This window comes from Cherax quadricarinatus, chromosome 90 (assembly GCF_038502225.1).
Source record: "Cherax quadricarinatus isolate ZL_2023a chromosome 90, ASM3850222v1, whole genome shotgun sequence".
Taxonomy (NCBI): Eukaryota; Metazoa; Arthropoda; class Malacostraca; order Decapoda; family Parastacidae; genus Cherax; species Cherax quadricarinatus.
The window spans coordinates 4,318,270-4,390,358 of NC_091381.1; the positions used below are offsets into that span (position 1 = coordinate 4,318,270).

The following is a 72,089-nucleotide window of genomic DNA, read 5'->3' on the forward strand; positions in this document are numbered from 1 at the left end:
ATTTATCTTTCTAACCTTAATTTTTATAATGTATCCAACGAATTAAGGATTAGTAAAAAAAGTGGACGGGCCAGGTTAGGTCATTATAAGTGGTGTAGAAAAGAAAGACACATGTACAACGGTTAGGTGTCTTTATTCGAAAACGTTGAACCTTCATCAGTCGAATGCAAAGGTGGGAAATGTGGAGAGAGCAGTAAAAAAAGATATGATTATTACATCAACTATGAAGTAGTACTCTGAGGTAGTCAGTTTCTCAGCCTGGAGATGTGTCCAACTTCATAGTCTTGAGCTCGGTCAAGTTCCCTGATTTTCTTGCAAACGATTTTGTGGGGCTGAGGGATTATCGACCGGTGTGACCTGACAGGTGATTACTCCATGGAGCAGGTAGGTTATGTTTATCAATATAATATTTTTCAAAATATAGATCAGGCTACCGGGCAACATGTGTTCCAAAAAGGGAAATTATATAAAAAAATTACCCTAAGCATTGAAAATGGATTGGGCAAATATTTGTGTTGAGTGAGTTTGGGTTTGAAAACGACATGTCTAGTACGGGCCAATAGACCAGCTGCAGTGTTCCTCTGTTCTTATGCTAAAATATCATATATGCCAAAAGACAAGCACTGACAGACGAATCAAAAGAGGAGACAGATACTTAAGGAATCAGTTTATTCAATTAAGAAAAGAAATAAATAAACGAGTAAGGAAAGTCATATGACATTATGAAAGATTTCATTTGAGTATATTGGAGTAAGATTAGGGAGAAGACTGGCTCAATTGAAAGTTGCTTACGTCATTCCACTGGCAATGATAAAGAAATGAGTACAATCTTCAACACACTTCTCTATTCTAGATCAGAAGATACTAGCAAAATTCTAGAATTCCAAAAATATATAAGTATAAAAATAAGTTATGGAAAGTCAAAGTCACAAGTAACACAATTCTCAGACAACTAGATTAAAACCAAACAAATCACCGGGTTTTCAAGGAATGCAAGAAGGAAAATAGTTTTTTCAACATATCACTACAAAGTGGTTTAGTGTCGGATGAGTGGAAAAGGGCAAATGTGATACCTATCTTCAAACCGGGAGATAGGTCATTAGCTTCGAACTATAGGCCAATTTTGAGAAAACTGAGATTAGGAAGACACATGGGCAACAATTTGGTATCTTTATTGTTGAAATGCTTCGTCTATGGAGCTGAACTCTTTTCCAGGTTGAGATCTTCTTCTTGGTTGAGAGATTGATCGTATCATCTCATCCTCGCCATTGCTCCTGCCGTCTCCATATTTATTCTTCTTGTATTTGACAAAAGAATGTTGAAAATAGTTTAAAACACCTCACCTCTATTACCAAAGGAATGCTTTCCTAGTATATACATTCTCAGCCATTTTTTTTCCAACTAGATCCCATTATTTCGAGTCCTGTGTTAGATATTTTCACATCCCAATTATTTATTTTTTATATCCTAATTATTTATTCATGTCTTCCATTTGCACACTACAGTCACATCCACCTAACTCTAAGCCATTTCAAAGTGTGTAGATTCAGTAGCCTCAGTCTGTCCTCGTGGGAAAGATTTTTGACACACAGGATCACCTTTTAATATGGAGACCAGAACTGTTTACATAATCTAAATGAGGCTTTGCTAAGGATACATAAAGTTGAAATAGAACCTGTAAATTTAAATTTTTTTTGTACTTCTTATTATATAAAGTCATAAAATTCTACATTACGAGCACTTATACACTGTTATCTCGGTTTTGGATTACTACTAATCAGAACTAAGTCTTTATCGCCAGTACTGACCCCTGTGGAACACCGCTTATAACACGTCTCAACTCTGATTTTTTCCCCACTTAAGCAAACTGTCTGTGGCCTATAAATAGGTGTTTCATTTGCCATTGCCATTTCCTTACTTTTCTTCATAACCTTAGAGAGAACAGTACATCAGGTCCCGAGGATCTGTTAGCTTTTAATCTATCTATTTATCAGAGATACAGTACATCATGTCCCGAGGATCTGTTAGCTTTTAATCTATCTATTTATCAGAGATACAGTACATCATGTCCCGAGGATCTGTTAGCTTTTAATCTATCTATTTATCAGAGATACAGTACATCATGTCCCGAGGATCTGTTAGCTTTTAATCTATCTATTTATCAGAGAACCTATGTCACTAGTGACTTTCATCTTTCATTATTCTCATCCTGGTCTAAACATTTTTTTTATTTCGGGAATGTCACTAGCCTTTTCCTTTAAAAAAGTGAGAGAAAATAAGTGTTGAAGATTGTATACATTTATTTTGTTTTTTATATTTTACCTAATTGAATATATTGATTCATTAAGTGTCCCTCTCATCTTTTGATTCCCCTGTAAATATTTGCCTCTCTTGTGACTCATGAGATGTTTTATTGCATCGTTTATCTATGTAGGGTCATTTTTGCTTGATCTATTTTTCCTGTTTGGAACACATGTCGCCTAGACATGTGCTCCAGACAGCCTAGACAGCATGAACTATACTTTGAAAAATGTTATATTAACAGTCATCTCCATCTACTTGTTTCACAGAATAATCACCTGTCAAGTCACACCACTCCACCCCACCCTGATAATCCCTCAGCCCCACAAAATCGGCTTCACGAAAATCAGGGACCTAAACTTGATTATAGTTATTAAGGTAATTCCATGATATATTGAAAATGAGTGATTTGTGATTCCTTTCTCCAAGTTCATCCTTTAGCCTCAAGATTATTAATTAGAGCTTCCATGCTAGAAAGAACCAAGTCAATCAGGTTATTTCCTCTAGTTGGTTCTGTCATAAACTGTTTTTCAATAAATTTCCAGACTGTATCTAGAACATATCTAGACTTAAGATTTCCGGTCAAATAGTTCCATTCAATTTGGTTGAGATTAAAATCTCCCATTAAAACAACATTTTCGTATCTAGATGCCTTAGAAATTTAGTCCAATAGAATGGAAATAAATGGTATAAAATACCGACACAATGGCAATATAAACACAAATGCAGTATAATGTGATCCTTTATTGACTACGTTTCGCCCACACAGTGGGCTTTTTCAAGTCACAAACAGAACTACCTGGGGTGGAAGGAACGCGAGTATTTATAGTCAGGCTGAGGTCAGGTGAAGAATGCTGCATCTGATGATGTACCGAGTGGGGCTATAGAGTCTAAAAACTTGGGTAGCTTGGAAAGGAGATTGGATAAGTTTGTGAGCAGACCTTCTACAGTGTTCTTATGTGGGATAGCGATGAAGAAGTTTCTTGGCAAGTGGTTCAGCTATGTTATAGAAGCCACTATTCTGGTTGAAGTTGTCGGATATAGAAATAAGTGATGATTCCAGGATTCTTCGGTATTGAGTGTTGTCTTCTGTGGCGATAAGTCTTGAGTTTCTGTAGTTTATCAAGTGGTTGTGTGAATTACGGTGTTGTACGCAGGCATTCCTTGTGTCGTCAGACCTGCTTGCGTATTGGTGTTCTGAAATACGTGAAAGTTAAGACACATGTGCAACATCTGGATATCTTTATTGTAGACGTTTCGCCATCCAGTGGCTTTATCAATACAGATTCTAGGACATAATAGGAAGACAGTAGAACTATATACAAAAGATGAGGTAATCAGTCCCTCGGCCTTGGAGTTAGTGTTCACAGCATCGTGGTGGAGGAGAGTCTGGAGCAAAGGCAAGAAGACTGGCGTTTTTATAGGCGTCAGTGGATGGGACGGGCAGCAGACGAGGGCAGTCACTGGTAGGCGGGATTCCCCAGTGGAAGTAGGTCCTTCCCAAAGAGATGGGTTAGTTGCAGCAGCCGTGAAGAAGGTCTTGTAGATGTCCTCTGAACCAAGATTCCATGATGTTGCAGTGTCTGACAAGTTGTGCAAGAAAGGTATAAAATACCGACAATATGAAAGTTAAGACACATGTGCAACATCTGGATATCTTTATTGTAGACGTTTCGCCATCCAGTGGCTTTATCAATACAGATTCTAGGACATAATAGGAAGACAGTAGAACTATATACAAAAGATGAGGTAATCAGTCCCTCGGCCTTGGAGTTAGTGTTCACAGCATCGTGGTGGAGGAGAGTCTGGAGCAAAGGCAAGAAGACTGGCGTTTTTATAGGCGTCAGTGGATGGGACGGGCAGCAGACGAGGGCAGTCACTGGTAGGCGGGATTCCCCAGTGGAAGTAGGTCCTTCCCAAAGAGATGGGTTAGTTGCAGCAGCCGTGAAGAAGGTCTTGTAGATGTATATAGTTCTACTGTCTTCCTATTATGTCCTAGAATCTGTATTGATAAAGCCACTGGATGGCGAAACGTCTACAATAAAGATATCCAGATGTTGCACATGTGTCTTAACTTTCATATTGTCGGTATTTTATACCTTTCTTGCACAACTTGTCAGACACTGCAACATCATGGAATCTTGGTTCAGAGGACATCTACAAGACCTTCTTCACGGCTGCTGCAACTAACCCATCTCTTTGGGAAGGACCTACTTCCACTGGGGAATCCCGCCTACCAGTGACTGCCCTCGTCTGCTGCCCGTCCCATCCACTGACGCCTATAAAAACGCCAGTCTTCTTGCCTTTGCTCCAGACTCTCCTCCACCACGATGCTGTGAACACTAACTCCAAGGCCGAGGGACTGATTACCTCATCTTTTGTATATAGTTCTACTGTCTTCCTATTATGTCCTAGAATCTGTATTTATAAAGCCACTGGATGGCGAAACGTCTACAATAAAGATATCCAGATGTTGCACATGTGTCTTAACTTTCATATTGTCGGTATTTTATACCTTTCTTGCACAACTTGTCAGACACTGCAACATCATGGAATCTTGGTTCAGAGGACATCTACAAGACCTTCTTCACGGCTGCTGCAACTAACCCATCTCTTTGGGAAGGACCTACTTCCACTGGGGAATCCCGCCTACCAGTGACTGCCCTCGTCTGCTGCCCGTCCCATCCACTGACGCCTATAAAAACACCAGTCTTCTTGCCTTTGCTCCAGACTCTCCTCCACCACGATGCTGTGAACACTAACTCCAAGGCCGAGGGACTGATTACCTCATCTTTTGTATATAGTTCTACTGTCTTCCTATTATGTCCTAGAATCTGTATTGATAAAGCCACTGGATGGCGAAACGTCTACAATAAAGATATCCAGATGTTGCACATGTGTCTTAACTTTCATATTGTCGGTATTTTATACCTTTCTTGCACAATCTGAAATACGTGTTTGGAGGTCCCTTGATGTTTCGCCCACGTATAACTTGTTGCAGTAATGACTGCAACAAGTTATACGTGGGCGAAACATCAAGGGACCTCCAAACACGTATTTCAGAACACCAATACGCAAGCAGGTCTGACGACACAAGGAATGCCTGCGTACAACACCGTAATTCACACAACCACTTGATAAACTACAGAAACTCAAGACTTATCGCCACAGAAGACAACACTCAATACCGAAGAATCCTGGAATCATCACTTATTTCTATATCCGACAACTTCAACCAGAATAGTGGCTTCTATAACATAGCTGAACCACTTGCCAAGAAACTTCTTCATCGCTATCCCACATAAGAACACTGTAGAAGGTCTGCTCACAAACTTATCCAATCTCCTTTCCAAGCTACCCAAGTTTTTAGACTCTATAGCCCCACTCGGTACATCATCAGATGCAGCATTCTTCACCTGACCTCAGCCGGACTATAAATACTCGCGTTCCTTCCACCCCAGGTAGTTCTGTTTGTGACTTGAAAAAGCCCACTGTGTGGGCGAAACGTAGTCAATAAAGGATCACATTATACTGCATTTGTGTTTATATTGCCAGTCCAATAGAATTTTACCGAGTTCCCTATCAAGATTTAAGGCGTGTAAAACTCACCCAAGAAACTATAGCCAAATTGATTCAGTGTAAGTCTGGTCCACTTATATCCTGTCTAATACAGTTGTTTACATTATCTCTGACATAAATTATTACTCCACCATTCTTTCTATTGACCTTCTCGGCTTGAACCAATTTATAACTTTCTTGATAATATTAAAAAATTGAATCATTTTTCTGTCTTTGAGGTTGAGCAGCACAAGCTAGTCAGGTCCAACTCACACCCACCCACACCCACTCATGTATTTATCTAACCTATTTTTAAAACTACACAACGTTTTAGCCTGAATAACTGTACTCGGGAGTTTGTTCCACTCATCCACAACTCTATTACCAAACCAGTGCTTTCCTGTATCCTTCCTGAATCTGAATTTTTCCAACTTGAAACCATTGCTGCGAGTCCTGTCTTGGCTGGAAATTTTCAGCACGCTATTTACATCCCCTTTATTTATTCCTGTTTTCCATTTATACACCTCGATCATATCCCCCCTAATTCTACGCCTTTCGAGAGAGTGCAGATTCAGGGCCCTCAGTCTATCCTCATATGGAAGATTTCTGATACATGGGATCATCTCTGTCATCCTCCTCTGTACGTTTTCCAGAGCATTTATATCCATTCTGTAATACGGTGACCAGAACTGAGCAGCATAGTCTAAATGAGGCCTAACCAAGGATATATAGAGTTGAAGAACAACCTGAGGACTTCTATTATTTATACTTCTAGATATGAAGCCAAGAATTCTGTTAGCTTTATTGCGAACACTAATGCACTGTTGTCTTGGTTTTAGATTACTGCTAACCAGAACTCCTAAATCCTTTTCGCAATCAGTAGTATTAAGATCTACATTATTTAGTTTATATGTGGCATGGTTATTTAACTGTCCAACATTTAGAACTTTGCATTTGTCAATATTAAACTGCATCTGCCACTTCTCCGACCATTGCATCAGTCTATTCAAATCATCCTGGAGTGCTCTAGTGTCCTCATTAGAATGAATTGGGCGGCCTATTTTGGTGTCATCAGCAAATTTGCTTATGTCGCTATTTATTCCCTCATCTATGTCGTTTATGTAAATTGTGAACAACAACGGGCCCAACACTGACCCCTGAGGAACACCGCTTGTGACGTGCCCCCATTCTGATTTCTCCCCATTTATGCAAACTCTCTGCTGCCTATTTGTCAGCCATGCCTCTACCCAGGAAAAAATTTCTCCTCCTATTCCGTGTGCCTTAAGTTTCCTCAATAGCCTCTGATGTGGAACTCTATCGAAAGCCTTACTGAAGTCCATATACACAATATCATATTCATTACCATGATCTACCTCCTCAAACACCTTAGTGAAAAAAGTTAGTAAATTCGTAAGACAGGAACGCCCCTTTGTAAAACAGTGTTGAGATTCATTAATCAATCTGTGCCTATCAAGATGGCTACGAATTGCTTCGGCAATTATTGATTCCATAAATTTTCCCACTATGGAGGTAAGGCTTATTGGTCTATAGTTCGAAGCCAAGGACCTGTCACCTGCCTTGTAAATAGGTATTATATTTGCCATTTTCCACTTATCAGGCACTATGCCAGTTTGTAGTGATATGTTAAAAAGATTAGCCAAAGGTATGCTAAGTTCCTCTTTACATTCCTTTAACACCCTTGCAAACAGTTCATCAGGGCCTGAGGATTTGTTAGGTTTTAGTTTCTCTATTGTCTGAGGACCATGTCACTAGTTACCGCAGTCGTACATAGTTTATTATCCTTTTCTACATAATCTATTATTTCAGGAATATCGCTAGTATTTTCCTGGGTGAAAACTGAGAGGAAGTAGGTATTGAGAATTTCACACATATCCTTATCACTGTCAGTGATCTGACCAGAGTTACTCTTAAGTGGGCCAATCTTGTCCCTAATCTTACTTCTGTATACCTGAAAGAACCCTTTTGGGTTAGTCTTTGAATCCCTTGCGACCTTAGCCTCATAATCCCTTTTTGCTTTTCTTATTCCTTTCTTTATTTCTCTCTTTAATTGAATATATTGATTTCTTAACTGCCCATCCCCTCTTTTGATACGCCTATATATGCCTCTCTTTTGACCAATGAGATGTTTTAATCTATTGTTCATCCATTTGGGATAATTTTTGTTAGATCTAATTTCCCTACTCGGAACAAAAGTTGTCTGGGCAGCTAGAACTATGCTCTGAAAAAGTCATATTGGCAACCAAGATCACCTACCTGACCCATAGTCAGGACATCCCAATTTAGCCCACCCAGGTAATTTTTCAGTCCCATGAAGTCGGCCAAGCGAAAATCTGGGACAGAGATTTGATTGCAGTTATCTGGGTAATTCCATGATATATTGAAAATAAGTGATTTGTGATCACTTTCCCCAAGCTCATAATTAATCTCAAGATTATTAATTAGTGAATCTTTGTTGGCAAGAACCAAGTCAAGTAGATTGTTTCCTCTAGTTGGTTCTGTCACAACCTGTTCTAAAAAGCAATCCTGAACCTTACCAAGAAAGCCACTAGACTCAAGATTTCCTGTCATATTGTTCCAATCAATTTGTCTAAAGTTAAAATCTCCCATTATCACAACATTTTCCTATCTAGATGCCTTATGAATGTTGTCCCATAACAGCTTACTGCACTCCTCATCAAGGTTTGGGGGCCTATAAATCACACCCAAAATTAATTTGTCACGTTCCTCCAGAAACTGTAGCCAAACAGATTCTGTGTTCGATGTTTCTAATCTTATATCATGTCTAAGACAGCAATTTAAATTTTCTCTGACATACATCGCCACTCCACCACCCTTCCTGTTGACCCTATCAGTGTGGAATAGTTTATAACCCTGTATGTTGCATTCAGAAGGCATTTCTCTATCTTTCAGGTTGAACCAGGTCTCTGTTATACCAATAATATCTATATTACCTGCACTTGCAAGTAATCTTAGCTCATCTGTCTTATTTCTTAGACTCCTACTATTTGTATAGTAAACCTTAAGTTGCCCTCTACTATCTTTCTTTGTTTGTTGATCAGTTGATTTGCCATTACTAGCAACTTTATTTTGAATATTGTCTTTTAAATATATCCCTGAGGTATCCCGGTAATAACTGCTGTTTTTAACCCTAATGCTGAAGCCTGATTGTTTCCCACAAACACCCATACCTCTATAATCTATCAGTTTAAATTTCTAGACAAGTCATCAGTTACCCTCTCAGTTGAATTGGCTAATGCAACCACTCCATCCCCAGAGAGATGAGCCCCATCCCTTGCATATATATCACGTTTGCCAAAGAATAGGTCCCAGTTATCAATGAATGGGATTGCAAGTTCCTTGCAGTACCTGTCTAGCCAGCAATTTATACCAATTACTCTAGACATCCATTCATTGCCCACTCCCTTTCTAGGCAAGATGCTATATATGACTGGGATCCCTCCCTTAGACCTAACTACTACTATGGCTGACCTATACTTATCCAGCAGCTCTTCTCTCCTGCCCTTCCCAATGTCATTACCCCCAGCACTAAGACAGATAATGGGCTTGTTCCCATTACCTGCCATAATATTATCCAACCTGCTGACTATGTCACCAACACCAGCTCCAGGAAGGCACACTCTCTGTCTTACCTTTCTGTCTCTGTTACAAAATGCACGGTCCATATATCTTACCTGAGAATTGCCTACTATTAAAATACTTGCCACTTAAAGCGGCTGCCACTATCACTGCTGGTGACCATTTCCTCCTTACCAGCTAAATCCTTCTCAAACTCACTCCAAAACTCATCTATGCGAAGTTTCAGCCTTCTATTTTCCTCCTGAAGAAGTAGAATCTCCTTCTTCAACACTTGAACCTGAGATTCTAAAGCACTACAACAAGCCATGGTGCTTGGTAACAGCCCACGCTAACTCCCAATAGCTTAGGCAGGTATGACCGCAGGTGACCACTGACCTCAGCGTTCTGTATATTACTGTATATTACACCATTTATCTCTATCTGTACTTCTTGCACATGCAGTTAAGCTTATCACATCATATTCTGCGCTCCTACTCTTGTTATAAAAGACCTTAAAGGAGTTAGTCGCTCGTCTTCCTCCAATGTCTCTCTCTGTTGACGAATTCTTTTGTACTTGAAGATTGAGACTTATGCAACACACGGGAATTTTTACTGAGGAAACGTTTCGCCACACAGTAGCTTCATCAGTCCAATGTAAAGTGTTGGATTATGAAGCCACTGCGTGGCGAAACGTTTCCTCAATAAAGATTCCCATATACTGCATAAGCGCTTCATTCTTCAACTTGTCGCGTCTCAAAACCGTTTATCAAATCTTTTGTGCTTATTTGTAACTATATGATAAACAATCATGTCCTTTGGAGTATTTCTTAGAGTCATGTTATTATTATTAAAGATTCGCCGGTATTCTCCCGGCCCGGGCCTTTTCCAAGTGGTGGCCCGGCCTTGGCTCCCTCTTTAGGGAGTGTCTGAGACCTAAGTCTCCCATGGGAGGAGGCACAAGTACCTCCTCATCTTTGGGACCAACTGTCCCCAGGCCTAGCCACAAGCTAGGCCTCTCTGGTCTGCCATCCCCTCCCCAAGGGGGCAAATGGGAATGACAGTCTTATGAGCTAAAGGCTCAGGCACCTACCCTACCCTAGAAGGGCTGGGCATGGTGTCGATGTAGAGTCATGCTTCTGGGAAATTCCAAGGCTGGTTCTCAGTGTTACTGTGTGGAAACAAGACTGCCCATTTAGAAAGGTCTCCTGGGTTAACTTCTCTGGGTTTTTAAACCTTCATTTGGGCATGGGAGCCGTGATGCCAATCATTGGCTATTTATCCGAGGAAGCAGTTTACCTACGCCTTCCTTTCTCTTGCACAGAGCGAAAGGATAATATTCAAGCTGCCGCATCGCATCATGGCAGGTTCTCGCAATTTGTTTGGATAAGTTTACGTTGTCGCAGGTATACGTAATTCAAATCCCAACATAACCTAGTCTTAATATAACCCAGCTTCAAACCTAACCTAACCTAAGCTAACCTAACCTAACCTAGCGTAAGCTAACCTAACCTAACCTAGCCTAAGCTAACCTAACCTAAGCTAGCTTCAACCTACATTACAACTATTCTGCGTCCTACTTTGTTATAAAAACCAAAAAGGGAGATGCTGTTTTCCCTCCAATGCCCTCTGTTAAAATTTTTTGTCTTGAAGATTGAGACTATGAAAAAAATTTTTAGGGAAAAAACTTGCCAAAATAGCTTCACGTCCAATAAAGTGTTGATTATAAGTACTGTTGGGAAACTTTTCCCTCAAAAAGTTTCCCCAAAATTTTTAAAGGCCATTTTTTTCAATTTTTTCAGTTAAAAACTTTTTACAAATCTTTGTGCTTTTTTTAATATATGAAAAAATCATGTTTTTGGGAGTATTTCTTAGAGTCATGTTATTATTATTAAAGATTGCCAAGTTTCCCGGGGCCCGGGTTTTTCCCTGGGGGGGGTTGGCCTTGGCTTTTTGGGAAAGGTTAGTTCCCGTCCTTTCTTTTAAAAGAGGGAAAAAGGAAATATTCTAAGTTGAGATATCACGGGAGGCTGCAATTTTTTTGAAAGAGTTGTCGTAGGGATAGAAACTAAAACATAATGGTTAAATAACCTACCTAAAAACCCCCCCCCTAACCCAAAAGCTAATCCCAACCAACCTAGCCGTAACCAACCCCTTTAAACCCTAAACCAGCCTAAAACCAACCCCACCTAAGCCCCCCCTAACTAATCCAACCAGCCTAAGCAACCCCAATAAACCCAAGCCAACAGCCTAACCCAACCTAATTAACCAAACCTAACCAACCAGTCTAACACAACATAACATAACTTAACACAACCTAACTTAGCATTGCATACATTCTAGCATAATTAAACAAGAAATAAATAAAAAATGAGAATCCCTGAGTTAATGTAAGATAACAAATTAACGTTCCTCAATGCTGTGGCAACCACTGTACCTTCGTAATGAGTAGTTGTAGGTATCGTAATGAATCCTTAGCCAGCGGCACCAAAGTCTCCATTTTTTATTAATGAAAATTCAATGCGATTAAAATTCCGCATTTGTCTGCAAAGAGCTCAGACAACAGCTTGTAAATAAATCATTTTGATTGAGTATCCCAAGTGCTCAAACATCTTTTTGTTAAATTTTGCATCCACATAATCCTAGTATATCTCTTATTTCTAGCCAAAGTTATCTGGCTGCAGAGAAGCGTGTTGCTCTCAGATTAACAGACAAGGACGAGTATGCACCATTCCGAGTATATAAACGGTCTAGAAAACAGAAAGGTTGATAAATGAGACACCGTTGTTGTCTGTATTGGACTGATGACGCCACTAGCTGGTGAAACGTTTCCACAATGAAGATACCGAGGTTCAGGCTCATGTGGGTTTTTGTCAAGACGGGTCCTGGCCCCGGTGTTCTTTATGCATGCCGCAGAAAAAAGATACCAGAGTGTTGCACACGTGTCTTCATTCATCAAGTGTTTTTTAAAGAATTTCCTGGTTTTCGTCTCATTTTCTTGTTCTCAATACACACTTAGCGCCCTGTTGTCCTTTAATACATCGGCTACGTGCTGTATGTGCCTTAGAGACACTCCAAGAGTGATTCATTTTATGGATTTTCACATCGTGGACATTTTCCTGACGACGGGATTAACAACGATGAAGAAGGCTTTCTCCTGGTGATATGTGAGGGAGGGGTTAAAAACGAATGGAAACTAATGACGAAGAGGCTGGAAGCCGTGTTTAGAGACCCACCAGAATTCTGGAGGGAGGGTTAAAATTCCTACCCATGGTCACCCATCCAGTTGCTTGCCTCATCCCCCCGCCTTCACTCTTCCCCCTCCACGTCCATCACCCTACACATGATTTTTCTGCACGGCCAGTTATTCATTAAGGAACAATCACGGGAAGGAGATTATAAGTCCCAATCCCGGATTTTAAGAAAATAAGTTTCATATATGGTTAGTGGACATAACATACAATTTTTAAAATGGTCTTGGGGGCCTATGGATGTTATAGGACATAAAAGAACATTAAGTTGATTTACCTTAGGATAAAATAACAAGTCACTGTTGCTTATTTCTGATCAAAAGGGAAACATTCGAATTATTTCCCAAAACCAATTTAATTAAAAAATGGCAATGATAACACCTACATCAAGAAGTTGTTACCTTGGAGAGAAACACATCAGAACAAAAAACTTTGAAGCTGACCAGAAGATCTTTCCCATTATTGCGTAAACTCAAGCAAATTGTCCCACAGCCTGAACCCATGTAACGTTCCGTCCATTTCATACTGTGCAACAGCTTTTGAAGGTGATGCCTTCACAAGTTTCCTTTTTAATTAGAGGAAAGCGATCGAGTTCCTCACCAACATCAAGTGAAATAAATGGCAAAATGCATCAACCGCCATTAAATATTCCAATTCTTCTAACTAGACTTTTTAAGCTAATTAGAGGCCTGCCACCTTTACCTGAAACAAAATTTTGGAAAGGCCTGTGTCTGTTGAGCATTGGGCAGGTACAAATGTAGAGAGTACATGATTCCTTCAAAAGCATTGGAATTGGAACAGATTTAATTAAGGCTTAAGATAATAAAGAAAGTTTTTGAAAAGCAACGAAAATGTTGATGAAAATACTTAGAAAAATTAAAGCAATAGTTTGATATAAAATCTAAATGTATTGGTTCAGAAATCGTAATGACAAGAATGTAAACAATAAAGCTCTTTGGTAACTGTCTGTCTACTCCCCTGACCTGTTCATGTAGTCAATAGATACCCTTGGCCACACCGACTGTTATGGTGGCATTCTTAAAGGGAGGAGGATGGACGGTGATAAAAAGGATGGTCACAGAAACGACTGAGGTTAAATAAAAGCTTCAGCCTGTAAATTCACCTTTGCAAAATATACTCTGTTATTTACCAGTATAAAAAGACCCGCGCTCACTCCTCAGAACCATGAATGCATATCAGTGACTATAATTCACCTGGATGAAACTCATGGAATTTTATAGTATGCCATTAATATTTTTTAGCTACTTGAGTGTGCACTGCTTGCTCCTATATGTGTTTGATAATTGCTTTGGTCATTTTAGATTATATTTGAGGAAGGAACAGGTTTCTCCCGAAAAAAATTGCCATTGGTTGACTTGTCTCCCTGGGAGAGTAGATTGAGACTTATATATACATTACTTTTTTAATTTTCCCCTGAATTTAGCCTCTGTTTCAAATAATTAGTAAGTCAAGCTCACAAACTCTCAAGAATCTTTCAAACACTTTTTACAGTTTCCCAATACACTGACCTTCTATATTAGATTTATGTTTCTTGTGAGAATTAAGCGGAATAAAAACATTTGACGACGTGTAGTGGTATAACATGTGTCTAATAGTACATGTATGGTATACAATATTTGATTCGATATCTACCTGGAGCGACTGCATGGGAGAAACATCAAATAAAGATACCCAGATGTTGCACATCTGGGATTTTTATTATATATCCAAATAATTCAAACAGGGGAAGTAATGTTTTGTCATGTAGAAAGAATGGGCCAAGGAAGAATGAATAGAAATGTGTATAAATTTTAAATGAATGAGGGGGTACAGAGACCGGTTGAAAAAATCCTTCTGTGACGTCCCCAACATATCGCGGGTGAAATAACATTGAACTATTTATATATTAATTATGTGTGTTAAAAGTTTATGCCTGCTAAAGAACCAAGCTTCATTCACTGTGTCTAGCCTGATTACCTTCCGTTCTTAGAAACTGTACAACTTTTTTGGTTTAACGACATTGTACTCACCTATTTGTACTCACCTATTTGTGTTGGGGTCGAGTCATAGCTCCTGGCCCCGCCTCTTCAATGATTGCTACTAGTCCTCTCTCTCTCCCTGCTCCATGAGGTTTATCATACTCGCCTTAAAACTATGGGGTTCCACCTCCACTGTCACTTTCTAGGCTATTCCACGGCCTGACTACTCATGACTGAAGAATTACTTCCTAGCATCCCTTTGATTCATCTGAGTCTTCAACTCAATTGTGACCTTTTGTGTCTGTGTTCCATCTCTGGAACATCCCGTCTTTGTCCACCTTGTCTATTCCGCGCAGTATTTCGTATGTCACATTCTCCCCTGACTCCCCTGCTCCAGTGTCGTCAGGCCGATTTCTCTCAACCTTTCTTTGTAGGTCAATCCTCTAGCTCTGGGACTAGTCTTTTGCAAACCTTTGCACTTTCTCTAATTTTTTGACGTACTTGACCAGGTGGTTTCCCAACCTGTGCGCATACTCCAGTAGGGGCCCTGACGTAAATGGTATTCAGAGTCTTGAACGATTCCTTACTGAGTATCGGAACGCTATCCGTAGGTTTGCAAGATGCCCGTATGCCAGCAGTTATCTGATTGATGTCGCCTCAGGAGATTTTGCTCGGTGTTATACTCACCCCAGATCTTTTTCCTGGTGAGGTTTGCAGTCTTTGGCCATCTAAACTATATATTGTTTGTGTGTGTGTGTGTGTGTGTGGTGTGTGTGTGTGTGTGTGTGTGTGTGGTGTGTGTGTGTGTGTGTGTGTGTGTATCCTGTGCAACCCATTGAACACATGAGTCATAATCGGTAGATTAGAAGGATTCATAGTTATGTTCGACCACCTCGTTGCCAGACAAAAGGGGACCCTAACCTACACAGCCTAACCTACCTTATCTTTAAATAAAGAAAATATTTAATGGGCAGATGTTACAACTTCTTGACTCCTAAGAGATGAAGCTTCAAAGATCTACTCCGGCACATCTGCGCTGCTTTGGTCTTCCTTTCTCCTACCCGGGCTGAACCTGTTTTAAAAACAAAGTCAGGCTATGTAGGAATTCTTCCCTATAGTTATGGACAGGAACGCGGCTAAACACATTCGCAATGTTTTTTGCAACGCCACTGTTCATTAGAAGTTTATAATCAACCGTGTTCCTCGACTCGTCTCCAAAGCTGTTGGAAGGATGGTAACAGATCAGAGATGAATTTCCTTACCCACGGACACCTATAATAGTACCAGGAAAGTTTTCCCCGGCTTGAAACCCTAGCCCAACTCTTGCTCCAGAGATGTCTACATAAACCAAGGAGTTAATGAGCAGACCTGGACAGGACAAAAATAATCATACCACTGCTTTTGTTCTTCCGATGATTGGCTGTAAACACATAGCTCTGCGATCCAGTAACTACTGGAAGGATATTGTTTTGGCCAGAGTACACGATCGACAGGAGTAACCTGTGGATCTGAAAAGCTTGTCACCGAGTGAAAAGTTGTATTAGTCAGTTTCCATTTTTTTTTGGAGAGATGGGAGCACAAGAAATACTCTTCGTAAATTTACAGGGAACTAAGAAACTGACGTTTGGTACCTTGTAAAAAAATTAACGTGAAAATGAGAATAGGTTTATTACTGACCCCCGCAGTGTTGGAACCTCCACACACCCACCAACAAACCGTCTCTGACAATAACATTTCCCTTCCTTCTCTAACACAATCACCATCTCCCGCCTGCCGGTTAAGTTGTGGCAATGCAATGAGCATGTTGCTCTTGCTCCCTGAAACTTTGTGCCACTAATGAGCTAAGAGGTGATGCATTATTAATTAAATATGTCTTAAAACAGACAATGACAAATAATGCAACAGGATTGAACAAATCAGGGGTGTTTTATTTGGGATAATGACGAATTATGTCGTTTGGTTTTGGAGAATCAATGATACGCTTAGGTAAGGAGATTCGATGGAATATTTAGTATTTCAGAGTCGATGATAATCTCAGATATTTAGAATCTACAGTGAAATTTTTGTATTTCAGAGTCATGATATAAACTAAATATCTAAAAGTCACTGAAAAATTGTACTTAAGAATTTTTATATAATTATGAATGTGACAGTTTTATGGCATATATATGTACAATAGAGGAAAATATAAGGGTTTCAGATGTACAAATAGAAGAAATGACAGCAGACTGAGTCTGATATTAAAAATTTTTATTATCGCATAGAAGCCTTCATGCAATAATAATAATAATAATAATAATAATAATAATAATAATAATAATAATAATAATAATGTATATAAAAATAAAATAAAAATATAAAAATTAATTAATAAAAAATATTAAAATAATAATAATAATAATGAGCACTAAATATGATCAATTGTACTTAGTATGAGGATAACAAGATCCTAGGTTAAAACTAGAAAAATACTGACAGGGTCCATCAGAAAATTATACTCACTACAAAGGTAACTTATACTCCACAAGGTAACATCTCACTACAAGGTAACTTATACTCACTACAAAGGTAAACTTAAAAACTCACTACAAAGGTAACTTATGCTCACTACAAAGGTAACTTATACTCACTACAAAGGTAGCTTATACTCACCCAAAGGAATTATGCTCACTACAAAAGTAACTTATACTCACTAAAAAGTAACTATCTCACCCACAAAGTTAACTTATGCCCCTACAAAGGTAACTTATGCTCCTCAAGGATCTTATACTCACTTCACAAAGTAACTTATGCTCACTACAAGTAACTTATGTCACTTCAAAGGGAACTATACTACTTAAAAGGTAATTTTACTCTAAAGGTAATTATGCTCACTTAAAGGGCTTATATCCAAGGGAATTTATACTACAAAAGGAAAATGCTCACTACAAAGGTCTTTTCTCACTCGGGGCTTATCTCACCAAAGAAAAATTATCTCCCAAAGGTAAATTATGCTCACTACAAAGGTAAAATACCCTCAAAAGGGAACTTTTCTCACCACAAAGGTCTTTTTTTCTCAAATAATTATTTACTCAAGGTCTTTTCCCCTCAAAAGGAATTTCCACTACAAAAAGGGAACTTTTTACTCACTCAAAATTTATAACCAAAGGAACTTATCTCACTACAAAGGTAACTTATACTCACTACAAAGGTAACTTATACCACTACAAAGGTAAATTATAGTTTCACTGCAAAAGTTGCAACTTATGTCACTACATAAAATCTTATATCACCACAAAGGTAAATTTATACTACTACAAAGGTACCTTATACTACTAAGCAAAGGTAAATCTCTATACTACTACAAAGGTAAATTCCTATACTACCACAAATGTAACTTTTCTCCATTTACCGGGAGATTAATAAAAATTTTTTTCTACTTAAACAGAGTGATATGTTTAATTGATGATAATCTGATAAATGATAAATACACACACACACACATACACACACACACACACACACACACACATATATATATATATATATATATATATATATATATATATATAGTATATATATATATATATATATATATATATATATATATATATATATATATATATATATATATATGTTTGTAGTTTGAATAGGCAGAACTTGCATTCTGGTTTAAATAAAGCAAATGCCCATCTTGCCATAGTAGACAAGTGAAAATTTGTGTATGCACAATTTGCCAAAATCATCTTGAATCAATCAAAATATATTTCACTGTGTTTGCTTAGTACAAATTAAGTTGTAAATGAAATCTAGTATATTTATTTGGCCATTAAAATAAATTGTCTTTATGCCATAATGTTATTAGGTGTTTTCACAGAAGATTGTTTTAAGAAAATTAAATTTACATTAACATTAATGAAAAATATATCTTTAAACGTATAATATAAGAAAATTTAAAAAAGAAACTTAATTTTGAATGAGTTCTTACTAATTAATTCAGTTTGGTTATTCGGTACTTATTATATATATAGTATGATATAAAGAGCATATATATATATGATATATATATATATATATATATATATATATATATATATATATATATATATATATAAAAACATTGGAGTTGAAGACCAGGCAGGCGCTTCCAGTATTATCCTAGAAGAATAATTTCTCCATCTGCTACAACAAAATAAAATCACAAGGTCCAGATCCACTGAGAGTCGACTACAGATGTCCCACAACAAGAAGCAACATCATTTTGTTCACTCAGTTCTTTTTAATGATGGAACCTTCACGACAGAGCCAGTTGTCGTTCACTTATGGCATCTGCCGGGTAAAAAAAGCAGCAGGGAATGTGCACTCAATCTCACATCTGGCAACATCCGTGCATACACGGATGTCTAGGTCGCAGGAGAGCTCCAAATGAGAACAAACTAACAGCCTCCTCAGCAGACAGGCCAGACAGCTACCGTGACTCTTACCTCTACAGAGGACCTCAAATCTGCAATCAAATTAACATCCACCAGGACTTGACACACATCCTCAAACAGGCCTGCCTCAGCCAGCAGCAAATTCACTGACCTTCGAAGAAAGTCAACGATGCTCCTTCAAACAGTTTGATCCTAAGACAACTTGTTGCTTGGCAATGTACTGTTGGCTGTCCTACTCAAGGAGGGACAAGTTACCAGCAACACATGTTAATAGGTAATAAATGGTTCTAAGGGATGACAACTGTCTGTTCTCTCAGGGGCGACAAGTCTGCTGGCAAATGCCAACAACAGGACACCTGACGCTCAAAAATCAGGAGCCTAAATTAGTGTAAAAAAATAGAATAGTGGGCATTACTATTGGAGCCCTGAGGACTGCATAACCAGTGAGGACACTTTATCAAGCCCCATGACGCTATGACATAAGCTTTCTCTGAAGACAAAACACCCAGGCTCTCAAAGTACCACGACACCTCCCTGGGACATTGCAGCTGAGAAGGAATGAGCCCAATCTCACAGATGCTGATGCCCATGCAAACATATGTCATTTCCATGAGGGCTCAAGAGAGGTTTCACTCTGTTTTAAGGTATCAACACTTTAAAACAAATACTTAATCCAGCACTTGGTGAGGTTTTCAGAGAGTACAAGGTCTGAACTTCACCAAATTCTCTTCCAATCCTGTGCCTGGCTGGCAATGTCCCAGAGTGCTTATCAGACCCCTTTTCTTTGCAGTTCACAGGTGCCCTCCGGAAAAGTTGATGGCGGAATCAGCCCATTGGGTAGTGGGTAACACCCTTCGGCGCCTAGTCGCTGAAGGCTGCAAGAAGGGTGAGTCAAGAGGCTGCGGCACGCTGAAACATCCCAGCTCGGTTTTCGGCGTTCAATAGGGGACGTAGCTGTGCTGTCACGCAGCACGAGGAGCAGCGTCAAAACATGCCTGATGAAAAGTTCGTCAATTCGACTCAAGCCAATGCTTAACTCAGTCAGAAGGATGCCTCCCGCCAGCGTTTATATAAAACTCTTCCTTTACTTCATAGAATCGCAAGATAGCAGGACTAAACCATTGCTTGGGGGACCATGAAATTGACTTCATTACGAGGGCGTGTCAGGTAGGACCTTCTGTTTCTTTTCATTTGTCGGTCATCATGGAAGTCACGGTAGCCACTTCAGAGCTCAATATCTGGTTCCGACGACAGCATATTGGTTACACAACAGAATCTCCTAGAAGACATCAGTAAAATTGTAAGATATGTGAGAAAGCCTGGGCCTTCTTTTTTAAAACCTCACCAAATGTAGTTAGCTTTACTAATCAACAGACATCCAGAATATTAGTGCTGTTTGCTCAGGAGCACGAGCATTGATCTAGCCACAGCACTCTCCTTTAAAGTTCTTCTATCTAATGCTAATGATCTGATCCAGAGCAAGTTCAGACTTCCGACGATGGAAAGCAGGATGAAAGACATTGACACACACGATGCCTTCACGATTTCCACCAGGTGCCTGGTTGAATCCCAAACTTACCTTACTTTCTGAGATGCTTCTCACCTTTCAGCAGTCTAAAACTCATGAATATGACCTTCCTGAAGATCATGCGCAGAGAGTGTGTATTGAATTTTCTTGACGATGGACAGTGGTTACAAGCTCTGGCCTCTTCATTTAGTCAGGCGGTGGAGTGGCTAGAGCAGATCTCTCCCAGATTGCTTCTACCAGCTTTTCCTGTCTTTTCCATGTGTATCAAAACGAGTTGATAAGCATAAATTCTTCCTGATACCTCAGTGACTCAGTAGTGAATAGGAAGATTCCAGCTATGCAGTGCCATCACTGAATGTGGGAGACTCTTGGTGGCCTGCCAATTAACCTGCAGCACTGGCTTCACAAACAGTCAAGCTGGGATGGCCTGGGATTGCTACACATAACATGCTCAGGCTTAAATATCAGATAGGGATTGCCCGTCCCAGGCTTCTGTGAGCGGCACATCACCTGGGACTTCTTCCAAAACAGTTCCCATATCGGGCAATGGAACGCGACTCGACCCTAAGACCTTCTCCAGGCCAGTGCAGTGGTTTCCAGGCTCATAGCTCTAATTCACACACGGTAAATATACGTGTATTTGAGAAGTGAAGTGAAAAGCAGACCAATATGACCCATATGTGGTAGGTCTTAACTGTTCAAAAACCAAGGCCAGAAGTGCAAGACACAGCGAGGTCGTCGACATCATTAAGAGAACAATCCCTTGGCAGCTGGATGCCCAGCCGAGAGGGAGCCCGATCACTGTGCTAGCCAACAATACCCACAACCCAGCAAACCGCCTGATTTGACCACTCATCTATCCTTCTGGAAGAATGGCAAGTGCCTAGCATAGGACTATACCTTGTGTCCACACTGCTTTGACACCCACATGAACTACAGAGGGGGAGATAGGAGGAGCTGCTGACTACAGGAGGAGTACAAGATCAGCAGGGCACAAGGACATTAGCTAACAGGCATCAATTTGTCCAGTGGGATCAGACCTGGGATCATGTGGGGAAAAATGCCACACAAGCTCCTCTTAAAGAACTGGGTTCCAGACTCATCGACACCACTCACATTCCATAAGTACTACTTCATGTTCCAGTTGTAACAAAGGTAGCCATCCAGAGGGTGCCGCTTGCCGTACACTTGCTCCGCGTCCAGCCTCGGAGGAGCTGGAGTGAAAATTATGATCTGGACAGCATTGTGCCATTGGTATCTGCAAGCTATGTTTTTTCTGTAAATGGTTTCTCCTGTAAATGTATCTTCTGTTTATTAACAAATGTTTACATAGAATATAAAATATATAGGGGCTGATAGTGAGGCTGTGTAAATATTCAAACAGCCTCCTGGGAGAACCTTGAGTTTTTTCCTGAGGTACGTTTGTTGTCTTCTGAGGATGAGGGTCCTCATTCCAGAAATATATATATATATATATATAGAGCAGAGTAGCAGCATATATATATATATATATATATATATATATGTACATATATATATATTGTTACTGTGAGCATATGATGCTAAACCTCCTGAGACATAAATTAGACAGATTTGGTTATCAGCTATTTAAATATTTTTCTTGGCTGAAGAGGTTGGCATTACACACGTTATTTCCTGAAGCACTGGCGTGACTAAAACTTATAATAATATAATAAATACGCATATCGAGTTATAAGCTAATTTTACGTATCCTCAAGGTTCAAGGCTGGTCAGAGGCCGCTAATGGCAACAGATGAAGAGCGCAGAGGAGCAAGGATATGCAGCAGTATCAATTAAGATTCAGCTCGTCCAAATAATATACATTACTGGAGTGTATTAGACAATCTTTGTATACGTCTGTACTCTTCACCTCTCCCAGTCCAAACACTCAGACCACAGGCTTTCCCAAAGGGGTATTGTGTGTGTGTGTGTGCGTGTTTGTGTGTGTGTGTGTGTGTGTGTGTGTGTGTGTGTGTGTGTGTGTGTGTGTGCACCACCTGACGTACTCACCTGTTGTGGTTGCAGGGGGTCGGAGTCATAGCTCCTGGCCCCGCCTCTTCATGATTGCTACTGAGTCCTCTCTCTCCTGCTGCATAGGCTTTATCATACCTCGCCTTAAAACTATGTATGGTTCCCGCCTCCACTACTTCACTTTCTAGACTATTCATGACAAGCCTCTATGACTGAAGAAATACTTCATCCTTCAGTTCATCTGGTCTTCAACTTCCAATTGTGACCTCTTGTGTCTGTGTCCCATCTCTGCAGACCATCCATCTTTGTCCACATGTCTATTCCGCGCAGTATTTTTATATGTCGTTATCATGCTCTCCCTGACCCTCTGTCCTCCAGTGTCGTCAGGCCGATTCCATCAACCTTTCTTCGGACAATCCCCGTATCTGGGACTAGTCTTGTTGCAAACAACTGTACTTTCTCTGAATTTCTTGACGTGTGACCAGGTGTGGATTCCAAACTGGTGCTGCATACTCAGAATGGGCCTGACGTAAGGTGTATATAGAGTCTTCCAGACGAATCCTCACTGGAGTATCAGGACATATCAATAGGTTGCCAGGCGCCCGTATGCTGCAGCAGTTTTCTGATTGATGTGCGCCTCAGGAGATATGCTCAGTGTTCTCATACCCCAGATCTTTTTTCCTTGAGTGAGGTTTGCAGTCTTTGGCCATCTAAACTATATTGTGTCTGCGGTCTTCTTTGCCTGCAATCTTTATGACTTTGCATTTGAGGTTAAACTCGAGGCAGCTGCTGGACCGGAAGCATGGCCTGTCAGAGTCTCTTACCTGTAATCCTGCTGATCCTCATCCGGTTGATTCTTCTCATTAGCACATCATCTGCAAACAGGACACTTTGAGTCTATCCCTTCCGTTATGTCGTTCACATATACCAGAACCAGCTGAGTCCATAGGACTGACTGTGGAACCTACAGCTGACTGTGGAACCCCACTTGTCACAGGCGCCCACTCTGACTTACCCCTGCCACGTACCATGACTCGTTTATTTGCCTCCTGTCAGGTATTCTCACAGTCCATTTGCAGTGCCTTTCCTTATATGTGCCTGATCCTCTAGCTTTTGCAGTAACCTCTTGTAGGGAACTGTGTCAGAAGGCTTTCTTGCAGTCAAAAAAGTGCAGTCGATCCACCCCTCTCTCTTGTCTTGCCTGTCCTTGTCATAAAACTCTAGTAGGTTTGTGACACAGTTTCCTTCCTGAAACCGTGCTGGTTGTCAATTATACACTTGTTTCTTTCCAGGTGCCCACCACTCTCCCCTCTGATGATCTTCTCCATGACCTTTGCATACTATACACGTTAGTGATGCAGGTCCTGTAGTTTAGTGCCTCATGTCTGTCTCCTTTTTTAGAAATTGGGACTACATTTGCACCATCTTCCGTACCTCAGGACCGGAGAAGTATTTGTCTGAATCCCTACTTAGCTGAGGATGTGGGATTTGCATGCGGCTTCTTCACCTCCTCCCCTTGGTTCTCATGTGCCTCATCCAGCACTTTTATGGTGTGCCCCTATTCTGATTCCTGAGTCTACTGGTTTCCACTGTAAATACTTCTTTAAATCTCGTGCAAGGCTCCTGACATACCTCTCAGTTGTTCTGTGAATTCCCATCACCCAGAACCACATGATCACCTAGCTCTGAGCCTTTCCGTACATATCCTCGATGTCCAGGCTACTCAAGAGTCGAGATACAAGGTCCAGTCTTGCTGGATTTCATCCCTCTCCTCTCTGGTAGTATGTCTCTAACATGTTGATCATGAGGTTTTCCAATTACCATCCATCATCTTGGCTCTCCATGTTCAGGACCCCCATGGGTCTCAGGATTTTCCCAGGCAATCTCCTTGCAGATTGAAATCACTTATAAATAAGTAACAAAAAGGCACAATACCGTGACTGGAACGATACACAAATAACCCGCACGCAAAAGAGACAGAAGCTTACGACGACGTTTCGGTCCGACTTGGACCATTGACAGAATCACACTAACGGAGGAGGAGCAGGACGGCTATATGGGACGGGAAGGAGGAGGAGGTGGTAGTAGTGGTAGTAGTAGTGGTAGTAGTAGTAGTAGTACAAGGTGCATATAATGCCGACAGGATGAGCGAGCACATACAACGCAGGCATCCCCACCATGAACGTTTCGCCATCCAGCAGCCACTGGATGGCAGAAGCATCCTGCTAAAGACAACCCAGACGCCGCACATGTACTCTAATTTCATCATTAGATGTAGTAGAAGAAGAGAGGTAGTAGTAGTGGTAGTGGTAGAAGTGGGAAATAAGGAAGACGAGCCAGTCAAATACAAAGGAAGAGAGCACTGCCAGAAACCCAAAGCCCACAGAGGGGAGAGCAAGCGCACCGAGGAATTGCGTGAAGTGGTGAAATAAAATAAAGAAGGAGCAGAAACACGAGACAGGAGAGAAAGACAGCCCAGAGGAGAAAGAGGAAGAGAGGAAGGAAGAGGAAGAGAAGAAAAAGAAGAAGAAAGGAAAAATATGAGGATTCAGGATTAAGTCACCGGGTGTTCTGAGTTTGGGAGCATTTACAATGTAGTGGGAGGAGGAGAGGCATCTGAAGACAGAAGCCAGGGCTAAGGTTCATACAAGGAGAGTTGTGTATGATGAGAGGATTCAACTGAACTGGCGACTGTTCGAGTTGGAATGGGGAGAAGACAGTTTTAGCAGAAGACCAGTCAATGGGATGGCTATGATCTCTGACGTGACAGAAAGAGCATTGTTAGTGTCGGCAAGCCCTAACACTATTTTGTGCTCCCTAAGTCTGTCAGAGAGATCGACCAGTTTCTCAAAGTAGAGAGAGGACGGGAGGAGCAAAATAGAGAGTGACACCAGGAACATCTGTAGAGGAGGAGGTATGAACGAGATTAGTGCAGTGTTAGTCTGGCGGAAAGGTAAGCTTGATGTCTAGGAGGACGGAAGGGTGTTGAGATTAGAAAGACCGGAAATGTAGGGAAGGCAGAGGATAGAAGAGTTCCCATGAGTAGAGAGTTTGGGAAGAAGAGTGCGTTTAGCACTGTGAGAGGAGCAGAGTCTATGAAATGGGAAGATGGCCAAGACGGAGAACAGATTATAAAGTGGAAGAATTTCTGCTGGAAGGAACTGAGGATCACAGATGCGGAGGGCACGGAGAAAGGAGGAGATAAGGCACACTTTTCTTGACAGGGAGGCATGATAGGAAAGTAGTGAATGCTGTCTGCACTGTGCATGGAGTACTACTACCACCTACTACCACCTCCACCTCTTATATGCCTATATATAGCCGTCTGCTCCTCCTCTGTTAGTGTGACTTGTCAATGGTCCAGAATCCAGACCCGACGTCGTCGTAAGCTTCTGTCTTTTATGTGCAGGTTGACTGGCAATCACCCATAACTAGTAACTGCTCCCCATGTGTGCTCTTCTAGCCTCGGCTGAGTGTCGACCATTGCTCTGTTGCTCTCGTATTCTTCTCTTGGCCTCCTGCAGTTCTGTGAGTGGGTTGTACATTACTGCAATTATCACATATGTCCCTCCAGACTGGATTGTTCCTATTAAGTAGTCCCTTTCGCCCGTGCCATCCATTCCCTTCCATTTCTCAAAACGCCACTGGTTTTTAATGAGCAGTGCAACTCCTCCTCCCCCCTCTCCTCTCTGTCTTTCCTGAAGAATTTGATATCCGGATGGAAAAGATTGAATCTATTCTTATTCTGGTATTGAGTTTTGTTTCTGTAGTGCTTTTATTATGTCTGGGGATGTCTCCTACATGATTCTTTCGTGCCACTCCTCATACTTATTTATTTATTCCATCTGCATTTGTGTACCCCTGCACCTTCATCTTTTCTAAGACTGTTGTCTGGGAGTGTATTGGGGTTGAGAAGGCCTGGGAGACCTGATAGGAACTATGGGTGGTGCTGTGGGGTGGGTTGTAATGCAGTGGGTGGGGGCATTGAGATGTAGCACATGGAGTGTTTTGGTTCGAGTGTTTGGTTGCACTGGGGTTGACCTGGTTGGGAGCTTCTATAGGAATTGTGAGGGAGGCTGTGTTGATCTTCCTGGGTCTAGGATCTCCTGTCTGTCTTCTCCATCCTCTCTTTCCTCCTTTTCGCCTTTGTACCCATCTCTCTCAGTTTCTGCCTTTCTTCTTGTGTTCTATGCACTTGATGGTCACCTTCCTGTATGCGGCATGTCCCTTAATCGTGCTCTCCTGCAGGATCCTGTTCCGAGTCAATTCTGCCTTGAAGGTCACTTTCACTGGCCAGGTCTTTCTATTTATTCCGAAAATTTTTGCACAGCTAGGTCATGTCGTCTTCTCCTATTGCTTTCATGATGCTTTCAGTGCTTTTTCCCCTTGTTTCTTGCTTCATATGTTTCCCCCTTCAACCCCTGGAACCCATACACAATGATGACCCTCCCTTTCATTCTCCCACTGCATATCCCTGTGCTTATCCCCTCATTCAATTTGATTTCCTCCATTGCAGCTTTTTTTTCTTCAGTTTCACTAGCTAATGTACTTGGGCTAAGTGGCCTGTCATTTTTCCCTTCTCGGCTTTCCCTGGGCTCTGTTGTGGTCTGTTAGGGCCTCCACATACAGCTTAGCTCTTTCATTTTCTACAGTCTCCTCTGATAGAGCTTCTACATGCAGTTTTGCTCCTTCTTTCCCTATAGTCCCCTTATTTGTGACTGAGGTATCAGTCTCTGTTGTCAATCCCAAAATGTTCTTTAGTTCTTTAGGCTGTTTCAGATTTTTCAGTTCCTCTTCTAAACTCTGTATCCTAGCCTCTGCTGCTTTGACTTGCACCTCCCACTTCCAGCTTTCATATCTATCCTCTCTTCCATTCTCATGCTAAGTTCTTCTAGTTTCTTTTCCCATTCATGTTCCCTTTTTATGAGCTCTGCTGCCCAATCTTCCTTTGCAGCTTCATCCTCATGTCCCTTGGTTTTTCTTGTTGCTCTCTGGCAACCAATTTTTGTTTTATCCTGATTGCCTCAGAGTGGGAAATCTATGTAATTCTGTGTGTTAGGTTAGTAGTGTGTATGTCAGAGTGTGGGGAGGGGGGAGGTAGAGGAGGAACTGTGGCTATGTGGGAGAGGAGTGGGGAGGGGGATTTAGGAGGGAATATGGGGAGCGTGTGTGTGTGTGTGTACTCACCTATTTGTGGTTGCAGGGGTCGAGTCTTGGCTCCTGGCCCCGCCTCTTCACCGGTTGCTACTGGGCCCTCTCTCTCCCCGCTCCATGAGCTTTATCAAACCTCGTCTTAAAACTGTGTATGGTTCCTGCCTCCACTACGTCATTTTCTAGGCTATTCCACTGCCTTACAACTCTATGACTGAAGAAATACTTCCTAATATCTCTCTGACTCATTTGTGTCTTCAACTTCCAATTGTGGCCTCTTGTTTCTGTGCCCCTCCCTGGAACATCCTGTCTTTGTCCACCTTGTCTATTCCACGCAGTATTTTATATGTCGTTATCATGTCTCCCCTGACCCTCCTGTCCTCCAGTGTCGTCAGGCCGATTTCCCTTAATCTTTCTTCATAGGACATTCCCCTTAGCTCTGGAACTAACCTTGTCGCAAACCTTTGTACTTTCTCTAGTTTCTTGACGTGCTTTATCAAGTGCGGGTTCCAAACAGGTGCTGCATACTCCAGTATGGGCCTAACATACACGGTGTACAGTGTCTTGAACGATTCCTTACTAAGGTATCGGAATGCTGTTCTCAGGTTTGCCAGGCGCCCATATGCTGCAGCAGTTATCTGATTGATGTGTGCTTCCGGAGACATGCTCGGTGTTATACTCACCCCAAGATCTTTCTCCTTGAGTGAGGTTTACAGTCTTTGGCCACCTAGCCTATACTCTGTCTGTGGTCTTCTGTGCCCTTCCCCTATCTTCATGACTTTGCATTTGGCAGGATTAAATTCGAGAAGCCATTTGCTGGACCAGGTGTCCAGTCTGTCCAGGTCTCTTTGAAGTCCTGCCTGGTCCTCATCAGATTTAATTCTCCTCACTAACTTCACATCATCTGCAAACAGGGACACTTCTGAGTCGTACCTTGGTCTCTGTGAGGTTGAGGAGTGCTTAGAGGTCATGAGAGGTACGTACCCTGGTCTCTGTGAGGGTGAAGAGTGCTTAGAGATCGTGAGAGGTACGTACCCTTGTTTCTGTGAGGTTGAACAGTGGTTAGAGGTCGTAAGAGGTACGTACCCTGCAGATGCTCCCGCATCCTCTCGCTCTGCTAGGAAACACAGCAGACGCTCCCGCATCCTCTCGTTCTGCTGGGAAACACAGCAGATGCTCCCGCATCCTCTCGTTCTGCTTGGAAACACACAGCAGATGCTCCCGCATCCTCTCGTTCTGCTGGGAAACACACAGCAGATGCTCCCGTATCCTCTCGTTCTGCTGGGAAACACAGCAGTCTAACCCTTCCATCATGTCGTTCACATATACCAAAAATACACTGGTCCTAGGACCGACCCCTGTGGGACCCCGCTCGTCACAGGTGCCCACTGTGATACATCATTACGTACCATGACTCGTTGTTGCCTCCCTGTCAGGTATTCTCTGATCCATTGCAGTGCCCTTCCTGTTATATGCGCCTGATGCTCTAGCTTCTGCACTAATCTCTTGTGAGGAACTGTGTCAAAGGCCTTCTTGCAGTCCAAGAAGATGCAATCAACCCACCCATCTCTCTCGTGTCTTAGTTCTGTTATTTTATCATAAAACTCCAGAAGGTTTGTGGCACAGGATTTGCCTTCCATGAATCCGCGCTAGTTGGCATTTATACTCTTGTTCCGTTCCAGGTGCTCCACCACTCTCCTCCTGATAATCTTCTCCATAACTTTGCATACTATACACGTCAATGACACAGGTCTATAGTTTAGTGCCTCTTTTCTGTCTCCTTTTTTAAAAATGGGAACTACATTTGCCGTCTTCCATACCTCAGGTAGTTGCCCAATTTCCAGGGACGTGTTGAAGATTGTGGTAAGTGGCACGCACAACATATCTGCTCCCTCTCTAAGGACCCAAGGGGAGATGTTGTCCGGTCCCATTGCCTTTGAGGTATCGATGTCCCTTGGCAGTTTCTTCACCTCCTCATCTGTATGTATGTCGTCCAACACTTGTTGGTGTATTCCTTGCTGGTGTCCCCATCTGATCTGTCCCCCCAGAGTCCTTCCTGTCCCTACTGTAAATACTTCCTTAAATCTCGTGTTGAGCTCCTCACATACCTCTTGATCGTTTCTTGTGAGTTCTCCACCTTCTTTCCTCAGCCTTATCACCTGGTCCTTGACTGTTGTCTTCCTCCTAATGTGGCTATACAGCAGTTTAGGGTCAGAGTTGACTTTCGATGCTATGTCGTTTTCATACTGTCGCTGGGCCTCCCTCCTTATCTGTGCATACTCGTGTGTGTGTGTGTGTGTGTGTGTGTGTGTGTGTGTGTGTGTGTGTGTGTGTGTGTGTGTGTGTGTGTGTGTGTGTGTGTGTGTGTGTGTGTGTGTGTTTGTGTTTGTGTTTGTGGGTGTGTGTGTTTGTGTTTGTGCGTGTGTGTGTGTGTGTGTGTGTGTGCGTGTGTGTGTGTGTGTGTGTGTGTGTGTGTGTGTGTGTGTGTGTGTGTTTGTGCGTTTGTGTGTTTGTGCGTGTGTTTTTTTGTGTGTGTGGTGTGTGTGTGTGCGTGTTTGTGCGTGTGTGTGCTTTTGCGGGTGTGTGTGTGTGTGGGGGGGGGTGTATTGCTGGATGCAGATGGAGACGTGGGCAGCACAAGGATAAGTGTGATGGAGGCGTGGGTGGGACAAGGATAATGGTAATGGAGGCGTGGGCAGGACAAGGATAATGGTGATGGAGGCGTGGGCAGGACAACTATAATGGTGATGGAGGCGTGGGCAGGACAAGGATAATGGTGATGAAAGCATGGGCAGGACAAGGATAATGGTGATCGATGCGTGGGCAGGACAATGATAATGGTGATGGAGGCGTGGGCAGGACAAGGATAATGGTGATGGAGGCGTGGACAGGACAAGGATAATGGTGATGGAGGCGTGGGCAGGAAAAGGATAATGGTGATGGAGGCGTGGGCTGGGTACGAATAATGGTGATGGAGGCGTGGGCAGGGTAAGGATAATGGTGATGGAGGCGTGGGCAGGGTAAGGATAATGGTGATGGAGGCGTGGGTTGAGTTAGGATAATGGTGATGGAGGCGTGGGCAGGGTAAGGATAATGCTGATGGAGGCGTGGGAAGGGTAAGGATAATTGTAATGGAGGCGTCGGCAGGGTAAGGATAATGGTGATGGAGGCCTGGGCCGGGTAAGGATAATGGTGATGGAGGCGTGGGCAGAGCAAGGATAATGGTGATGGAGGCATGGGCAGGGTAAGGATAATGGTGATGGAGACAGGCAGGGTAAGGATAATGGTGATGGAGGCGTGGGTAGAGCAAGGATAATTGTGATAGAGGCGTCGGCAGGGAAAGGATAATGGTGATGGAGACGTGAGCAGGGTAAGGATAATGGTGATGGAGGCATGGGCAGGGTAAGGATAAAGGTGATGGAAGCGTGGGCAGGGTAAGGATAATGGTGATGGAGGCGTTGGAAGGGTAAGGATAATGGTGATGGAGGCGTGGGAAGGGTAAGGATAATGGTGATGGAGGCGTGGGCAGGGTAAGGATAATGGTGATGGAGGCGTGGGAAGGGTAAGGATAATGGTGATGAAGGCGTGGGCTGGGTTAGGATAATGGTGATGGAGGCGTGGGCAGGGTAAGGATAATGGTGCTGGAGACGTGGGCAGAGCAAGGATAATTATAATGGAGGCGTCGGCAGGGAAAGGATAATGGTGATGGAAACGTGGGCAGGGTAAGGATAATGGTGATGGAGGCGTGGGCAGGGTAAGGATAATGGTGATGGAAGCGTGGGCAGGGTAAGGATAATGGTGATGGAGGCGTGGGCAGGGTAAGGATAATGGTGATGGAAGCGTGGGCAGGGTAAGGATAATGGTGATGGAGGCGTGGGAAGGGTAAGGATAATGGTGATGGAGGCGTGGGCAGGGTAAGGATAATGGTGATGGAGGCGTGGGCTGGGTTAGGATAATGGTGATGGAGGCGTGGGCAGGGCAAGGATAATGGTGATGGAGGCGTGGGCAGAGCAAGGATAATTGTGATGGAGGAGTCGGCAGGGAAAAGATAATGGTAATGGAGGCGTGGGCAGGGTAAGGATAATGGTGATGGAAGCGTGAGAAGGGTAAGGATAATGGTGAGGGAGGCGTGGGAAGGGTAAGGATAATGGTGATGGAAGCGTGGGCAGGGTAAGGATAATGGTGATGGAGGCGTGGGAAGGGTAAGGATAATGGTGATGGAGGCGTGGGAAGGGTAAGGTTAATGGTGATGGAGGCGTTTGCAGGGTAAGGATAATGGTGATGGAGGCGTGGGCAGGGTAAGGATAATGGTGATGGAGGCGTGGGAAGGGTAAGGATAATGGTGATGGAGGTGTGGGAAGGGTAAGGATAATGGTGATGGAGGCGTGGGCAGGGTATGGATAATGGTGATGGAGGCGTGTTCAGGGTAAGGATAATTGTGATGGAGGCGTGGGCTGGGTAAGGATAATGGTGATGGAGACGTGGGCAGGGTAAGGATAATGGTGATGGAGGCATGGGCAGGGTAAGGATAATTGTGATGGAGGCATGGGAAGGGTAAGGATAATGGTAATGGAGGTGTGGGAAGGGTAAGGATAATGGTGATGGAAGCGTGGGCAGGGTAAGGATAATGATGATGGAGGCGTGGGAAGGATAAGGATAATGGTGATGGAGGCGTTTGCAGGGTAAGGATAATGGTGATGGAGGCGTGGGCAGGGTAAGGATAATGGTGATGGAGGCGTGGGCAGGGTAAGGATAATGGTGATGGAGGCGTGTTCAGGGTAAGGATAATTGTGATGGAGGCGTGGGCTGGGTAAGGATAATGGTGATGGAGGCGTGGGCAGGGTAAGGATAATGGTGATGGAGGCATGGGCAGGGTAAGGATAATTGTGATGGAGACGTGGGCAGGGTAATTATAATGGTGATTGAGGCGTGGGCAGGACAAGGATAATGGTGATGGAGGCGTGGGCAGGACAAGGATAATGGTGATGGAGGCGTGGACAGGACAAGGATAATGGTGATGGAGGCGTGGGCAGGACAAGAATAATGGTGATGGAGGCGTGGGCAGGAAAAGGATAATGGTGATGGAGGCGTGTTCAGGACAAGGATAATGGTGATGGAGGCGTGGGCTGGGTAAGAATAATGATGATGGAGGCGTGGGCAGAGTAAGAATAATGGTGATGGAGGCGTGGGCAGGGTAAGGATAATGGTGATGGAGGCGTGGGCAGGGGAAGGATAATGCTGATGGAGGTGTGGGAAGGGTAAGGATAATGGCAATGGAGGCGTGGGAAGGGTAAGGATAATGGTGATGGAGACGTGGGCAGTGTAAGGATAATGGTGATTGAGGCGTGGGCAGGGTAAGGATAATGGTGATGGAGGCGTGTTCAGGGTAAGGATAATGGTGATGGAGGCGTGGGCAGGATAAGGATAAAGATGATGGAGGCGTGGGCAGGGTAAGGATAATGGCGAATGAGGCGTGGGCAGGATAAGGATGGTTCCCTTAACCACGTATTCTTCATTATACTTCTATTTTGTTCAGTTCATTATACTCCCACCTATTTCTCCTCCCAGTATTATTCATCATTATATTCTCTCTTCCTTTCCCTCTGAGTTTCTCCTACACAGGTCATACCTTGTCTTGAAGCTATGTACGGTTCCTGCCTCCACTACATCACTTGCTAGACTATTCCACTTCCATAGAGTTGTCAGGAAGTGGAATAGTCTAGCAAGTGATGTAGAGCAGGCAGGATCCACACATAGCTTTAAGACGAGGTATGACAAAGCTCAGGGAGCGAAGAGAGAGAACCCAGTAGCGACCTGTGAAGAGCCAGGGCCAGGAGCTGAGTATCGACCCCTGCAACCACAGTTAGGTGAGTACACTGCTGAAGGCTCTGCAAGGCGAGGCTAAAAACTAGACATCAAGAATACCTATTAGCTCCTTAAGAATATGGGATAATTAACACGAAGAAACATTAAGCAATTTTTTTTTTAATTTGGAACAACGTTTCGCCAATTGCGTCTTCATACCCAAACTTATAGACAATAGGTCTCGCTTTTCTTGAGGAAACAGATTTGAAAATTCTTATTGACATCAATGAAGTAACAAAAGGCAGGTCAAACACGACCCTAGGAAGTGAATATATATATATATATATATATATATATATATATATATATATATATATATATATATATATATATATATATATATATGTATGTATATATATATATATATTTTATATATATATATATATATATATATATATATATATATATATATATATATATATATATATATATAATATATATATGTACATATATATATATATATATATATATATGTACATATATATATATATATATATATATATATATATATATATATATATATATATATATATATATATATATATATATATATATATATATATATATATATATATATATATATATATATATATATATATATATATATATATATATATATATATATATATATATATATATATATATAATTATTTCTTAGTTCTTGTGAAAAAGACCGACTCTTAATAATATTATTTAAAGTCAAGGCTCGAATACTTACGCTAAAATATATAAAAATACTTCAGTGGTGTTGTGTGGCAACTATGTACTTAAGGACAATATTTTTCACTAAATAATCACTTTACTGATATTTAGTTCGTATTTGCAGGACTGATCCTCAATTTATTGTTGGTATCATAATCGTTGTGGTTTCTGTTCAACACCATCACTTGAGTAACAGTATCATCATCAGATTATTTTCGCTGCTACATAATCATTACCACCTGATTCCCATAATCATTATCATATTATCTAATCATTTGGCTATCATCGTAATCATTTTATCGTTTTTCATCTGGTCATGACCGTGATGGCCTGATCGCCTGGGCATTATCATTCTAATAATGTCATCATCATTCTCTTAAATTTTTAGGAACATCATTAACATATCATAATAAACATGTGATCATTATTACCATCATTAGAATGTGTTTATAACTGACGATTCTCAGCTTCCCATCATTATATTTCCAATTCGGATATATCTCCTCTTCATTATCAATAATCCCGTCCACTGGCATCTCATTATCAGAGTTTCATTACCATCCTCCTGACTCAGGACTATAATTAATATATTCGTGTGGAAGCGCTAAATCCATAGGGGTATTCCAGGGCTTGGGTAACAGCTGGTAATCAGGCCTGACCCAAAGGAGAGAGAGAAGCTCTCTAATTATTCAGATCAACGGCTCTAATTATTCACAAGAGCCCCGATCACCGACCTCTTCTCCTAGAAGCGGCAGGATATGATGCAAATGATTGAAAAATAATACACTTTTACAGTCTCTCTGTCTCTTAGGAGAGCTAAGTCTTTACTAAACAGCGCATCATGACAAAAATATAGCAGGATACTTTATTATGACACTATACTAATAGTAGTAATTGTAGCAAGAACCGTACGACTAGCGGCTGTAGTAGCAGAGGTGATGGTAGAAGTATAAGAATATAGGCGGTTCAGTAATATAGGTAATTTAATGTATGTGGCATAATAATGTAGGTCGTAAAATAATTAATGTAGTTTGTATGATAATAAAGTATAACATTGTTAGTAGTAATGGTGGTGGTATTAGTAACTAGTAGTAGTGGTGGTTGTGTTTGTAGTAGTAATCATAGTGGTAGTGTTAGTAGTAGATGAAGTGTAAGTAGTAGCAGGTGAAGTAATTGTACATTATTTAAGTTCTTCTGAGATACTTTACTTTATTTGACTGTGGCAGGAATTTAACCTCGGGGAAAATAATAAAACCAAGAAAGAGAAATATAATTTAATTTAAATATAATTTAAATATAATATAATTTACTCCCCCTTCTCTCTTTTGTGCCACTAAACTACTCTACTTTGTACTACCATTGTTACTACTAATACAACGTCCATTACATCTAATTCTTTTTCTTCCGCTCCTGGTCCCGTTCTTCGTCGTAAGTTTCTCTCTCTTATGTGCGGGTTATCCGTGTATTGCTCCACTCACGGTATTTTGCTTTTATTGTTCTTCAGTAATGATTACCATTCAAAAACAATAGTTTAAATACTCGACAAAATGTACTAATATTAGGCCATTCAGATAGTCCACTGTAAAGTGCAGGTGGGTCCCAGACATCCAGAGTTGATCAAGAATTCCTTTCATAAACCATACCACGTGTGGGGTTTGAACCCGCGGTCAGAGAGTCTCAAAACTCCAGACCGTTGCGTTAGCCATTGGGCCAGCTGGCTACAATAAGATTCATCCAACTAGGTTATATTTCTACACCTTAGGAAGGTTAGCATAGGCACCACTGTGACCACAAATGCAAGTGTTTACAGACGAATCTCCCGCTAGCGTGGCCGTGACGAACTCTAGATCAAGTCTCCTCAAAGCCGTCAACATGACTCACGAAATCGTAATGACACGAATGCAAACAAACCATACCACGGGTGGGGTTTGTTCAAACCCCACCCGTGGTATGGTTTGTTTCCAATCGAGTCATTACGATTTCGTGAGTCAATTCCTTTCGTCTTTGTATAAGTAAATCCTCATTATGTCTTGGGGATGAGTGTTGCCCAGTGAGTGAAAGATGAAGATCGCCTTGAAGTGATAAGAAAGTACAATTATTAATGATGCATAATTAGATTCAATGCTTTCTTTCAGCTAATTTCTTAACCAGGAACTAAATTACGTCTTTTTTAAAGTTTCGAGAGAATTACATAGCATTTTCAGAATTTTCAGTAATGTTGCTTGTATTGTGACCTACCAGCGCTGTGTAGCAGTCCTGAGCATGAGAAGTGTGAAGTGTTCCCTGCAGCACCCACCTGTATTGAGTCACATAGTTACACACGAATCGTAAAGCGTTGACTGCAGAACTCAGAGAAATGTAGCCTCTACCACAGTGCGATCATGGTGTAATAATGCACAAAATGCGTACTAAAGGGATAGCTGACAAAATGAGCAGGTGGATCTTCAACATTCTAACCAGTCGAGCACAAAGAGTAATGATAAGCAGAGTTAAGTCGGGGGCTGCCATAGTGAAAAGTTCTTCCACAAGGCGTATTATTAGCCCCCATCCTGTTCCTCATCCTCATATCAGACACAGACAGAGATGTAAACCATAGCACCGTGTCTTCCTTAACAGATGATACTAGAATCTGCATGAGAGTGTCATCCACTGATGACACGGTAAATCTCTAAACAGATATAAACCAAGTTTCCAATGGGCAACGAAAAAAAAAATATGATGTTCAATGAGGACAAATTTCGACTGCTCCCTTATTGAAAATTTGAGAAAATAATAATTTGAATGGAGTATACTACAAATTCTAACCACACAATAGTGCGAAAAAATAGCGTGAAGGACTTGAAGTGTTATTGTCAGAAGCTCTCACCTTCAAGGAATACAACAGTGTCACTATCACATCTGCAAGGATAATGATAGGATGGATAATGAAAACTTTCAAAACAATGGATGCCAAACCAATGATGATCCTTTTTAAACCATTTGTTCTCTCTAGGCTGGAATACTGCTGTACACTAACAGCTATATTCAAGGCAGGTGAAATCGCAGATCTGGAGAATGTAGAGAACCTTTATGGCACATAGAAGTTCAGTCAAGAACCTCAGTTACTGGGAACGCTTGGAGTCACTTGACCTGTACTCAATGGAGCAGATGAGATAAATACATCATAATTTATACCTGGAAATTCCTAGAGGAACTGGTCCCAAATTTGCACACAGAAATCACTCCCTAAGAAAGCAAAAGACGGTTCAACATACCCCAGTGATAAGTAGGGGCGCCAAGAGTACACTAAGAAAACATAATAAGTGTCCAGGACCCAAGGCTGTTCTACAACCTCCCACCAGGCATAAGGTGGATTACCATTAGACCCCTGGCTGCCTTCAAGAGGGAGCTGGACAGATACCTAAAGTCAGCACCCAATCAGTCGGGCTGTGGTTCGTAAGCTGGCCTAGGAACGGTCAGCAGTAACGGCCTGTTCATCAGGCCCTGATCCACCGAGAGGCCTGGTGAAGGACTGGGCCGCGGGGGCGTTGACCCCCCGATACACCCTCCAGGTATACCCTAGCTAGGCGTCTGCTAGGGAACGAGCCCTAACATAAGAGGGATGAGTTGACGCTTAAGGATCATTACTACTACTCTTCCAGGGTCACGTCTACCTGGGAATGATCCTAGCATGAGAGAAACCAGGGGGACTCCTTAAAGTATATTCTATCAGAGCTTGTTATCTGCCAGGAAGCCTCCCTAGCATGATGAGAATGATTTCCTACGTATGACTATGAATCATTAGCGTCTGCCAAGGAGCGTCCATATCATCAAAAAATTCAACAGCGTTGGTGTGTGTGTGTATGTGATACCCTGATTTGGGTAACTAACGCTCTCTGATGGACGATTTCGATAAGGAACTCCCTAATGTCTACCTTTCTGTATACATGATCGACTGTGGCGTCTGCGCCCTCCTAGCTTCACGGAATGCGCTCTTGGTATACCAGGTGATGAGAATCCCAGCCGGGTTCTTGTGCTGATCAATTTTCCGCCACCTGAAGGGCTTTGTTTAGATTGCGCTTATCTCCAGTTCAGTAGGAGATATTGCAAAGTATCTGATCCAGACAAAACCAATTTATCACTGGATTATTACACGGACGAGAACTGACCGAAGGCATCTCCTGCGGATTCAGGACGAGTGTACATTATGGCTAAATATGATGTGAAGGTCCGGATATTCATAATTTTAATTAAATGATATTAGTGAAATACATGAAGTAGCTGTGAGGAAGAGAATTACACGAAGAGAAACTGCAGTCAATAGCAGCACCTTACGGAGTGCTGGAGAAATCAGCAGCACTTCACAAAGTGCTAGAGGAAACAGCAGCACTTCACAGAGTACTAGAGGAAACAGCAGCACTTCACAAAGTGCTAGAGGAAACAGAAGCATTTCACAGAGTGCTGGAAGAGGCAGCAACAGAAGCACCTCAGAGTTCTCAAGGCAGCACCATCACACGCCAGGGTTAGCACCTCACATGCCAGGCCTCTAACACCCCTGCCCTTGATCAACGATTTCCCTGATGCGAAATCATTTCTGTCAACCCATCAGATAATAACCACACACTGCCAATGTCCGCCTGATAGATCTGGTAATGAAGGGTCGAGGAGAACCGGCGTGACTTGTGCTTCTGTCTTGGGGAATGTGTGGCTGCGGTTGGTAATAACAGTTGAGGAAAAGAAGAAATATTCACCGTCGTGCCTTTGTTATCTTTCCAGAAGGAAACGTACAGTCAGTGGCCATTTTATTAGGCACACCTGTACACCTGCTTGTTAATGAAAATATCTAATCAGCCAATCACGTGGCAGCACCACAATGTCTAAAATTCTGAAGATGTGGTCTAGAGGCTCGGTTGTTGTTCAGACTGAACATCAGAATTGGGAAGTAATGTTATCTAAGTGACTTTGACTGGAGAATAATTGTTGGTGCCAGAAGGGGTGATTTGTATATCTCAGAAACTACTGATCTTCTAGGATTTTTACGCACAAGTTTATAGAGTTTACAGAGAATGTCGTCTAAAACACAAAATATCTAGTGAGTGGCAGTTCTGTGGGCCAGAACACCTTGTTAATGAAAGAGGTTAGAAGAGAATGGCCAGACTGGTTATAGCTGACACGAGGGCGATAGTAACTCAAACATCCACACGTTACAGCGGTGGTATGTAGAGGAGCATCTCTGGATGCACAGTGCAATGGACGGTCTACAGCAGCAAAGGACCATATCCAGTTCCTTTCCAGTTGGTTAAGAACAAGAAATTGAAGATACAGTAGAGTGCAAATTAATTGCGACAGCAGTACTTTTTGTGATTTTCTCATAATGTCTTAGTCTCCGGCTTATGTACTTTGGATTCTTTTATTATCAGAAGAGTTTGCTACCAACTTCTGGTAACCATCCAGCTGTGGTGTTACCCTGCTACTCTCGTCACTCCCACAACAGCTGTTGCTCTGTAAGGTTGTTCCTACAAGCGTACTGAGTGAATGAATGTGGTTTCGCCAAATTCTTTTTCTCATTTCATGATTACTGCTGAAATTCATGATGGATGCTACACCTAGGAAGCATGTAAGTATTGTAGGTCTTAGAAAACATGCCGATCTGAGTATCAGACAAATCGCCGAAAATTTGAGCCTAGCAAAGACAAGTGTTGGCCAAATTCTGGAGAGAGCTGACGATACTGGTGATTGTGGAACCCTGCGTCGAGGAAGATGTGGAAGAAAATGCAAGACAACATCTCATGATGATGAAGTTATTATAAGAAATATTGTGAAGGATTCCAAGAAAACCAGCTGTTCGACAAAGGCTCCTTTAAGTTGACAGAACTGTCAGAAAGACTGTAAAGAAACAACTCTTGACTGCTGCTATGATGAAAAACGGCTGCGGTGGGCACTCGGTCATATGGGTTGGATGTTTACCTGGAGAGAGAGTTCCGGGGGTCAATGCCCCCGCGGCCCGGTCTGTGACCAGGCCAGGATGTCAGATGAATACAGAAAAGTTATATTTTCAGAATTGGAGCATTCTGAAGTACATAGGCTCAGATCAGTGGACACAATCAACAAGTGTCAAAGCACCCACCTAAGATTTTTTGGGGTAATTTTATTGCAAAAGGCCCTGAACGGGTTGTTATTGTTGAGGGAACAATGAACAGTGACAAATACAAGGCAATCCTGGCAACTCATTTGCTTCCCATTGTGGATAGAGACTTTCCTGTTGGAGAAGATATTTTTCCAGCAGGATCGTGCCCCATGTAACATTTACAGAAAAATACTGACCTTTTTCGAAGAGCTAAGTGTTCTAAAATGGCCTGGAAACTCTCCTGACCTCAACCCAATTGAGAATCTGTGGGCAATAAACAAACTAAGGATCGTGAAACACGATTATTCAACAATGGAGAAGCTATACACAAATAACCCGCACATAAAAGAGAGAAGTTTGCGACGACGTTTCGGTCCGACTACTACCTCTTCTACTACTACTACTACTGATGAAATTGGGACACATGTGCGGCGTCTGGGTGTCTTTGTTGTGGACGTTTCGCCATCCAGTGGCTGGCTGGATGGCGAAACGTCTACGATGGGGGTGCCCGGGTGTTGCACATGTGTCTTAATTTCATCTTGTCGGTATTATATACCTTTCTTGTACTACTGCTACTACTACTACCACCTCTTCCTGCCTATATATAGCCGCCCTGCTCCACTTCTGGTTAGTGTGACTTTGTAAATGGTCCAAGTCGGACCGAAACGTCGTCGTAAACTTCTCTCTTTTATGTGCGGGTTATTTGTGTATCGTTCCAGTCAGGGTATTGTGCCTTTTTTTGTTATTAATGGAGAAGCTAATTGCTGCTGTTATCAGGACCTGGTACCACGACAAGGAACTTGCCAAAATGTGTTCATAAATGGTCGATTGTATTCCAAAGCGTGTAGCAATGCTTATAAAAGCAAAGGGTACTCATATCTCTTCTTAATCAATTATCTGTCATGTCATTACCGTGTATTTCTTCAAATAAACATTAATTTTCCAAATAAATATCTTATTTCATCACTGTCCCAATTAATATCCACTCTGCAGTGGGGACAATTGAAGACTGGAAAAACCTCGCCTGGTATGACGAATTCAGATTTCTGCTGCGACATGCAGATGGTGAGGTTAAAACATGTGATGGACGAGAAATTAGCAGCATGAATGTGCAGCCTACAGATCTGCAGCATGAATGTGCAGCCTACAGATCTGCAGCAACTGTATGATGCTAACATGTCATCATAAACCAGAATATTTAAGGAATGTTCTCTGTTCCTTGTTCAGTCCATGCCTCAAAAAATTCAGGCTGTTTTTTTTTTTGTGGGGGGGGGAGGGCAAAGGTGGAGCCCTACTAAAAGGGTATATCTAATAATGTGGCCACTGAATAAATATTAAAATTCAATTAATGACACACAGAAAAGTTTAATCACTAATTGGTTTCGTAGCTCTTTTAAAACTTAAGTCCGACTAACTACTTTTCCTTAATCTTTTCATAAGTTTTACCTAACTCATAATCCGAGAGCACTTCACATTTATAAAATTCTCTTGTTTTCACTCCAATCTAACACTGTCACGTATGTCTGCTGGATGTTCAGACATCTAACACTTGAGACCTTCTCTCCAGCCCTTCTTCAGACGTTTGCCACGTCTAATTTCTTCCGTCCACACTGTGAGACATGTTTGTCTGCTTCCTGAGTATGGCCTATTGTAAAGCAAATCTCACAATTTACTTATATTCAAGAGTCAAGGGATTTGGTAAAAGAATAAGTATGAGATAAAAAAAAGACCTGGTAAAATATATTTATAATCTGTATGAGAAACGATAATTACAATGTATAACATAAATAAACTCGATTACAAATTTATCAACCCAACTAGTTGAACGTAAGTTAGTCAACCCATCACCTGATAATTATCCGACATCAATAACTCGGTTAATTACATAGATACAACATGCAAAACTTTTAAGATCCGAGAAAGTATCAAGGTGTGCAACGTACTATCACATGATCCTAAGTTCATGCAGTGTTTATGTGTGCTGTTACCATCTAGTCAAAGACAGTGTCAACAAAATGCAGTGTAGTCAGCAAGACGCAGAGACCAAGTCCCTTCAATCATAGAATAAAATGAGTCCACCAAGCAGAGCAAATGCTACATTCATCCACTATAAGGTATCCAAAAGCTACGCCAGACAACCTCAGTCAGAAACAAAGTCCGCACAATACAATGTATAGATTGCTGTATGTAGTGTGTTATAGATTCTGTGAAGAAGAGTGTGGCAACCCTTGCTTCCAGAGGTTATGTGCCAAAATGGACATGGCCATTAGACCAGTGTCAATGACATGTATTGTAAGTAAAGTAATGGAGAATATCAGGAAAAGAGTGGTGGACGATATAGAAAGGATTGGGCTCATACATGACACACAGCACGGCTTCCGGAGTGGGAAATCCTGTCACAAATCTACTTGAGTTCTTGGACAAGGTAACAGAAGTAAAACAGTAGAGAAAGAGGGATGGGTAGATTCCATCTTTTTGGACAGTAAGAAAGCTTTTGACACATTACCACACAAGAGACTGGTTCAGAAACTAGAGAAGCAGGCAGGAATACTTGTGAATGGACTGCAATGTATCAGGGAATACCTGACAGGAGGGAAACAACGAGTATTGGTATGTGATGAGGTTTCAGAGTGGGGGTATATGTCGAGTGGGGTTCCACAAGGATCAGTCCAGAGTCCGTTGCTATTTCTTGTATATGTGAATGATATGATGGAAGTAATAGATTTAGAGGTGTCCCTGTTCGCTGATGATGTGAAACTAATAAGGACAATACAAGTGCACGAGGATCAGATAAGATTAGAAGGGGAACTATACAGGCTGCAAACCTGGTCCAACAAATGGCTCCTGGAGTTTAACCCCACCAATTGCAAAGTTACGAATCTTCTGAAAGGCAGAGAAGGCCGCAAGAGTACAGGCTAGGGGATCAAAGCGTGTAAGCCTCACTTAAGGAAAATGATCTTCGGGTGAGCATATGGCGCCTGGCAAACCTGAGAATAACATTTCGACATCTAAGCAAGGAATCTTTCACGACACTGTACACCGTGTACGTCAGACCTATATTGGAGTATAGAGAACTTGTATGGAACCCACAATTGGTCAAACATGTCAAGAAATTAGAGAAAGTGCAAACGTTTGGAACAAGAATAGTCCCAGAGATGAGGGGTATGTCTTATGAGGAGAGGTTAAGGGACCTTTAACCTGATGACACTAGAGGATGGGAAGGATAGGAGGGACATGATAACGACGTATAAAATACAGAGAGGAGCAGACAAGGCTGACAAGGCTAGAATGTTTCAGAGATGGGACATCTAAGTTGAAAACTCAGATGAATCACAGGGATGTTCGGAAATATTTCTTTAGCCTTAGAGTTGTCAGGTAGTGGAACAATCTGGAGAGTGAAACAGTAGATTCAGGATTCATACATAGCTTTAGGAAGAGGTTTGATAAGGCTCCTAGAGCGAGGAAAGAGTGATCTAGTAGCGACAAGAGAAGAAGCGGGGCCAGGAGCTGTGACTCGACCCTTGCAACCACATATAGGTGAATATATTTAGGTGAATACTAACGCACGCACGCACGCACACGCACACACACACACACACACACACACACACACACACACACACACACACACACACACACACACACACGCACACGTCAGGAAGTTCTAATAGTCTGGAAATCGAGAGGAGTGGATACAAACACCATACATGGCTATAAGAAAAGGTTTGATGAAGCTCATGGAACAGGGAGAGAATGGACGAAGTGGCGACCAGTGAAGAGGCGGGGCCAGGAGTTATGACTCGACTCTTGCAACCACAATTAGGTGAGTACAATTAGGCGAGTACACACTGGAAAACCACAAGCCAAATGTAATATATCAATTTCCTACAACACAAATAAGGCAGCGATGACAGGTTCGCTGAAGGCTGTGCCCTCACTCATCCCACTGCGGTGAAGGAGTACACCACAGTTCTTGTGGAGGAGTTGTATCTTCACTTCTCTCTTGTCCTCTTGGTTGAGAGCTCACTGGTTCGTTTTGGTAACGGTTCCTAGTGAATCGTGGTATTAATTGGGCTATTCATTCAGCTTTCCTAATTCTGGAAAGGTCACCTAATTCCTTGCTATGCTCAGCCTTCCTACTAATGAAGAGGTCACAGTGTGATCTACCCGTAATTCAATTCACCAACTGTTGCACATTACTACACTCGATCTCTTTTCGTTAGCTAAGCTGCTGAAGTTTAAAACATGCTATTTTCTATCTTATTAGTCTTTCTGATCGTGGGAAAGTGAGAATCTCCTCTTGTCTGATGATTACAGTAGGTTTGTGAATAAACGGTTTAGACAACCGACAAGTTGAGTAATGGGACACTTAGCAGTATTTGGGTATGACTCACGAAATCGTAATGACACGATGTTTGCAATCGTGTCATTACGATTTCGTGTGTCATGTTGACGGCAGTGAAGGGACTTGAGCTAGAGTTCGTCACGGCCACGCTAGCTGGAGATTCGTCTGTAAAAACTTGCATTTGTGGTCACAGAGGTGCCTATGCTAACCTTCCTATGGTGTAGAAATATACCTAGTTGGACGAATCTTATTGTGGCTAGCTGGTCTAGTGGCTAACGCGACGGGCTGGAGTTTTGAGACTCTCTGACCGCGGGTTCAATCCCAGCCGGGGTATGGTGTATTTGGGTATCTTAATTCTGGAAACGTTTCGCCAGCCAGTGGCTTCTTCAGTTTAATGCAGAGAAAGAAAGACAGTCATGAGGAGTTTGAGGTAATCAGTCCCCCAGCTTGGAGCCAATCTTGTCAGTTCTTCAGTCTTGTCAAGACTGATGGACTAAACACATAGACTCCAGACAGAAGAACTGATTACCTCAAACTTTTTATTTTCCTCCTTTCTCTGCAATGGACTGAAGAAGCCACTGGCTGGCAAAACGTTTCCAGAATAAAAGTACCCGAATGTTGCACAAGTATCTCATAAATCACAACAAATTTGCTGACATCGATGCAACCATCGATGCAACAAACTTTCCATCAGGAGGTAGCCTGTGATAGCTGGACCAGAGAGTAACTGGGGGGGGTTAGAAGATCATCTTATGTAGCATGTACAACTCAGCAAATGTACTGGAAGTCTAGGAATATTATGTTACGTAAGTAGTAACAGTTCTTGAGCCAGAGAGTACTGAGAGATGAGAAGATCATGCAGTGATGCCTGCAGCAGAATCTGTACTAGAGTGAACTAGCAGATATTGACTTCTGTTAAATGTTCTAACATTCTACAAGGAATTAATATCTAAAATTTTCGCATTTTGATGCTTTCATACTCACTTGACATAACATGTATTTCCCGCTATTTTAGCTGATTATCACTGTTAAGTACGTGTGTGTCATTATCTCATTTTACTACCCTCTTCAAGTCTCTGTCTCCCTCCTCCTGCCTCTCCCTCCATCATTCACTACAAAGCTAGGCAATATTTTGTAATGTTCCCTAAGCTATATGTTAATTTTCTGGTAAGTTAATTAGTTAGTGTGTATCATTGTTAACGGCGCTCAAAACATAAGTTTTGATAGGATTTATTTGAGTTTCTCCTACATTCTCATCCTTCTTACCCTATTGTTGTTACAGTTGCGTTTTCCATTCCATATTCCCTATGAAGAAAACAATGACAGATATGAAGATTGAGACACTTATGCAACATATGGGAATCTTTATTCAGGAAACGTTTCGCCACACAGTGGCTTCATCAGTCCAGTACAAAACAGAAGGTGTAAGGAGAGGCGAAGTTTGAGGTAATCAGTCCCTCAGCCTGGAGTCGATGTGTTCAGTCGGTTTTCCTAACCATTCATCACAACTGTCAGACACTGCAGCATCATGGGATCCTGTTACAAAGAATTCTTCAACACTTTTCCAACCTTTGGACGAAGACCTACTTCGACTAGTGGATGGTTCCATTATGACCCCGCCTCCTCCTGCTTCACCTCACCTGACTACAGTATATAAGCCACGTCTACGGCCCTATGCTGTACATTCTACAAGATTGATGGACTGAACACATCGATTCCAGGCTGAGGGGCTGATTACCTCAAACTCCTCCTCTCCTTACACCTTCTGCTTTGTATTGGACTGATGAAGCCACTGTGTGGCTAAACGTTTCCTGAATAAAGCCACTTTGTGGCGAAACGTTTCCTGAATAAAGATTCCCATATGCTGCATAAGTGTCTCAATCTTCAACTTGTCGGTTTTTCAAACCATTCATCACCTTCTGCTTTGTATTGGACTGATGAAGCCACTGTGTGGCTAAACGTTTCCTGAATAAAGATTCCCATATGTTGCAAAAGTGTCTCAATCTTCAACTTGTCGGTTTTTCCAAACCATTCATCACACACAATGACAGAAATGCCAAGAGGTAACTTCCATTTTTGGGGGGATGACCACTCACGAGTCTGATAAAGCAGCGATCATTAACTGGTTTATCACCAGAGATGCTTACGAAGTCAAGCTAGGCAATTCTCTGTTGTTAATCGCTCCCTGTAGATTAGTGGTTTATACCTCACGAGTTTGAAGACCTCTTTTTTTTTAACCTCAAAATAATTCATCTTCCCTCCACACGCTGCCAGTAATAATATTAGTCTACGATAACTGACATAATATCCGGGGACAAAAGAGTCTGTAGAGCTTGTAGTGAAGCTTCATGAATCCCTTGATATAACACCAGGATCATCATCCCACAGGCAGATAACAACTGTTTTTCCATTTCTCAAAAACGTTGAACAAGCCACAAAGAGATGGAAATCTTTAGATCCAGATCTTTCGCACTCTCGTGCGTCATTAGGAGTATGCAATGTTGCAAGACAGCAACATATAGGAGGTGAATATTTAGTTGGATTAAGCTAAATTAAATTGTGCTTGTTATAATAAGGTTAGGTAAGTTTTCGAAGGTTCTTTTGGTACAAAATTATTAATTTTAACATTAACATAAATGAAAAAAAAACATTTTTTAAACATATAAGAGAAAATTTTAGAAAGGACTTAATTTTAAATGAGTTCTTGCTAATTGACCAATTTTACCTATTCGGCACAACTTATGCATACATATAAATTATGCATACATGTGCACACATATACATGCACGGATATATATGCACATGAAAGGTATATAATACCAAGAAGATGAAGAATTTGACAAATACGCAACATTAGATTTTTCAAGACTACGGTGGTCCTCATCATCTCCAAGGCTGAGGGACTTTTTACCTCATCTTCTATATATAGTTCTACGTTTTCCACATTATATCCTTGTAATATATTGATAAAGCCACTGGATGGCGAAACATCTACAAATGAATATACCCAGATGTCCCATATGTGTCCAGTTCTTCACGCCGCTTTAAGTGGCAAGTGGTTCACAGTTCAGGAAGAAGGAAGATGAGGAGAGTTCATACAGAAGATGTGAAGGCAGGAAATCGATTCTCTGTTCTCCAAAACGAGTGTACTTCAGTGGTTAGTGAGGTTGAAGGTACCACTGATTCCCCTGCTAATCAAGGTAACAATATTTTAATAGTAGGCGATTATCTGGTAAGATATATGGACCGTGCATTTTGTAACAGAGACAGAAAGGTCAGACAGAGAGTGTGTCTTCCTGGAGCTGGTGTTGACGACATAGTAGGTTGGATAATATTATGGCAGGTAATGGGAACAAGCCCATTTTCTGTCTTAGTGCTAGGGGTAATGACATTGGGAAGGGTAGGAGAGAGGAGCTGCTGGATAAGTACAGGTCAGCCATAGAAGTAGTTAGGTCTAAGGGAGGGATCCCATTCATATGTAGCATCTTGCCTAGAAAGGGAGTGGGCAATGAATGGATGTCTAGGGCAATTGGTATAAATTGCTGGCTAGACAGGTACAGCAAGGAACTGCAATCCCATTCATTGATAACTGGCGAACGTGATATGTATGCAAGGGATGGGGTTCATCTCTCTGGGGATTGAGTGGTTGCATTAGCCAATTCAATTGAGAGGGTAATTAATGACTTGTCTAGGAATTTAAACTGATATATTATAGAGGTATGGGTGTTTGTGGGAAACAATCAGGCTGCAGCATTAGGGTTAAAAACAGCAGTTATTACCGGGATACCTCAGGGATATGTTTAAAAGACAATATTCAAAATAAAGTTGCTAGTAATGGTAAATCAATTGATCAACAAAGAGAGATAGTAGAGGGCAACGAGTGACTAGCTCCCTTAAGGTTTACTATACAAATAGTAGGAGTCTAAGAAATAAGATAGATGAGCTAAGATTAAGTGCAAGTGTAGGTAATATAGACATTATTGGTATAACAGAGACCTGGTTCAATCTGAAAGATAGAGAACTGCCTTCTAAATGCAACATACAGGGTTATGAACTATTCCACACTGATAGGGTCAACAGGAAGGGTGGTGGAGTGGCGATGTATGTCAGAGAAAATTTTAATTGTTGTCTTAGACATGACATAAGATTAGAAACATCGAACACAGAATCTTTTTGGCTACAGTTTCTCGAGGGTCGTGACAAATTAATTTTGGGTGTGATTTATAGGCCCCCAAACCTTGATAGGGAGTGCAGTAAGCTGTTATGGGACGAAATTCATAAGGCATCTAGATATGAAAATGTTGTGATAATGGAAGATTTTAACTTTAGACAAATTGATTGGAACAATATGACAGGAAATCTTGAGTCTAGTGACTTTCTTAATACGGTTCAGGCTTGCTTTTTTAGAACAGGTTGTGACAGAACCAACTAGAGGAAACAATCTGCTTGACTTGGTTCTTGCCAACAAAGATTCACTAATTAATAATCTTGAGGTTAATGATGAGCTTGGTGAAAGTGATCACAAATCACTTAGTTTCAATATATCATGGAATTACCCAGATAACTGCAATCAAATCTCTGTCCCAGATTTTCGCTTGGCCGACTTCATGGGACTGAAAAATTACCTGAGTGGGCTAAATTGGGATGTCCTGACTATGAGTCAGGTAGGTGATCTTGGTTGCCAATATGACGTTTTTCAGAGCATAGTTCTAGCTGCCCAGACAACTTTTGTTCCGAGTAGGAAATTAGATCTAACAAAAATGAACCCAAATGGATGAACAATAGATTAAAACATCTCATTGATCAAAAGAGAGGCATATATAGGCGTATCAAAAGAGGGGATGAGCAGTTAAGAAATCAATATATTCAATTAAAGAGAGAAATAAAGAAAGGTATAAGAAAAGCAAAAAGGGATTATGAGGCTAAGGTCGCAAGGGATTCAAAGACTAACCCAAAAGGGTTCTTTCAGGTATACAGAAATAAGATTAGGGACAGGATTGGCCCACTTAAGAGTAACTCTGGGCAGATCACTGATATGGGTGAAATTCTCAATATCTACTTCCTCTCAGTTTTCACCCAGGAAATAATAGATTATGTAGAACCAGATGATAATAAACTATGTATGATTGCGGTAACTAGTGACAAGGTCCTCAGACAAATAGAGAAACTAAAACCTAACAAATCCCCAGGTCCTGATGAACTGTTTGCAAGGGTGTTAAAGGAATGTAAAGAGGAACTTAGCATACCTTTGACTAAACTTTTTAACATATCACTACAAACTGACACAGTGCCTGATAGGTGGAAAATGGCAAATGTAATACCTATTTACAAGGCAGGTGACAGGTCCTTGGCTTCGAACTATAGACCAATAAGCCTTACCTCCATATTCAGAAAATTTATGGAATCAATAATTGCTGAAGCAATTCGTAGCCATCTTGACAGGCACAGATTGAGTAATGAATCTCAACACGGTTTTACAAAGGGGCGTTCCTGTCTTATGAATTTACTAACTTTTTTCACTAAGGTGTTTGAGGAGGTAGATCATGGTAATGAATATGATATTATGTATATGGACTTCAGTAAGGCTTTCGATAGAGTTCCACACTAGAGGCTATTGAGGAAACTTAAGGCACACGGAATAGGAGGAGAATGTTTTTCCTGGGTAGAGGCATGGCTGACAAATAGGCAGCAGAGAGTTTGCATAAATGGGGAGAAATCAGAATGGGGGCACGTCACAAGCGGTGTTCCTCAGGGGTCAGTGTTGGGCCCGTTGATGTTCATAATTTACATAAACGACATAGAAAAGGGAATAAATAGCGACAAGCAAATTTGCTGATGACACCAAAATAGGCCGTCCAATTCATTCTAATGAGGACACTAGAGCACTCCAGGATGATCTGAATAGACTGATGCAATGGTCGGAGAAGTGGCAGATGCAGTTTAATATTGACAAATGCAAAGTTCTAAATGTTGGACAGTTAAATAACCATGCCACATATAAACTAAATAATGTAGATCTTAATACTACTGATTGCGAAATAGATTTAGAAGTTCTGGTTAGCAGTAATCTAAAACCAAGACAACAGTGCATTAGTGATCGCAATAAAGCTAACAGAATTCTTAGCTTCATATCTAGAAGTATAAATAATAGAAGTCCTCAGGTAGTTCTTCAACTCTATATATCCTTGATTAGGCCTCATTTAGACTATGCTGCTCAGTTCTGGTCACCGTAGTACAGAATGGATATAAATGCTCTGGAAAACGTACAGAGGAGAATGACAAAGATGATCCCATGTATCAGAAATCTTCCATATGAGGATAGACTGAGGGCCCTGAATCTGCACTCTCTAGAAAGGCGTAGAATTAGGGGGGATATGATCGAGGTGTATAAATGGAAAACAGGAATAAATAAAAGGGATGTAAATAGTGTGCTGAAAATTTCCAGCCATGGCAGGACTCGCAGCAATGGCTTTAAGTTGGAAAAATTCAGATTCAGGAAGGATATAGGAAAGCACTGGTTTGGTAATAGAATCGTGGATGAGTGGAACAAACTCCCGAGTACAGTTATTGAGGCTAAAACGTTGTGTAGTTTTAAAAATAGGTTAGATAAATACATGAGTGGGTGTGGGTGGGTGTGAGTTGGACCTGATTAGCTTGTGCTGCTGGGTCTGGTGCCATGCTCCTTCCTTGAGTGGAGGTGACCAGACTGGGTGGGTCATTGGGCTAATCCAGGAGGGTGGGTCATTGGGCTAATCCGGGGGGAAGGGGGACATGGACCTGCTCCACATGGGTCAGTAGGCCTGTTGCAGTGTTCCTTCTTTCTTATGCTCTTATGTTTATATATGAAAGTGCACGCGCAGAAATTCATGTGCAGAAACACACACACACACACACACGTATTCATATTTTATATTTTGCTGGATTGCAATATTAATAACACCATCCATTATTCCTTTACTTGCAGTGAGAAAGGGGAGGCTGGGCCTTCAGAGTACAGGGATACCGTTCTCGCATCACGTAGCGATCGAAATGTGTCTAGTACATAAATAATCTGCAGATAGTAAAGAGAAGCTTATGACGACGTTTAGGACCGACTTGAACTATTTACATGTTACACTAACACACGAAGGTGAGGGAGCCCGTCATTCTCGTATCTTCGTGTGACTCACGAAATCGTAATGACACGACCGCGGGTTCTACCCCCGCCTGTGGTATGGTTTGCGTTTGTGTGACTTGCAAATAGTGAAGGTCGGACCGAAACGTCGTCGTAAGCTCCTCTCTCCTATGTGCGAATTATTTGTGTATTGTTCCAGTCACGATATTGTGCCTTTTTGTTCTCTATGTGACTCGTGTCTATTTAATATCTCCAAGCTGCCAATCCTACACTGGTCTCTGGTACAATGGAAAACAAATCTCCGGGGGTCACCGGTTCGATTCTGGGTTTAATGTGAATTGTTCCAGTAACGGTATTTTGTAGATGTGCATTGTTCCAGTAACGGCATTCGGTGATTTTTTTCCAGTAAGAGGACTGAGTAATTATGAAAAGTTCTAGTAATTGTCCCAGATATTCACTGTACCAGTGATATTGTATTGTTGTGAATTGTTCCACCCACAGTTTTGAGTAACTGTAAATTATTCCAGTAATGTAGGTGTGTAGGCGTCAATTGTTCCAGGAGCAGTATTATTTATTTGTAAATTGTTCCAAAAACGGTATTATGTACTCGAAAAAATGTTCCAATTATGGAACTATGGAGCTGTCACTCACTCCGGTAATGATTCCGTTAACCTATTAATTGTTCCAGTAACGATACTGTGAACATATAAATTACTGTACCAGTAAGAATATTGTGACGTTTATTCTCCCTGTGAAATGTAAACAGACTTCATGCACTAAGATGATGCCTTCTTGCTAGCTCTAATAAGCTATTGTGAATGTGTGTTCTGTAATGCATAACATGATCGCGCTGTGTGTCATACTTAATCCACCCAGTCAATGTAGATTACCTTATGATTTATGGACCAGAGCCGTAGATAATTATTGCAGTTTCAGAGGCGGATTTGTTTTTCTTGGCAGGTATCGTGGGAACAAACAGACGATATGGAGGCGGTGGAGCAGCAACAGCAACACCAGCAACAGCAGCAGCAACACTAGCAAGCAGTACTGGAACTAGTACTAACAGAACCAGCAGCAGCAGCAGGAATTGCACTAATAGCTGCAGCAGCGGAAGTATCAACATCGACAGCAGCGAAGCAATAACAACAGCTTTACCACCAGCAATCAAAGCAGCAGTAGCACCACTACCCACAGTAACAGCATCGGTAATAGCAGCTGCACAAACAACAACAGCAGTAACAACAGCAGCAACAACAACACCAGCAACAGCCCCAGCAGTCAGATCTCATAATTGCACTATTCCTCAAGGATGGGTGCTGGTGATAGGCAGCAAGAACCACTGCAGCTTGTGCAATTTGAACTCACCGAGAAAATTATTTACCGCTGATTGAGGGTCGTGATCAGCGGCATTATCTGAGGATCAGGCTGGCTAGCACCAGGACCAGCCTCAGTTGGCTAGCATTAGGACCAGCCTCAGCTGACTAGCACCACAATCAGCCTTAGTTGGCTAGCACAGCTGTTAACACTATCTCCCCACTAGCACAACCAACTCGCTACTACAAACTTTCCCACCAGTCACCCCATCAACCTCCCCACCCATTGACAAAGTTATCGGCGAAAGATGCAGCACATGATAAGGAGATCATTACAGGACTCCGCACTTGATAGCGATCTTATTGGAGGACAGCAGTCTACCGCCTCATTACACTATTACCCTCAGTTATGTGGAGGTAGAGGCAGTGCGGCCTCGGGGATGGGGGGTCGGTAAGAACTGCCTTTCTCAGATAGATGGTCCCACCAGCAGCTATTTGCTGATGATGAATAGTGAGATGGTCGCGCGTCCTTCTCTCTCTCTCTCTCTCCCTCTTTCTCCAGATGTCTTTGTAATCTGTTTATTACGACAATTTATATTATTAAATGGGGTTTAAATTTATTTTTCTCGAGAAGCGCTAGATCCGTATGGAATCGTGTCGGGAAACATACATATACGTACATAGTTAAATGAGTATATAATATATATAGTTATATAATATATATATATATATATATATATATATATATATATATATATATATATATATACATATATATATATATATATATATATATATATATATATATATATATATATATATATATATATATATATATATATATATATATATATATATATATATATATATATATATATAGTATTTGCTTTTTAGTATTTTCTTTCTCTTTGTCACCCTGCCTCGGTGGGAGACGGCTGACTTGTTGAAAATATATATATATATATATATATATATATATATATATATATATATATATATATATATATATATATATATATATATATATATATATATATATATGTGTGTGTAATAAAATCACAGTAAACAGGTGATTTCAGAATATGCAAAACAACCACTCTGAAAGAATAAGAAATTACAAGCGCTTTCGTGACTACTCACATTATCAAGGAACTATATGTTCCTTGATAATGTGAGTAGTCACGAAAGCGCTTGGAATTTCTCTATTCTTTCAGAGTGGTTGTTTTGCATATATATATATATATATATATATATATATATATATATATATATATATATATATATATATATATATATATATATATACAAACAATAGCAAACAGGTGATGTTAACAATGTAAGACAAGCCACAAGAGGTGGAAATGTTTAGCTCGAGTACTTTTACACTTCTCAGGGCATTATCATGGGCCGGGCAATGTTGCAAAGGTAGCAACAGGACAAATGAGGGGAAGTTTTCTCAGAGTATAGTAGGGTGAGTAACACCCACTACAGATTCTCTCAGAATATGAGAGGCGGTGGTCTGTGTACCACCCACAGACACCCACCCATGCCCCACCCCTTCAAGGATAGGGTAGTCTGGGGGCTTCCAAGTTTGCAGGAAGTGGGAAGTAGAAAAACTAGAAAATTTAATACCCAGCCCTAAGTTTCTAATTGCTGAGAACAGGTCGTGTGACACGAGAGATTGCGTTACAGCAGTGGATGATACACTGCTGTTATGTGTAACCTTCTAACTAATAAAATAGAAGAAATGAATGCAATCATTTGTGAGCTACAGTACCGCACGTCCTGGGGACTTTAGAATGTTCCAGGAAATACTCTTGACGATCTTAAGCATATACTTCTAAGTACTGCTTACTACCATTCTCAATGTCGATTAATATTATTCTATTTTTTTATTAATCTTTAATATTCCTATTATTCTTTACGATATATATTATTTAGGCGATCTTGAATTTTCCGAGTATCCTTTAACACCACTGTTAGCCTGATTCTGTAAACCACTAAACTAGATGCAATTACCATGTTGCAATCAACCATTTGTACCTTTATACCGCTGTACCTGGACAGGTTAGGGCATCAATATAAATAAGTCACTCTGCCTCTTTTTTGGTCTATCGTAGGTTATCCACACATTATACCTAGATGGGTTTGAACCTCAAAAGGCAATAAGTCACCCTGTCCACCTCTGGGCTATGTCAGGTCATCCACACCTGCACTGCCATGCACGGCAATTTATGCAACTGCTGCCATGCGCACCCGTACCTAAATGAACCCACTTGCCTACTTCTGTACTAATAATGTTTATGTATTATATCAGTCATGTTGTAGTCAGTGATTGCAACCACTTGCAGTAGTAGCTAAACGGGTTATACATTATGTCGACGTTCACGACAGACGTAATATGAGGTTATGTTTTATATCGACTTTGGCGATGGACGTAACATGATGTTTGGTGCGCAGACACTGGTCTAACATAACCAATTCTGCGAGTTTGTGTAACATCTTTGTCTAAGGCTGTTCACAATAAACTCCACTAAATACTTATCACACAATAAAATCCCAGTTTTGTACAACCCATAATTTGAGTTATATACGGCATTCCTATCATGTTTCAAGTGAGAGGATTCAGTTATATTTTCCATGACAGAACTGTTGGTCACAATGATCTGAGCAGCAGCCCACCCCGATGGGTGATTACAGGAACTGACGAGGTTAAAGATAGCATTCGACTCCTGGTCGGTCCCGACTGAGTACAAGTGTTGGGATAATCTGGTTTCCAGAGGTTTAACTATTTGACCAATATACAAGGGCGGGAAAACATTGCATGGGCCCTTGTAAACACCACCCACATTATTGGGCGGTGTGTTTTTAATTAACCTCTGTTTCACTGTCCCAGTGTTAGTGCCTCACGCAGTGTTAGTGCCTCACGCAGTGTTAGTGCCACACGTAGTGTTAGTGCCTCACGCAGTGTTAGTGCCTCACGCAGTGTTAGTGCCTCACGCAGTGTTAGTGCCTCACGCACGCAGACTAAATTTTCATTGTATGGTAAGACAAGTACATTTTCCCTGGCAGGCGTTTTCTTAGGTTCAGTCCTGTAGAAAGTCTTCCTATCTGATATCACGGCCTTCTCAACAAATTCCCTGGGGTATCTCAGTTTTGTGTCTATATTAAATATCTTATTGATTTCATCTACTAAATACTCAGGACCACAGATACTTTAAACTCTCAGGAACATTGTAAGGAACACATTCCTTTGAACCCTAGATTCATTATTGGAATAATAATGAATGTATGATGACACATTCGTGGACTTCCCATAAATGTAAATTTGAATCTTCTGTCATCACAATGGATTAAAACATCTAGGAAAGGTAGGGTGTTGTCTGTTTCATGCTCTATTGTGAACTTAATGGAAGGTACCAGCCCATTGATTCTAGGTAGAAACTCATCATTGTAGTGACCTCTAGGCCGAAGGCAAAGCACATCATCTACGTATCTGAACCACCTAGCATTATTTGGGAGAATATCTTTACGTAGTCCAGTCTCATAGAATTCCATATACAGGTTGCTGAGTAAAGGACTGAAGGGTTTTCCCATTTCCATGCCTTGCTCTTGAGCATAGTACTTGCCTTCAAACACAAACTTGCAACCAGTAACACAAAGGAGAAATTTTCCAGTTCCTCTTCAAGGTACATAAGTAAGTCAGGGACAGAGACTCTGGAAAACAGGGCTGTGACATCGAAACCCAAAAGGGTAAAGTCGTGTGAAACATTTAATTTCTGGAGCCTTTCATTAAGCTCAACATTATTTTTAAAATACGCATCCGAGATCCTACCAACCACAGTAGAAAAATTGAAATTCCAAGCGTTTCGTATTTTCTCACAGGAATAGTATAAATAGTAGGTTGGGAGATTTCAATTCATGAAAACTGTCTCATAACCCAGCATTTCTTTGTCTTGTTTAGAGGGCTTCCCCGGATTTTTAGGTGATTTGTCTTATCTCCTTAAGGAAATTTAGGTGGCTTGTGTGGTCTTAAGGAGTTTTGCATGGCAAGTATATTCTATTTAGTCGTGTAATTCAGGGGGGATATGATAACGACATATAAAATACTGAGAGGAATCGACAAGGTGGACATAGACAGGATGTTACAGAGATGGGACACAACAACAAGGGGTCACAGTTGGAAGTTGAAGACACAGATGAATCACAAGGATGTTAGGAAGTATTTCTTCAGTCACAGAGTTGTCAGTAAGTGGAATAGCCTGGGAAGTGATGTAGTGGAGGTAGGATCCATACATAGCTCTAAGAAGAAGTATGATAAAGCTCATGGAGCAGGAAGAGTGACCTAGCAGTGACCAGTGAAGAGGAGGGGCCAGGAGCTATGAATCGATCCCTGCAATCACAATTAGGCGAGCACACACACACATACATAATAAATACACAACACAATCTTTAAAACATCTATAGAAACAGGGCAACTACCCGAGGCGTGGACGACAACAAATGTAGTCATAACATTTAAGGAGACAGCATTAACCTACAGACCAGTCACTGACATGTATAGTACGCAAAATCATGGAGAAGTTTTTCAAGAGAAGAGTGGTGGAGCACCTAGAGAGAAATGAGCTTATAAACAATACCCACCACGGTTTCAGGGAAGGGAAATCCTGTGTCTCAGACCTACTGGAGCTTAAGGATAAGGTGACAGAAGTAAGACAAGAGGGTGAGAGAGGCGGGGGGGGGGGGGTAAAATGCACTTTCTGGGCCTGTAAAATCGCTTTCGACTCAGTTCCACACAAGAAATTAGTGCAAAAGCTAGAGGAGCAGGCAGGAATAACAGGAAACGCACTGTAATGGTTCAGAGCAAATCTGACAGGAAGGCCACAACGAGTCATGGTACGTGACGAGGTGTCATAAGAGGCACTTGTGACGATAGGGGTTCCATAGGGGTCAATCCTAGGGTCGGTGCTATTTCTGGTAAATGTGAATGACATGACGGATGGGATAGATTCAGATGTGTCCCTGTTTGCAAACGATGTGAAGCTAATGCGAAGAATTAAATCGGATGAGGATCAGGTAGAACTACAAGGATGTGGACAGGTTGCAAGCCTGGTCCAGCAACTAGCATAAAGTTACGAAGATTGGGGAATGACAAAGAAGACCGCAGACGGAGTACAGATTAAGGGGGATCAAAGGCTGCAGACTTCACTTAACGAAAAGGATCTTGGGGTAAGCATTATACCGAGCATATCTCCTAAGGCGCACATCAGTCAAATTACTGCTGCAGCATACGGGCGCTTGGCTATCTGAGAATAGCATTTCGACGTCTAAGTAAGGAGTCATTCACGACACTGTACACCGTGTACGTCAGGCTCATACTGGAGTATCTAGCATCAGTATGGAACCCACACCTAGCCAAACAGGTCAAGAAACTGGAGAAAATGCAAGAGTTTGCAACAAGACTAGTCCCGGAACTGAGGAGTATGTCTTACGAGAAGAGGTTAAGGGAACTCGACCTCATGACACTAGAGGAGAGCAGGAAGATGGGTGACATGATAACAACTTATAAAATACTGAGATAAATTAACAAAGTATACAGAGTTCGAATGTTTCAGAAATGGGATACGGAAACAAGGGGCTACAGCTGAAAGTTGAAAACCCAAATAAGTCATAGGGATGTTAGGAAGTATTTCTTTAGCCTTAGAATTGTCATGAAGTGGAAAAATCTGGAGTGACGTAATGGAGGTAAGTTACAGAGCTTTAAGAAGAGGTATGATAAGGCTCTAGGAGCGGGGAGAGAATGACTTAGTATCGACCAGCAAAGAGGCGGGGCCAGGAGCTATGAGTTGACCCCTGTAACCACATATAGGTGAGTATATAGGTGAGTACACACACACACACACACACACACACATTCGCTGACTCCCCAACCATACAACACACCAAACACTGTCACTAATTTAACACCATACAACATGCAACAGTTTGTCATGCATGGTCGTACAACACACAACAGTTTGTCATGCATGGTCGTACAACACACAACAGTCTGTCATGCATGGTTATACAACATACAACAGTGTCATGCATGTTTATTCAGCATGCAACAGTTTGTCATGCATGGTCGTACAACACACAACAGTCTGTCATGCAGGGTTATACAACATACAACAGTGTCATGCATGTTTATTCAGCATGCAACAGTTTGTCATGCACGTTCATAAAACATGCAACAGTGCCATGCATGTTGTGTCACGCCTGGCCACACAAAGCACCATACACTAAGGGAACCACAGTTTACCTTGAGCTTAATATCGAAGTACACGAGTAATGGGTTCCTTAGCAGTCAGGGTATAAGAGGTTCTCATAGCTGGGATAGCAAGGTAGCTAGCTATCTCCCTCCTCACTAGTGGGTAGCTAGCTATCTCCCTCCTCACTAGTGGGTAGCTGGCTATCTCCCTCCTCACTAGTGGGTAGCTGGCTATCTCCCTCCTTACTAGTGGGTAGCTAGCTATCTCCCTCCTTACTAGTGGGTAGCTAGCTATCTCCCTCCTCACTAGTGGGTAGCTGGCTATCTCCCTCCTCACTAGTGGGTAGCTGGCTATCTCCCTCCTTACTAGTGAGTAGCTGGCTATCTCCCTCCTCACTAGTGGGTAGCTGGCTATCTCCCTCCTCAATAGTGGGTAGCTGGCTTTCTCCCTCCTTACTAGTGGGTAGCTGGCTATCTCCCTCCTTACTAGTGGGTAGCTAGCTATCTCCCTCCTCACTAGTGGGTAGCTGGCTATCTCCCTCCTCACTAGTGGGTAGCTGGCTATCTCCCTCCTCACTAGTGGGTAGCTAGCTATCTCCCTCCTCACTAGTGGGTAGCTAGCTATCTCCCTCCTTACTAGTGGGTAGCTGGCTATCTCCCTCCTCACTAGTGGGTAGCTGGCTATCTCCCTCCTTACTAGTGGGTAGCTGGCTATCTCCCTCCTTACTAGTGGGTAGCTAGCTATCTCCCTCCTCACTAGTGGGTAGCTGGCTATCTCCCTCCTCACTAGTGGGTAGCTGGCTATCTCCCTCCTCACTAGTGGGTAGCTGGCTATCTCTCTCCTCACTAGTGGGTAGCTGGCTATCTCCCTCCTCACTAGTGGGTAGCTGGCTATCTCCCTCCTCACTAGTGGGTAGCTAGCTATCTCCCTCCTCACTAGTGGGTAGGTGGCTATCTCTCTCCTTACTAGTGGGTAGCTAGCTATCTCCCTCCTCACTAGTGGGTAGCTGGCTATCTCCCTCCTTGCTAGTGGGTAGCTAGCTATCTCCCTCCTCACTAGTGGGTAGCTGGCTATCTCCCTTCTCACTTGTGGGTAGCTGGCTATCTCCCTCCTTACTAGTGGGTAGCTAGCTATCTCCCTCCTCACTAGTGGGTAGCTGGCTATCTCTCTCCTTACTAGTGGGTAGCTAGCTATCTCCCTCCTCACTAGTGGGTAGCTTGCTATCTCTCTCCTTACTAGGTGGGTAGTTGGCTATCTCCCTCTCCCTCCTTACTAGTGGGTAGCTAGCTATCTCCCTCCTCACTAGTGGGTAGTTGGCTATCTCCCTTCTCACTAGTGGGTAGCTAGCTATCTCCCTCCTCACTAGTGGGTAGCCGGCTATCTCCCTCCTCACTAGTGGGTAGCTGGCTATCTTCCTCCTCACTAGTGGGTAGCTGGCTATCTTCCTCCTCACTAGTGGGTAGCTGGCTATCTCTCTCCTCACTAGTGGGTAGCTAGCTAAATCCCTCCTCACTAGTGGATAGCTGGCTATCTTCCTCACTAGTGGGTAGCTGGCTATCTCCCTCCTCACTAGTGAGTAACTGGCTATCTCCCTCCTCACTAGTGGGGAGCTGGCTATCTCCCTCCTCACTAGTGGGTAGCTGGCTATCTCCCTCCTCACTAGTGGGTAGCTGGCTATCTCCCTCCTCACTAGTGGGTAGCTGGCTATCTCCCTCCTCGCTAGTGGGTAGCTGGCTATCTTCCTCCTCGCTAGTGGGTAGCTGGCTATGTCCCTCCTCACTAGTGGGTAGCTGGCTTGCTTCCTCCTCAAAAGTGGGTAGCTGGCTATCTCCCTCCTCACTAGTGGGTAGCTAGCTATTTCCCTCCTCACTAGTGGGTAGCTGGCTATCTCCCTCCTCACTAGTGGGTAGCTGGCTATCTTCCTCCTCACTAGTGGGTAGCTGGCTATCTCCCTCCTCGCTAGTGGGTAGCGGGTTATCTCCCTCCTTACTAGTAGTACTGTTTCTTGCAGTAGTAGCGATAGTAGTAGTTATGTTGGTAGTGGTGGTAGTAGCAGTGGTATGAACATTATTATCATATTACTTTTCACATTATTATGCGAGTCTGAGTCCCATATCCTTGTGTAGTAAATACTCGATCCTCTGTCCGCTAACTGCTAGACAAACACTGTATAGTCACAAACAGCTCCGGCTCACAGCATTAATGAGTAATTGAAAAAAAAAATAGATACAGAAGGACTTGGGAGTCTACTCCGCGGGCTGTCCACAGGGAGGAACTCTCCATTTTCTAACTAGAATAAGAACTATCGTAGAAAAAACCATACCACAGGCGGGGAAAGAACCCACGATCAGAGAGTCTCAAAACTCCAGACCATCGCGGGTTCTATCCCCACCCGTGGTATGGTTTGTTTGCAATCGTGTCATTACGATTTCGTGAGTTATGTTAACTATCGTAGATTTTAAGAGGTGTAGATTTTAAGAGGTGATTGAAAAGCAATAGCCATTTTTGACGTATGAAAATACTGACTAATTGCCTAAACTTCTGTTTACGAATAATCAGAGCGAGCCAAATTCGCGTCAAAAATCATATAAAAAAAAAGGTTTGTCAAGGTAAGTCCTTTTAATATAATTCATTTTCTTATCTGATGTCCTAAACGGCTTGACTTCAGTCAGCCTTATTATACATTAACCAGCATACCTCCTCATGTAGACTTTTAACCCATTTTGACAATGTGTTTAGTGCTGCATCAGTGCTAGACCTCCGTAAGGGCTTGCTTTCCATAACCTGTCAGTTCGGTGCCTTCCAGGAGGAGGTAGGGAAGGTATGATGTTGCCTCGATTCTCCTGAAATATTCTTGAGCCAAGGAATCTGAACTACCCTGTCATTCCTCGGATCAAACCTGATTGTCCCCCTTTCCACAGGCGATAATTTCACCTTGACGGGTTGAGTGCTTACCTATGAAGTAATAATAATAATAATAATAATAATAATAATAATAATAATAATAATAATAATAATCTAAAATCACCCTCGCCATTAAAAGATAATGAAAAGAAAAACTATATAAATCATATGAGAGAAACGAAAAAAAAATATGAAATAAAGAATAGGAAAAAAGTTAATTTTTGATAACCATTGATTAAACGAAGCTGCCACAAAATACAACATTTATCATGAACAGCAATAACAGCAAGAGCAGCAACAAAAAAACAGCAACAGAATACAAAGAACCTGTAATGGAGTACATCACCAGTAAGAGTAGCAAAAATAACAACAGAAACAGCATAACAGCAGTAGAAACAATAACAAAGAACAGCATCTTTAGCAAGAACAGCAGCAACATAAAAGCAGCAGTAGTTAAAAGGTCAAAAGCTAAAGAAGCCTCAACTGCAGCAGCAACAAAAGTATTAACAGCAGCAACAGCCACACCCAAAGCATTAGCAGCAACATAAGCAGAAGTAGCAACAGAAGCACCAACGCAAACACGGCATCAGTAACAGCAACAGCAAAATCAGCAACAGCATCGACGAAAGGAGCACCAAAAGAAGCAGCACTAGCATGAGCATCAGTAGCAGCACCAATAGCAGCAACAGCAGCAGTAACAGCAGAAATAGCAACAACAGCAGCAACAGTAGCAGGAGCAGCAGCAGAAAAACCCACATTGCAAAAAGACTAAAGCAGACGTAGTGAAGACCAGCAGCAGCCTCATTAGGCATCAATAGCACCATCAGTAACAGTAACAGTCAGTAATAGTAAGAGCGATAGGAATCAATAACAATAGCAGCAAGGACAATAGCGCCACCAGGTGAAGAAGGAGAATTTCACAACCAGCAGTAGCTAAAGTCAATAGCCTCAGCAGTAGAGACACAGCTAGCAGGGGTCAAGAGCACCACACAGCAAGAAAACCAACAAGAGGAATCAATAACAAGTGTCAAATGTAGCTGGATTTAAGCGCAGCAGGTGTAAAGGCGACTGGGGTCAAATTTAGATAACAATCTGATAAGACGCTGGAGCCGGACAAAGTTCCAGGTAAGCAGGTTGCACCACACCTGTAAGTCCAGATTATAGAAGCCACAACATCTGAAGCATTATTATCGAAGATACAGGTGACTGCGTGTCTTGCCCGCTATCACTAATTACAACTCATATTAATATACGAGAAAATATTTTGCTTTGTAGTCTGATGCAGCCATTCCAGTGAACAGGAAGAAACTGCTCTGGGGATAATAGAAAAAGCGTCCACGTTAATTGCGCACGAAGTGAGAATATATTGTTCCTCTGATACTTACTTCGTAGCTACACTCAACGTATCTCTGTCCACACACGCATATTTAGATAAGCATCTCGAAATAAAGAATTTATGATGGGAATGATTCATAGTATTAAAAGATTAATGGTAATTTTCTTACATAAATGCTGGTTTGCAATATTTCCAGCCAGGCATTTCTGAAAATTTCATTTTTTTTATTTCCACAAAACCATCTTAATAATGAGGCTGAAGAGACAACACGACATGGCTACGAGGGCCACATAGCTTGTGGCCTAGTGAACTGTGACCGGTTGACTTGTAACCGCTTATTTTCACCAGCACATATAAGCTTCTAGATTTTCCTCTTGATAAGGTAATAATCTGACTTGCTGAAATGAGATAAGGTATATCCCGTACTTAGACCCGCTTTTTTTTATTTGGAATTCATTTGTCCGCTTTCTCTTTTGTTCCTTTTTGCTGTCTTTTGCTGTATTTGGGGGCATGTTATTAATTTTTCAGTGACTCTCTCCCTGTTGTTATATCCTACTTATATTTTATGTACATATTCTTGGTAATATATATATATATATATATATATATATATATATATATATATATATATATATATATATATATATATATATATATATATATATATATAGGTAGTAGGTTGGTAGACAGCAACCACCCAGGGAGGTACTACCGTCCTGCCAAGTGAGTGTAAAACGAAAGCCTGTAACTGTTTTACATGATTTTTCAGGATTGCTGGTGTGCTTTTTCATAAACATATAAGATTTCAATTTTGTCTTGCTACTTCTACTTACACTTAGGTGACACTACACATATATATATACATTGTATATATATATATATATATATATATATATTATATATATATATATATATATATATATATATATATATATATATATATATATATATATGTCGTGCCGAATAGGCAGAACTTGCGATCTTGGCTTAAATAGCAACGTTCATCTTGCCATATAGGACAAGTGAAAATTTGTGTAAGCAATAATTTCTCCAAAACCATTCTGAACCTAACGAAAACAAAATATTTCACTGTGTTTGTTTAGTATTAAATACTGTAAACAAATCTAAAATATATTTAGTTGGGTTAGGCTAAAATGGAATGCTCTTGTTATAATAAGGTTAGGTAAGTTTTCTAAGATTCTTTTGGTGCAAAATTAAAAAAAATTACATTAACATTACTGAAAAAAACATATCTATAAACGTATCAGAGAAAATTTCAGAATGAACTTAATTTTAAATGAGTTCTTGCTAATTGACCAGTTTTACATATTCGGCACGATATATATATATATATATATATATATATATATATATATATATATATATATATATATATATATATATATAGTGCTAGTTACGGCATTACGCCGGATGAGCGTGCTTGCATAATGCCGTGACGAAAATCAAAGGCCTACCATACAAGGGGGGTCTTTTCTCATCAGTGCATTATGCCGGGTAGCAGTTATGACGTCACGGCCTGCCGCCACACTCCACAGTGACTCATCAGTGCTCACGTGGCTGCCATGGTGAGAGGAAGTGTTGCTCTTTTGTCTTTCATCCGCCCCATCTTTTGTCCGGTGTTCCCTTTGGCTTTGGGGCTACAAATGTTTGATTATGAGTAAAAGGAAGTCTTTAACACCTGAAACTATAGCTTAAATTATAGAGTTTCACAATGCTGGGCACCAGACGAAAGAAATAGCGGAGAATGTTGGTGTTTGTGGGCGTTCAGTGAGGAACTGGGTGTCGAGTTTAAAGGCTGGTGGTGATGTCCAGTTACTGTCTGGCAAACCTCGGTCTGGCCCCTCCAAGAAGACATCTGCTCATACCTTAACTGTGTTAAAGCAGTAGTTAAAGAGTACACCTAAGATAACTGCTAGAGAATTGAAAGAAAAGAACCCACATCTTCTCTCAGAGGTGTCTGTAAGAACTATTAACAGACGTGTGTCAGAATTGGGCTACAGTAGTCACCGCCAGGTTAAGAAACCGATCCTCTCCAAGCCACAGAAGAAACTTAGGATTATGCAAAAAGATATCTTCACTGGAATCTTCAACAGTGGTCTGAAGTACTTTGGAGTGATGAAGTAACCTTCACCGTCACCTGTAATCGTGGGGGACACGTGTACAGGCCCAGAGGTAGTGACGCACTAGACCAACGCTACACCTGTGGGACCACCAAACAGGCAGACTCGCTCATGATTTGGGGTGTTTCAGTGCTCAGTGTTGGTGAACTCAATGTACTTCCTAAAAACCAGTATATGAACTAGTATAATTACCTGAAGTTGCTGTCTGACAGTTTACCTGAGGCGTTTGACAAGTGTGGGGCTACGGTTTTTATGTAGGATGGTGCACCGGGTCATACCGCGAAATCTGTAGTTCAGTGGCTTAAGGACTGTGAAGTGAGGTTCTTTAATGACTGGCCAGGCAATTCCCCAGACCTAAACCCTATTGAGAACTTCTGGTCAATAGTGAAACGAAGTTTACTGAGCAAGGATATCAGTTCCATTCCGCGGCTGGATGCTGCTCTATATGAGGCATGGAATAATATATTTCCCCAAACCCTCAATTATTATTAGTATTATAATCAAGGGGGAAGCGCTAAACCCGGAGGATTATACAGCGCCTGAGGGGGGGGGGATGTGGAAGGCATTCAGGCTTAATTCGGAGAACTGGAGCACAGATCCAATTCCCTAAATCAAGAGCCCCTCACCAACATCAAGGAACCTTCCTTGAGGGGCCCAAACCCTCAAGAATTTGTGTGAGAGTCTTCCTACACGGCTGAGGGACGTGATTAAGCGTAAAGGACGCAGCACCAAGTATTAAAACCTCAGTAAGTGTGCAATTATATATATATTATAATCTCTCGTCGTATGTGTTTTTGTTTTGGTACGTGTGTGAGGGAGTGGCGGCATATATATATATATATATATATATATATATATATATATATATATATATATATATATATATATATATATATATATATATGTGCAAAACAACCACTGTGAAAGAATAGAGAAATTCCAAGCTCTTTCGTGACTACTCACATTATCCTTGATAATTTCTCTATTCTTTCACAGTGGTTGTTTTGCATATTTTGCTGTATAGCCCTTGTGGCTTAGCGCTTCTTTTTGATTATAATAATAATGCATATTATGAAATCACCTGTTTACTGTGATATATATGTTCCAGCGCCTCAGCGTTACCATCCAAAGGGGAAATGCTTGCTGCATACTTGGCTCGCGTCCGGCTTCGGAGGAGCTGGAGGAAATTCATGATCTTTCATGCACTGTAAAATTGTATGCATGTTTGTGTTTTTCTGTAAATGTATTCTGTTTATTACTATATGTTCACATAGAATATAAAATATATAGGGGGTGGTAGAAGAAAATATTCAAACAGCTCCGGGGAGAACCTTGAGTTTTCCCTGAGGCACGTTTATTGACTTCTCTGAGGATGAGGATCCCCATTCCAGCTATAGAGGTGAAAGTGTTGAATGATTATGAAAGTTTTTTCTTTTTGGGGATTTTCTTTCTTTTTGGGTCACCCTGCCTCGGTGGGAGACGGACGACTTGTTGAAAAAAAAATATATATATATATATATATATATATACATTATATAGGCGTATATATATATATATATATATATCATATATATATATATATATATGTGTGTGTGTGTGTGTGTGTGTGTGTGTGTGTGTGTGTGTGTCACTACCAGCAAGATCTACAGGAGGTTACACTGGAATTCGATCACAACACCCCAAAGAGATGGCAAATCTACTCGGCGCATCTGCATCAATTCTTCTCTCCGAATTAACAACCTTCGTTAACAACTGCCTGGCTGGGCGAATCCCAGAAGAAATTTATTATTATTATAATCAAAAAGAAGCGCCCAGAAGAAATTAAACCTTTCTTTTTTGGAGCCTCACTATGCACTTTGATGAAGGAATGGGGAATCAGACCCATTTCTGTTGGTAAAACTCTTCTCCGTCTCGTTGCCAAAGCAGCAGTAAGAAACATTCGCCTAGAAGCTGCCAGTTTACTCCAGCCACACCAACTGGGCTTTGGGGTCCCTTAAGGCAGTGAAGCCGTAGCTCATGCAGCAAGGGCCTACATCAGGGACCTACCAGAAGACAAGGCCATAGTCAAACTTGACTTTAGAAAAACTTTTGATATTGTGAAGAGATGTGGTCTTGCCAGCCGTTCGGGATCGGTTCCCCAGTCGTTTTTCCTTTATTTCAGCTAGCTACAGCAAACCCTCAATTCTTTTGTTTGGCGAACGTGAAATTCCTTCATCAGAGGGTGTTCAGCAGGGTGATCCACTCGTTCCACTTCTTTTCTGCTTGGCGGTAAGAGAACTAACTTCCAGCCTGCTCAGCGAGCTCAACATCTGGTACCTGGATTAAGGCACTCTGGCAGGTGTTGAGTCCCTGCTAGAGGACCTACAACTGGTAAAGACACAGGGAAAAGCCTTGTGACTCATCCTCAATCCCTCCAAGTATGAAATCATCACAACGAACCAGGAAATAATCAGAGCTGTACCAACAACCCTCCCTGAAGCCTCTACTACCACTACTTTCAAGATCATCCTCTTGAGAGCATCGCTGGGTCATCAGGCCATCGACACAGTCCTCAAGGACAAACTGAATGACCTGAAGATAATGGAAGAGAGAATAAGAGATCTTGATGCCCATGATCCCCTGTATCTCCTCACAAGTTGTCTTACTATCCCGAGACTCACTTCCTGAGGTGCGCTCCCTCTTTAGACAACCCAACACTCAACGAATATGACTCGCTCCTGAGATTAATCTTGAAGGACACTGAATCTGTTACTTAAAGACCACCAATGGGATCAGGCAACTCTCTCAGTGCGACTGGGAGGTATAGGGGCGCGCAAAACAACGCAGGTATTACCTGCATTTCTGTCCTCGTGTTTGGCTTCCAGTGGACTAGTCAAGGAGATTGTCCCCGAACGCTTGAGAGGTGCGGTAGGAGCTCAAGACCCCAGGTTTACTGAAGCAGCCGTGTGGTCGGACACCCTTGCCGACTCCTCCAGTAGATCAACTCCTTCCAAAAAGCACAGACAGTCTCACTGAGACAAACCGATCATGGAAAAAATCGCCAACACAGTGCTCACCAACGCTTCAGGAAATAACAAAGCTCGTCTCCTAGCGGTGAAGGCACCACATTCAGATTTCCTTTCGGCTGTTCCCAATTCCTCTATGGGCTCTCGACTCGACCCACAGGCCATTCGGATTCATGTTGCTCTTCGCCTAGCCGCCCCCATTCTCACCGAAAATAGGTGTATTTGCGGCAGGGCGACGGCTGATCAATTCGGACGTCATGGTCTCGTGTGCCACACATCAGAAGGGAAGTATGCCAGGCATGAGGAGGTCAATGACATCATAAAGAGAAGCCTCGCCACAGCCCGTTGCCCAGCTCAACGGGAACCCCGAGTACAGAGGTCTGACGGAAGTCAAAAGTGTCATGATGGAGCCACTATGCTACCCTGGAAAGAGGGTAAGCAGATTTACCTGGGACTACACCTGTGCCACCACATTGGCAGACACCTACTTGCCATACTCTGAAGATGCAAGGGGGTGGAGCCACCAGCTACAGGGAGACCCAGAAGACCTACAAATAAGGCATTCATATGCTAATCATTCGTAGCAAAAACATATATTGTATGCTACAGATAATACTGTCAAACTAGTGTACTATGTTTATGTATCAAAAAAAATAGATCAGAAAACTGAATTATTTTCGTAATAATTTATCGCTTAAGATAAAAACATCAAGGTTTAAATCCTGCGTAAGAAAAGAGCGGTTTATCACATTAAGAAAATAAATACCATAGCGTTTACACACAAAAACAAATCAATGTAGATCAGGAATTACGTAAATAAGTTTGACAGAGTTCCAGCAAATACAAAATGAAATCATCAGGATTTGTGTCCACAAAAATCTTTACGAGTAACATTTACAAGTTGCTGCCAAGGCACGTTCACGACCGCCTGACCACTGTCAAGGCACGTTCACAAACGCCAGACCTTTGCCAAGGCACGTTCACGAGCGCCCGATTACTGCTAAGGGACGTTGACGAGCGCCATACTACTGTCAAGGCACGTTCACGAGCACCAGACCACTACCAAGGCACGTTCACGAGCACCAGACCTTTGCCAAGGCACGTTCAAGAGCCCCATATTACTGCTAAGGCACGTTCACGAGCGCCAGACCACTGCTAAGGCACGTTCACGAGCGCCTGACCACTGCTAAGGCACGTTCACGAGCGCCTGACCACTGCTAAGGGACGTTCACGAGCGCCTGACCACTGTCACAAAGCTGTTGCTTTATGTTGCAAGTGAGTTGTGGAAGTATGAGTGCATAGCGACACTGGACGAAGCTTAGATCTAACCTAATGACATTAACAGGTGTAAAAATATTTAGTACTGCCTAATAGAGGATAAAATACACCAGGCTTAGCTTGAAGGTAAGATTTAAAATGCATGCGCAAATATCTCCTGAGATTAACTTCATAAATTTATTTTTTTTTCTTCAGCACGCGTATTGGAAGTGTTGTCAAACTAAATAGAAAGAGAATATTACTGAATTATACCGACTAAAATCGATTTATATTTAAAAAATAGTCCAAAATGTAGCATTATTTATGAGAGCACTTAAATCCGAGTAACACAAGTTTCTATTGTGCTGTAAATATTTATATGCCGGCTGAAGTCGACAGTAGTTGAAGAAGTTTGCCACGAGGGTGGTCCCAGTCGACACAAGACATGGACAGCAACAGTCTCTAAAATTGTCACCAGTATGGTTTATATCCACGAGTGGTATGGCAGGGGAGGACAACAACAATCGCACACAGAGACTAGTCAAGCAAGATGAAATGTTTTATGAAAATTGTGTACAGAATTCACTTTGTTTTTGTATTTAAGAAGCCGATGAGGCCTTCCAAACCAGTCTTTAATACATCAGCCCTGATAATAATTAACACAAATCCAATGCTTAAAAATGCTAAACGAAAACAAAGTGAACACTATTTCTATCCCGAGGATGGCAGAAGGATTGCTAATTTGCCGACGTTAGTGAGGGAGGTAAGGTGTTATCTCAGTTGCATCAGGTCTGGTGTCCCATATCAGCCACGACTCAGATCCTCACTATCACCAACATCTCGAATCATCAGTCTCGCTAGGCGACATGTTTGGTCCCTGGTCCACCTCCGTGCTGTGCCTCACACAACACTTTAATTTACCAAGGAAGTCTACTGACCAATCTGTCTCAATGTTATCTTCTTCCTGAAAGATATAATAGAGTTAGTGTCACAGCCAGAGCGGCTGCATACGTTCATTTTACATGATATGAAGAAAAGTGAAGCAGGTAAGATGGGTGCAGACATGGGTGGGAGCAGCCTGGAGAGGTGAGGAGATATACCGAGATAGTCTCAGTAGCCCTCACCTGCGTGGTCCTTAAAACGTCAACACACTAATCACATAAGATATTATGAATCTTCACAGAGAAGCAGCGAGGGCATTTATCCTTGAACTTTGTGTGTGTGTGTGACTGACTACTTTAATTCTCAAAGCTTATGACGACGTTTCGGTCATACTTGGACCACTAACAAATCACACTAACACACGAAGATGAGGGAGCCATTATATATAGGAGAGGAGGACAGGGACGGGACAAAGAGAGGAAGAAAGAAGGTAGTGGAAAATATTTTGCATATGTGGTGAAGAAGACAGAATGAATCCTTATATATATGTTCATGAAGACAGCTTTAGGTTTCACCAACTTTTACATACATTATTATATTTATATACACTTAGGAGAACAGGTTGAGCATATCTTCTCTCAGATCCATTTTTTTACCTTGTTGTCATCTTGGGTTACGTCCTACCATGTGATATTTTGTCTCTGATCGTTTCCACAGCGCACAGTTTTAATACTTTACATTTGCCGGGACTGAACTCATCCCCAGCAAAGGTGTAAATCTTAACTAGATAACAAAAACGAAAAGATTCAAGACGTTTAATGAAATAAATTATCACGTTATCAGACAATTAAGTTTAAAAAGTAACACGTTCAAGTAAATATATGTATGCACATATACTTGCTCGGGAAAATACAATTACTGTAAAATTTATGCTTCACTGAGCACTAAGACGAACTTGCAGCAATACATATTGAAAATTTTATTAACAATTCAGAAAGGTTGTTTGAGTGTTAAGACATGTGAATCTACACTCAAGGGTTTTGTGGAGTTTCATAGCAGTTTTTTTCCCATTCAGAAATTCAAATGGACGACAGAATAATAG

General features: G+C 41.7%; 1 long non-coding RNA gene across 1 annotated transcript in view; it reads right to left on the reverse strand.

Moving 5' to 3' along the window:
- Window positions 1–70,242: 70,242 nt before the first annotated feature.
- Window positions 70,243–72,089, reverse strand: part of LOC128693327 (uncharacterized) — a 99,926-nt gene continuing 98,079 nt past the window's right edge. The window contains exon 3 of the long non-coding RNA XR_008407705.2: window positions 70,243–71,069. This is a non-coding gene — a long non-coding RNA (uncharacterized lncRNA). The remainder of the gene's footprint in view (window positions 71,070–72,089) is intronic.